Below are 72089 nucleotides of genomic sequence, written 5' to 3' on the forward strand. Positions count from 1 at the left end.
AATTATTTGTTCATTTTATTTTATTAACAGTCAATCTCATTGTCATACTTTTAAATCTATGCTGACGATTATATTAACCGTCATTTCTAATTTCTTGTTCCTTTTAAAAAGTACATGCAAATATTGCTAACCTTAATATTATGAATCTACTCATTACTTTATCTTTCAATGAGTGACAAATAGTTTTGGTCAAAGTCTTTAATTATGATATCACATGTTTTTTTAATTTTAATGGCTAAATTTATCTTTTCACATTTATACGAAGATTGATCTAAATTTCTGATTGAATTTTTCATTGCTAAAACAATATTTTTGAATACTTCATGAGAACAATAAACGAGGCTATTTTTAGTATAATCTGCAATAGTTATGCCGGGTGTCCGGAAAGTTCTGACTGATTTCTAACTTCCAACTTCATTAAGATCTACAAGGACTAAAAGTTGAGATACAGAGAAATGTTTTTTTAATAAAAAAACTTTGCTTGGTTATAATCTATAATATGTTTTTAACAATTTGGCCTTTAGCTTCCATAACAGCCACAACACGGGGACGGAAGGAGGAGCAGGTGTTCTTGATTAGGTGGGGTCCATCTTGGCCTTGGTGATACTGGCCTTGAGAGCTTTGGTACTGCTGTGGCATTTTTGCAAGCCTGCCTCTCAATGTGTGCCCAGATGCTGAAATCCAAAGGGTTCCGGTCGGGGGAGGGGAGGGGCCAGAAGTCCTTAGGCCAGAATTCCACATTCTCCTTCAACCACTTCTGGGTGTTCTTGGCTGTGTGTGTAGGTGCCCCATCCTGCTTGAAACACACTCTCTTGCCAGGATACTCCTTCCTGATCCATGGGACCACCTTGGTCTTGGGCACCTTGATGTAGTCCACCGAGGTGAGCCTGTAGCCCTCTCGGAAGAAGAATGGAGGCATGGCTTTACAATCTGAGCCAACAACTCCAAGCATCATGATGCTGGCTGGGTGCTTGGTCATTGACACATATTTCTCAGATCCCACATAACCATTAAGGCTAATGTAGCGATCATTTTTGCGGTTGAAGACTGGATCCACTGTAAAAGTTGTCTCATCGGAAAAAATGAGAATTATGTCCCCATTGCTTTTCATGTTGTTCAAAATCTTCTTGCATCGGATGTATCTGGCCTCCATATTGCCATGGACAACATGGGACTGGTGGTGCGGACCAAGGACTTGCCCCAATGTCCTTGACAATGTTGGCAGCAGTAGTCTTAACCATGTTGTTCTTCTTGGCAATTGGTGGCCTTTAAGACAGGTCTTCTACTTCGAGGCTTGTCTTCAAGGCCTTCCCCCTTGTCCAACCTCCTCTTGATCCTGCCAATGGTGCTGGCGGACATGCTGGTGGCCTCAGAGATCTGCTTGTGGCTGATTCCTGCACGAAGCAGAGCAGCTTACTTCATGTCTTTTAGCCTCCATGTCAAAACAATTATGAATTTCGAAATATTATTGAAACAAAACTTGTTAATCTGAAAACGGTCTTTAACTTTTATTTACACAACCTTCACGTAAAAAGTCTCTCAAACCTCGAAAAAAGCCATCGAAGGTACCGGTCAAGACTTTCGGGACACCTGGTATGTATTGTAATGTTATCATCGAAGGATTCACTTTTTGTTGTTTATAACATATGTAGACAAGATTCACAAAGATAATCATACTTTTCAATTTAATAAATAATTTAACCTGCTAAGTAATACAATTTATTAACTTATAGTTAATCGATAGTTGAGGTTTTATTGATAATTTTGATATAAATTGTGGAATAAAACCATATTTCACAAAATTTTGGTCTTGATCGATATAACATTTTTTAAAGTCTAATACCTCTGCCAGAGAGGGTTGAATTATCATAATAATAATTACTTGATGTAACATCCTTCATAAATTGATATTAACCTTAAAATATATAATAACTCCTTTGGAGTAGGAGAAGGATTGGTTGATTTTACCATGCTAAATATACTTTAAATACATTCCAATGAAAAATGAGTAGTCATTACAAAACTTAAACCTGCTTTAATTAATATTTCTTGTAGAGCAATTATAGACATTATTGTTAAAATTGATCCAGTTTGAGCTGGTTTTTCAACTGAAACAAAAGTTAGTCCTTGAAATAACATTTAATTGTTTAATTAATAATCATATTTATAAATACCATAAGTAATCTGATAGCTTCTTCAAATTGAGAATCATCCTTATGAATAATAGACAATATTAATTTTCTTGAACAAATTAAATCATACCATTTTCTTAATGTATCGATAAACCAAGCAGTGACTAGAAGATTCTCATACCATTTATTCTCTTGGATCATATATCTAATTGACTAACATACTTACATCATGAGACCAAAAATTTAAAGCTAGCCCAATCTTCAGTTTATCATATTTACTGAATTTGATTTTAGATTTGTCAAATTTACAAGCAGGCTTTAAAACAAATTCTTTTTGAAAATATGTAACAATTCGAAAATGACATAAACAAATAATATTAGAGGGAAGATTTTCTGAGGTAACAATCTCCTCCGATAAAATAATATAATTAGAAAGAAGAAGATATCTCCAATTTTTTCATAAGATGGGAAGGATCAGCAAGGAAGTAAACTTTTTCAATTTGACTAGCTGGATTATTATTTTTATTGTTAAATTGAGATTTAACTACATAATTTATACCAAATCAATCCCTCATATCTACATTTTCAGAATCCTTTATTTTGATAAGTAATTTGTTCAAAATTTGCTTTATAATTATATGTAAATATAAAATATTTATTAAGACTATAACAAATAATATACGTGTTATTACTTATTCAAGCCAAAGTAAACTTATTAATACTACGTAGTACAAACAATAGATAAATGAGTGACGTCATAGAAAAGCAACATCTTGCAAAATATAGACCCTGTACTATTTCCTCAGGCTAACAGTGCTCGATGCGCTATTTGGTTATTTTCTTCTGAAGGACTCAGGGGAAAGAATGGACACTGAGTAGAAGAAGAACATTTTTTTCCTTCTTGTTTCTGATTGGCTTAAAATTGTCAGCTGCCATAATATCTTATGGAAAGGTCTTGAAATAGTTTTATTTATTATTTTGTGGGCATAATTTAATGATTCCTTATAATTAGCCGACAATTTCAATATATTTTTTACAATGGTAATGTCAAACGTGAAGTAGAGTGTATTATAAAAATAGATGAGCTACGGATAAAGTGTCTATGAAAATGTTTACCTCTCCAAAAGACGTAAATAGAAGGAATTTGTGGAGCAATGCCATAAAACATGCTAACTGGATTCCAACCAAAGGCTCATGTGTAATATAATCAACTGTTTTTACTATATGAGGGAGCTAAAAACTAAAGTAATAGGTTGGTTAAAAAGGATGTCAGTAGCTTTGATATTTTATTTTCTATTTATTTAGGCTCATTTTGAGATTAATATTTCTGATGAAGTATCCAAAAGGACGGAGGCGTTTGGTGCATAGTACAATTCCTACTTTATTTGAACATTCAGAGATATATAAAAAAGCTCTCCTTTAACTGAAACTTTTTATTTGGGAATCTATCTCATGTATTCAAACATTCATATGCCAAGAGGAATCTCCCTATTTGTCTATTTGCCTACGTATTCATGTTTATGTTCCTGAAAATCGACCACTCTTTTTATGAATTATTAGCATAAGGTTACCCAAAGTTGTTGGGGCTACGGAGGGAGAGGAAAATCACATTGAAAATGATCAAATTAATTGAGAAAATTGAAACAAAATTCAGAAAATAGTATTATATATACTAATAATTTTAAAATGTGAAAAAAGATCTTGGTAATTATAATCGTGTTTCTCACTACCTCACTAATATTTTATTCGTACTTGTAATAACAAAAAAATTATGAAGAATAATGTTGTCGAAAAAATAACCGTCAATAACTTGTTCATTTTTGCACATATTGAAAAATTATGTAATAAAATGTTCCGGAAATTAAAAATACTAAAATGTACCGCGATAGTCCAAAATGTATTTTTGTAGCATTTCTTTTAAAAAAATTGAAAATTGATGTTGGATGAAAAATTGAGGAAAAAAAAGAGAGAAAAATAAAAAAAAATTGAAAAATTATTCAGAAAATAAATTTCAGTTAAACATCTATTTTTATGAGTCAAATTCAAATGCAAACGAATTTCCAGACAAATTTCTACAAACTTTAGTTTATTTAATAATCCAATATTTTTTCATTGGAAGTCCATTTTTTTGTACCTGAAAAAAAAAAAAATCAATTTTCACCGATTTCTTTTTTTTTTTTCATTTAGAAAACATAGTTATTCGTATTGCTGTTTTTTGAAACACCAATCACTTTTTGATTTATAACTCAAACCCTATTTAGTCTCCTTGAGTTGCAAAAAACGATTCAGAAGAGCACGAGCTAGAGATAGCTCTACATTGTAATAATTCTGTGGGATCATTCAGGCACGGAGGATCGTCGATTGGTACGCGGGAAAAAGCATCCGCGTGGGAATGGTCGATGCCTCTCACATATTCGATTGAATAATCAAACGTCGACAACAACATTGAAAATCTAGCAAGACGGGCGGAGACGACACTTGGCAAGTCTTTACATGGGTTAGAATATATTGGGGTGGTTTGTGGTCAGTCTTGATCTTGAAATGACGACCAATCAAATATCTTTCAAACTTCTTCAACCTATAAATAATTCCCGTTGCTTCTTTGTCAATTTGCGAGTAGTTAGCTTCGCTCTTTGATAGCTTTCTTGAAGCAAACGCCACCGGGTGCTCCATACCATTTTCCAACTGTGCTAGAACGGCTCAAGACCAATGGGCGAGGCATCAGTCGACAAAACTAACGGCAGAAACGGGTAATAATGAGTCAGAACAAGTGAGTTAGCTATATCAGACTTTATACTTTGAAAACTAACCTGTCTTTTTCAGACCATGAGAAGACAATGTCCTTCTTCATCAGTTCGTGAGGGGAGAAGCTTCCTCTGATAGATGTGGTATAAAATGACCATAGTATTGTACAAGGCCCAAGAACGATTTCACCTCAGTACACGATGCAGGAACAGGAAAGTCCAGAACCGGTCGAATCAACTCTAGATCCAGGGATCGGCCACTTTGGGATATGTGAAACCCTAAATAAGTTAACTCCTCACCCATCAGGATACACTTGCCGGGCTTCAGACGACCTCCAGCATTCGAGATTTGACTGAACACTTCATTTAAAATATGAAAGTGTTCCTCCTTACTTCTGGAGAATATGAGGACATCATCTATATAAATCTTGACACCCCGAATACCACTCAATAGCCTCTCTTGAGCTGCCTGCACAATAGCAGGAGCCGAGGCCAGACCATAAGGTAAGACGTTATATCTATAAAGTCCTAACTGTGTATTTATAACCAAAAACTTTTTTGATTTTTCTTCCAATTCATATTGTTCATAACACCTCGAGAAATCCAATTTGGAGAAGAACCGGGCCTGAGCAAGGTCTGCAAACAATTCATCTGGATGAGGGAGTGGGTGCAACATCTTGTTCACTACTGGAGAGATGGTTTGAGTAAAGACGGCACAACCCCGAACACTTCCATCTGGTTTGAGGACTGAAACGATTGGAGAGACCCATTCTGACGAATCAATCTTGGAAATGGTACCACGCTTCTCCATCTCTTGGATCTCCGCAGCGACCTTCTCACAGAGTGCGAGTGGCACTTAAAGTGCTTTGATGTAACGGGGACGAGCATTATCTTGCAGGTGGATCACTGATTGTGTATGTTTCATTTTAGTTCCTTTGGAGTCGTCGAATATAATGTTATGCTTCTTCTTTAGAATTTCCACACCGGATTCCGTAGAAGCGCCAGTCGTACATGCGTTGGTGGAATTGCTCAACTTCACCAACCCGAAATCTAGGCAATCACGAAAACCAAGGATTGGCTGCCCAATAGGAGATACAATAAACTTACGAAGCACCGGGTCAGAACCATTTAATGCACCCAACAACCTGATAAAACCCAGAGACTTGACCTTTCCCCCACCAAAAACCTCTATTGGACCTGTATTCTTGATTACCTTAGACATATCAACCAGACGTTTCGGTAAGATATTGACGTTCGATCCAAGGTTGAGTAACAGTTTAACTCTTCTCCCATTTATCCTCAGGAAAGCATAGGCTTATACTCTGATGCCATTACAGTTTCACTCGATCCCATTTCTTTGGCGTGGCTGATGGAGGTTTTCAATGCTCTGGATAATGGCAACACGTCTGTCAATTTTGTGCTGCCTCTCTCGAAGACAGTTTGGCAGAGCCGTGGGGACGACGTGTTCTTAACCACCATGTCGAGAATAATTTCGTCTTCGAACAAAACTTTGCAGCTCCCACACGCAAAGCGACCAAACTTTGCCTGGCCACGCAACCGAGTCACATAATCATCCACAGGCTCCCCGACTCCCTGTTTCATCTCAGACAGCCTGGAAGCGTTCAAACAACAGACTTTCCGCTGGGGAGAAAGCATCCCGAATTGCCCTTACCGTCGAGGTGAAGACGTCCTCCTCAGGCAAAGAAACCATCTGTATGGTGTTGAACCATTGTTGGACCTCTGTCCCAGCACAGTGAAGTAGGAGATACTTTTTTCTTTCCAGGACAATTCCTCAAACAAGGACACGTAAATTTGAATTCGTCCCACCATGACGACCATCTATGGTCCCTTCGTGCACCATCCATCACGAATGGAGAGGGCTGCCGTACCCCTAGCTGTCCCGTCGTGCCTGAAGCACCATCTCCAGAGGCTTGAACCCCATCGTTGAAATCGAAGGACTTGGGATCACAGCCACAACCCTCGATGTACTCTCTCACCAATGCCACGAGTTCCAATTTCTTTTTACCCCTCAACTCGTCCTCACTTCCAAGTTCCAACCTGGAACATTCGCATCTCAGCTTAACGAGCGTGAGCTCGGTAGTAGTTTCACCATCTTCGTCGCCACTTGTTGTGTTCTACGAACACCACCAACAGACAGAAGTAACGGACCGGAATAAAGCCAATAAGAAGACTTTTTTATTGGGGTACAATCATACACTAAATATATATTCTATAAGGGATCACTTAAAAAGGATGCACATAGACCAAACTATTAAAATATATCAACTCGTAAAACAAAGGTACATTACTATCTATTTAAAACAAATCCCTACGTCATGAGCTAAAAGTATATAAAAGATAATACATAAGAAACTCCCCCCTACCCTCTAAAAAAAAAAAAAAAATCGACACCCCCGTCTTAGCCTCATCAGGTTCAAAAGAGGGACTTGCAAAATTTCAGCCTCCTAAGTTCAACGGTGTCGGCATGCACAAAGGACCCACACACAAAATTTATCTATATATATACAGAAGACAATTTTGCTTGCTGATTACGTAGATGAAAATATAATTTCTTCCAATCATATTTCTGTAATTATTGTTGATTTTTTGTCTGGCTGCTCTTCCCCAAGTAGTCCAATACAGCAAAGTTGATAATTCTGTAGAGAAAAACGCTTACAAGGAAAAGGGGGAGGGGGGAGAAAGATTTATGGTATCATTGTTTAAATACTGATGTGATTATCATATGCCTGCTTTATTATGATTTTTGAGGGTATAACGAAAGTATTTATAAGTAAAATGTTTAATGAAGATATACTACGTATAATTGACTTGGACGTTTTTTTATCCCCTTACTGTATATTTGAAAACGTCACACTCCATGCAATTGTAATTCATTATGAACCTTATTCTCAGAATAATAACTAATGAAACGACAAAGTAGAGTATTTCGAAATATATTTGAAGTTCCAAGTTTAAAAAGAAGGCTTAAATTAAATATAATCTACATACTAGAAAATAAACCAACATACCTTTATGTTAAATATACAAAATTAAACAATTAAAATCATATAACTGATAACAATAAATTATAAATACAGAATATTGAAATAATAGATTGATCCAAATAATATGTTCTTGTTCTGACATTAATTCAGTTAAATATGTCATAACTTTAAGTTGCTAAACAAAAGCCAGACGTGGAGTTTAATAAAAAGGATCATCACCCTTTTTCCCTAATGAGGAAGTTGCTATATACAATTGTGCACATGATAGATATATCTCAACGGATGAGATCTAAATAATTATTAATAATAAAGTAAATGTCAAAATCATAAAATTAGACAATGAATATACTATTAAAAAATGTTAGAATTAAATCCATCGTAAAGATTTAGTGCGAAAGCTAATCATGTAGTAATAATGAAGGCATCAAAAAAGATTTCCCCGTTATTTATGCTTGTATAACAGCATACTATTATCATGAAGGATACGCACAATTCCTAATTATAATGCTACACCCAATGTAACTACTCCCGTTGTTGTGACCATTCAAGCAGTTGTTTTTGCCTTTTATGAGTTTTTTTAACACCATTTCTTGGGGCTTATCAACCATAGCTAATCCTTAAGCGATAAAAAAGTAATATTTATTGACTATGTAATATTGGAAAACCTAATGATCATACTCAAGTCTTTAAGTGAAGAAACTGGTGTCAGGCAACCTAGTTGCAAACCATCCAAAGCTACTACTCTCGTTGTTGTGACCATTTAAGCACTTGTTTTTGCCATTTAATGAATTGTGTATCATAATTCTTGATAATTTTAGCTAAAATAGAATCATATTTTATAATTACATTTTAAAAAAAATGAATACTTACTGTTAAATGGTACAAAATTCAGAGTTCCATTTCGCAATTTGGTGTGAATGACTCTAAACAGGCTGGAAATTATCTTAACTTCACAATTTACAATGGTTGTATTTCTATGAATGACATCATTACCAACATCCTCCATTAATTAATGATGGTTCCTGGGAAGGGAAGACTTTACCCGTGTATTTCTCCATCAATTTTTGAACGTAGGATGATTGGCAATGGATAAGGTTATATTACATGCAATAAGCATCTTTGTGAGATCAAAGTTAAAGTCTGACTTGATGTATTCATCGTTAACTTGATTTTATAAATGAATATCCATACTCTTGTTATGAGATGAGGATAATGAGTGGCGTGTAATTCTAGACAAAGGACTAAAATCACATTTATATCGATAAATCCGACAAGCCATTTGTTTCTCATCCGGTGAGAATTTTCCACCTTCATTTTCAGGAATCCAGACAGAAGGCGCCGTTATTTTAGGCATTTTATTCAGTTCTCTATCGACTATCAGCATCTAATATTATATTAATATTGAATAATAAAGGCGGGAATGATAACGTTCTTGATAGAAGAAGATGTATATTATTTAATAAATGATGATATAAGTATTTATTCTCTTCTCCTCGCACGTTTTTGTATTCTTACCAAAATTATCAACATTATCCATTAGTTTCTTCTTCAAAGGTTGCGTTATTGAAATACTTAAATTGTTTCGTTAAATTTGGAAATTAGGTATTTAACACCATTATTCATGAATTTGATAAATCTATCCCTTATTTTCATCATTAAAGAGATTTTGTTAGGCCATAGTCTAATATTAATAGGTAAAGGTTAATACTTTTCTTATAATAATGTTCTTTGTAATAGGAACAAATAATTGTTTACCCCTTTCAAGCTATAAAAAATACATCCAAAAAGTTTTGCACTCTACTGTATGGAAACTATATAGTATTTCTTAAGAAAACAGTAAAGGTTTTGAGTACGTCCATATATTGCAAGTACAACTGGAACCCAAGGTCTTTGATATTGAATCTCGATTCGAGTCTCAAGACTTTCGTTACTAAATCATAGTACTTAAATATTTCCAACAAATCCTATTCATGTTTTAAATTTGATAATTTATTCGTAGATTTTCGTCTTACAGCTTTTCTTAAGCCCAGTATCACTTTGTTACCTTTGCTGTATGTTGCAAACTTTTCTACGAAAAGCAAACAGAAAAAAGGTCCAAAATTAGTTGTTAGTAGTTAGCACATTATTTGGAACGACTAAATTATTATTTATTGGGAATATTTTACAGCATAGAAAGACCTAATTCAAATTCAACCAATCAACAGAAAACGGATGGGCGACTGGAACATCGACAGTTGACAACAAAATTCATTTTCATTTTTTTGTGTTAGTGAAGTGAGACGTTGTTGAGACTTACGGTTTTTATTCAGCTCAGTATTAATTAGTTTTAGCTTAAGATCGGAAAAATATGTTGTTTTTTGACAAAGGATAAACATAATAAAATTTCAAACAGAAGCTCAAAATATGCCTAAAAAAATTTCAAATAATCTTAAAGAACCTCTTATCCATTTAATATATTTAAGTTTCCTTTTAGTGACCAAGCTCTTTGAGTAAGATGGTATGTGTGAGAGTTATTTTTAATCTCATTTAGTCCGATTCTTCCACCAGACATTTCCTTTATTTTATCTCGCAAACTTTTTACCAAAAAAATTGTCAAAAATTGGTTTCTGTTAATTTTTGTATAAGCAGGATATCAAAATTTCTAAAAAACGACTTTCTTCAAATAAGTGGTAGTGAATAAAAATTTGAAAAATATGTAATAAAATTTTTTTATATTATCACATACTTTTCATAAATTTATTTAAAATAAATCAAAAGTACTCCTGTTAAGTAATGGTCCCAAGTCCAGCAAGGTCTCAAGTTTATGTTTTTGATACGAATTAAAATCTCGATTCTTTGTTTGTGAGATCAAATCAAGTCCCAAGTCTTCAAAATATGGACCTTTGAAAGTTTGGAGGAATAGCAGAATAGCTAGCAAGATATTTTATTAAATTTGGTGGAAACAGTAATGTGAGATAGACAGAAAACACAATCCCACTCCATATCTGGCAAGCACATAATCAGGAACTAGATCGATCTCAATCCTTAGTTCTAATTTGAGTCTGACAAGGACTTACACTTATATATATATCCCCAAGAAATTATCAGATCCGAACTCTCCATTATTCGTGAGCACACACACTCATGGTTATTTGATACAAAAAATACTCAACACACAGAACAAGCACTTATTTTTTATCTTCCTATATTTTGACCAATTAGTATACTTTTCTATTTTCCTATCAGTTGAATAGTTATGTAAGGAAAGAGACAATTAAATTAAAACAATCATGTAATAAACATATTAAAGACTTAAACTATCCATTTTGGTTGAACTATTTATTTCATGATATTAAAATATTAGTTCATAAATTAAGTTATCTTAATTCCGTAAGACATTCATTACACGATTGTTTTAATTCAATTATCTCTTTTATTGAATATATATTCAGTTTATTTTGCTCTAAGAAAACTATAGTTAATTATTTATCCACAGAAAATAAACAAGTATATATGTCCTACTTGAAAAAATAATATTTTTCTCATTCTATTATTTTTATCCATTTTAAAACTTTTGAAGGCCCTCTAGGGTGATTTTTTAAACATCTGTAATGGTATCCCATTTAAACAAAAAAAAAAAAACGACATAAAGTTTTGTTTTATTGAATTACAAATTATAATATCCTTGAAGATATAAGTAAAGGCAGTATGTGTCTGAAAATTAGGTATAATGCCTCTATAAACTTTTGTATTGACATCATTTAACAAGACCAATGATCCGATCCAAATGTAACGTATCTTGTTGGATGTTGCTAATTAAAGCAAATGGAATAGCACCTTCTTCAAATCTTCAATTGGAACCATTGACGAGTAAAAAGACTAAAAGAAGAATAAAACAAATGGATCTATGAAACAAAGGTACCAACCATTTTAATGAAAATATATTAACATTCCCAGGCTTCTCAAGTATTAAGAATTTTGACCCAATGTAACACTCTCACGCCATACATGGTATTGTTCACTCATTTTACACAATCATAAATCCTGATTATATCAATAGCTGATTTTGAATCATAATGCTTCAAATGTGAGCCACTTAACCCCGTCATAAAGGCCCCAAATTACAGCTTAATGTTTTATATAAAGTCATTAAATATTGATTATACTTCAAATTCTTCATTTATCAGAACTTATTTCAATACTTGAGAACCCTGTGTTCATTATAATTCAGTTCTTCTTAGTCAATTAAGTACATTTATTTATCAATGAATACTCCAGTATTAATTTTGTTATCAAATTTATGATTCGTCTTCTTTCGTTTCGTCACATTTTGTCTTGTCATGAAAAAATCATCGTTAGCGAATATATTTCGTCTAGTCTAATCAAATTAAATTAATGTTAGAACACTCATTATAAAATTTATTTTAGATAAATTTCAAAATAAAGTTTACCTTTTGGAAGGATACAAAATCTTGAACAATTCATTTTTTGGAATAGAACTTTTTCCCTTTCTAATGGATCTGTAGTTGCATTCATCAATGAGACGTATATTTGGGTCCATAACTAAATTTTCTTATTTGCTTAGAAACTATTGTTTCATGGGGTCAAATAAAAAAAAGATTAGTGAACTTAAGTCAATGTAATTAAGTAAATGGGATTAGTCCCCGAGTAATGAAGGCAAGTTTTTTAAGTAATACTGAATAGAAAACTAAACTCAAGTGGCAGAATTGTCTCTAAAAATACGTACATATGAACTATAAGGAAACTTCTTGTACTCATGTACCACCAAGTGATTCTAAAAAAATTTAATTAGATTATTAGAGATTGATTTAATGTTCTAAGAAACAAACAATTTTTTTTAGTGCTAAATATGACCTTGAAAATCCTAATTTAAATTTTCTGTTTTTCCTTCCCTAAATTATTTTTTAATATGTTTGGGTGGGGGCTAGGGGATTATGGAAATTGAACAACATTTACTTCTGCGTTCATTATTTAATATTTCGAAAGGTATTTTATACCCAGGATCAAAACCTAAAAGTACTTGAAGTAACGATGATAACTTTTAATTTTTTGTCCAAATTTAGTTTGATAGGAAAATATTTGGCTGCTAAGGACTATGACTTGATGAGAGTATCTATGTCTAACTTCCATGAATTAACTTTTATTTGAATTCACAAAGTAAATTCTGGAAAGGGAAAGAAATATTGCATACGTCAAGAGGGGAAATGATAAAGTTACGTCATCTGTGGTACCTCAAAAACATATCGGGAGAAAAATAGTTTGTTTTTTCTTGTAGCCAATTTAATTTGCTCAAAAATGTATCTATGGGTCATCGTTTAAAAAAAAGAACTAACAAACTAAAACAATGAACAGAAAATGGTGAACAGGACATAGTTGTAAATAAAGGGACAAAACATAAAATGGAGACAAGATTGTTGAAATAAATAGAAAACAAAAACTATGTATATGAATTATGTTCAGGATTCACGCAACCTTTATCAAAAAATATAGAATATAAATACCCTTTGTAGATTATTAAAGTTATGTATTTTAATTCTAAAACAACTCTTATAATTTTTTCGAGCATAATTATGATTCAAATACTATGAACTATGGTTTTAACTAATAGTTTATGTTTCTGGTTTATTCGAAAGAAAAATACATATTAAATTATATTAGATATATCTTGGTCAAAAAACAAAACAATGACCTTTGTAATAGATGAAAATACATAATTTTAGACGAATCAGAATTAGAGATAAGAAAAAAATTTTTGATTGATATACCTGACACCTCTTTCCCTTATAATCTCTTTAGTTGTAAATATGTATAATTATAGAAATAAACACTAATTAAATAAGTTTAAGAACATTACTTACTTTATATCTTTACCATACCTTGATGTAGTCTGTAACAAAAACCCTATGAACACTTTTTGAAAGAGATACAATAGTTTTTCAACCCGTATCACTCTCTTCAAATTTACATGACGTATTAGTTTACCCACTTACTTGTACATGAAAATCTTTCAATTGAAACCGTTTTATTGTATGTATTTATCTTTAGCACAAACAAAACCTTTTAAAAGGCACCAGTTACTTTTGAATACATACCTGAAGCATAAGGCCTAAGAAAGTAAAATAAATAATTTTAGTTGTAGGTTATTAATTCATATCAGATGAATTATGAATACTCACGATGTTTCTTCCCTGTCAATTTCTAAAATGTAGTGATAAGCAAATCAAGAATTTATTATAATTATTTGTAAGAAAATTGTAAAATTACCTGAACTGATTTATTGATTGGGATTTGTTAATATAAAATTATGAAAAAAAAAAGTTTTTCAACAAATTTTCATCTTAAGTAATACACTTACGTGGATCCTCCTAAAAATTAGAAATAAAAGTTTATTATTAGTTGAATATGCAACAATTTATGTTCATTCAGCTAATCAGACTAAATATAGATGTTTCAAAACAAAATCAATGATCAACATAAATCAAATTTGCTTAATTATAGACTGTGGGTTCAAATTCCTGGGATAAGTTAAGATACTCAAGAATTTGGTCTATAGTTTAAACTCTTCATTTTATTTCTAAGCCATTATTTGTCGTCGATATGGCCCCTTTGAAATAAAATCTATCAATTTCTAATTATTTTATTAAAACAATAAATTTTGCTACTTTAATTTAAATGAATGTTGCCTCAAAATTATAAATGATAAAAAAACTGATAGAAATTGGCAATAAATGGATACAAATCATTTTTTAGGAAAAGCAATCTAGATTCATTTAGTGATGACAAACTACTACTAAAGTACATGACTTGAAGGTTGTTTATTTACGGGGAAAATATTTGATAATCCTCGATATTTCAAGCTTTACTTTATTTCACGAAATAATTGCTTAAAAAAGTATCTAATATAAAAATACCCTTAATAAAAAATCATGGGGTTTAATTTAAGTTACTTACCTGAAGAGCAGCCTTCCACTACACTTTGAATAAAAAAGAGGTAGTAACAAACAATTTTTTTACCCTTTCGTAGTAACATTGTTTTAGTATTGGATAAAATATTACTAACTCATATCCCTTAGATGGAGTTTTAATATATACATTATTTTCTTTTGAAATATAATAGTTATTATGCAGGTAATTTTCAATTCTTAATTCAAATAATTTTCTTTTTTTAAATTGTCATTGAAGATAGTATTTCAAAAATTCAAGAAAATAAATTATATTTTTATTTGTTCAAATTCTTTGTGATAATACAAAGCATGAATTAACTCATATACTAAGTAACAACAACAACAAAAAAATCACAAATGCTTATTATTCACTAATCATTATGTTTTCAAATCAAATTATACACTTACAAGACATAAATGGTCAAATAAGGTAAATAGAAAATATAGGGTGATAGTTGGTGCACTTTTCGATTCTAAAATGGTACTACCGAGTAGTCCATTGTATTCTGAACAGTTACTAATTTAATAATTAATTAAGGTTAAGTGATTTAAATTAATTTTTATTTTGATATATTAAAGCATAAACAATTAGTTACCAAAAAACCTGAGCTCTCTAGTTAACGTAAAAAAGGAGAAAATGATACTTGAATGTGATCGATTAATTTATATTAAGCGCACTTCAAGTAGGTGGGTGTCTCCATGACCACCGTCTTCGCTGTCAGCAAGTCAGTCTGAAACGTTACACAGGAAGAAGGACTCAGTCAAAAATGCCAAAATGGACCCGGAAGAGTATAAGAAAATAGCCCAGGCCAATCCCCTCAAGTCCATGAGGACCCATGCAAGAGATATCGGGATTTTACACCAGACTGTCCAGAGAGTCATCAAAAAAAGTAGGTAGAAAAAGCCTTGTGAGTGTAGAATGGCTACTTTTGACACCAGCAATGAAAGAACCCCATCTCCTCTGTTGCAAGACTCTTACGAATGAGTCTTTTGACACTTTTGCCTCCCCCCCTACCACCCCGATGACAACCTCCTATAGTCTTGACTACACCTTGTGGGGTGCATGTCGAGGGGAAGGACAGCAGTGTCTGTCATCCAAACACGGAGTCCCTAAATGCTACTGTCATCCAGCGCTGGGAAGCCTTGCCATAGGTCTACATTCACAAAGGGTGCCAGGCCTTCCACTGCCACCTAGAAGCCATCATTTCCGCTAACAGCGGCTACATTAATGATTAAAAGAATTCAGTATTTATAGTTAAGTTTTTTTGAAGCTCAAATGTTTATTCATAAATTATATCTTGTTGAAGTTTAAAATTCAAAATTTTCAGATTTTAATGGACAACTCGTTATACTTATTTGATATTTGGACTAATTCTTGTAGCACAATTATATGATGAAAAAATTGTCCTGCCAATAGTTTAAGTCCCAAATATCTCAATTGTTAATTTCAAAACAAAGGATGAATGAAAATTGTTTTTATAACTTCAAATTACTGAGAAAGTCACCTTGCCGTCCTTCAAAAAAAAAATATTTCGGAGGCTACTCTAATTGCCCTGAACAACATCAATATTATTAGTCGAATAACTTTCGAAATACTGGTAATAATCTGGGTACTTGAACCATTACAAAGTTATTTATACCTTGACAACACTAGTTTTTAGGTAAAAGAATAACATAACAAAATCTTTCGCGGATAAAAAAATATTAAAAGTACAACAACCGCCCCCTTTAGAATAAAATCTCTCAAGGACAAAACCGCCTTATGGTAATGGTATAAATAATCCCCCCGCTTCAGAGAGTAAAAAAATAACTTCAATATTTTATTCATAAAATATAATCAAAACATGCGTGAGCACCGCTCAAAATTCTTGTTTTAAATATTGAGTGAGAGTTGGAATGCGCTCATCATTTTAGAAGAGCGATAAAATTGCCCGAATTTTTACTCAATTATATAAATTTGTATTACTTTTTCTGTTTTTACATCTTATGAGTTAACATTAAACAATTTGAGAGATTAAGAATAATCTTAAAGATTCCAAGAATAGACGGTTGAAGTTATAATTCAAGATAAGCTAGAATTTTTTTTTCGATGCATTATCTGTGACACTCTGCTGTTTTCGGTAGACGAGTTTGCCTCTTATGTAGCTAGCATCTCTAAGAAGACTCAGATATCGGCTACTCCTTCCTGTCTGGAGATACTGAATTCTATATTTTTGTTAACAAATTTTCCCCAATGAAATAGGATTTTCTTATATTTTTATGTAGTAAATTCACATAAGATCTAATGATCTCACATAAGCATAAGTTCAAAAACTTGAGAAACCTTTGCAAATAATGGATGGTTTCCACAAATCGTACGGTACACTTGAACTTGCAATATGATAAATTTAATTGCAATTATAAATAGTTTTCAAATTCAAATACCTCTATACTCTTTATATACCCTACAAGAAATGATTGAGTCATTATAAGGCTATGACTTATTTGTCCATCAGAGTTTTTTATCTACAAATCCTCAGTAGAAATAAGAATAGGTGACTTGGGGGAGGGAAATGGGTCTTCGACCGTGTAACCTTCTCTAGTCTTTTGGAACAAGAACGTTTTCCCTTTCTGTATTCAAATAATAGTAATCATGTATTATTACTCAATTGGATCTTTCAAGCTTGGGAGTGAACATTCTTACAAAGATGAAAGCTTGGGCTAGGTCAAAGCGGATTGTTGACATAGCAAGTGAACATACAACTCTGTTAATAGAGTAATCAATTTACTAAACAGATTTTTTAAATTTATGTCAAATTGTTAAAGAGTTTCAATTTTATCTAAAGAAACCCCTTTTTAAGGCAAAAACAATTACTTAAATGTTAAAAGTCCATATACAGTGGCGTCTACAGTATTGTGTATATATGTATACATATCTTGATTTTTTATGGGGGTGGGGGCTTGGTTTTTGGATTTTTTTTTGAAATTTTTTTCAAAAATCGAAAGTTATTCACAAAAACATGAGATTAATTATATGAAAATAAATCCTACAAAAAAAAAATTCCCCATATTTTTGCATAAAATTTTTTCATCGAGACCAAAAAAAACTCTAGTAAAAAGCAAAAATTTCTTAATTTTACGGGGCTACAGCCCCTACTCACTACAACCTACCCCTTGCATAAGCTTGAGATATGTAAACTATTATATTTCAAAGGGAAAGAACGTATATATATTAAAACAATATCCAGGAGACATGAATTAGTCACATTTTATCAAAGACCGAAACAATGTTAGTACCTAAGGACAAAAAAAATCTTTTTTACACCCTCTTATTCATACTAAGTTTTGTAGAAAGCTGTTCAAGTAAGTAATTTAATATAAGTCACATTTACTCTCATTGTAAGATTTTCTAATGATAAATTACAAATAAATATTTTTTTATTATATATTAATTATAATAAATATGTAATGGGATATTAAAAATTCATTTGTTATCTTTTAACCCTCCGTTACTGTCTTTTAAAATTCTAACGCGAATAATGTCCTGGGATTTTTTCAACACTCCAACACAAAGAATATTTAAATTCCTATGAGGAGTTATCTTTATAAGATATGTGCCCCGTCAAACCAAAAGCAAGATAGAAAGATTTGTGTTTTTTTTAAATTGAGTGTGGATTACATTTGCATACTTGAACAAATTGTCATTCTAAATTAAGGTTCTAAAAAATTCTAAATTAAAGTTCTAAAAAATTATAAATGAAGGTTTTAAAATATTTTCTTTCATCAAGGTTCTAAAACATTATAAATTAAGGTTCTAAAACATTATAAATTAAGGTTCTAAAACATTATAAATTAAGGTTCTAAAACATTATAAATTAAGGTTCTAAAACATTATAAATTAAGGTTCTAAAACATTCTCAAAAATTTAGGTATTTTAAGTTATGCCACAAATTGGAATACAATCCCTAAAATTGACTCAAATATGTAAATGAATTATTGGCCTGTATGTATTTATAATGTACAAAAATAAACTTGGATTTTCCATTTTTCTTGATTTTTGTTCAAGATTGTTTTTATGTTGACATATCACATATATTCCATATAAGTTTCAGAGGAGGTGAAATTATTTTAATATCAGGGGATGGAACAGGACTACATGCTATATTTTTTTTTCTCGCAGTGTAGAATAATTCAAATTCTGAGGTAATTCTCGGAAGAATGAGATTGATTTTCTAAATTTTAAGTCAATGAAAATTTATTATAAAATCTAAGAAAACATTTTATGAAATGAAAAGAAGTATTTATTTAAATATACCAGACCTTTTCAATTGGGTTAGATACTTGAATTCCAAACAACATTTCATTTTGAGCCCTACCTCAAAATTATTTATTAACAATATTTACCTAAACATTAGTGAAGTATTAGAAGTGTACTTAAACAAATAGAGCTTGAATGAGATTTAAGTATTTTAAAAAATACATTCGCATTTTTATCATGGTTTTTGTGTAAGAAAAAAAGATAATAAATATTATTTTATGGGCGAAAATAATTCGGGTCCCACATTTGAGGGCCTATGCCCACGTGGATTCTACCCTACTACGTATGTGCATATTGATGAGCAACTTGATCATTTTTCAACTTGGCATCTCATCTATTTTTCGATAAAAATATTTTTTTTTTGCAGATTGTAATACCATATCATCTTTGATTTATTATTATGGATATGTACCACCCTTTTCTTTTCTTTTTTAATATGTCGTGATGGGCTTTGCTACACAATTGTTGTTGTATTTTTGATTTTTTTTTTAAATATGACACGCTAAGAATTAGCTATACACACTTGTTGCTACATTGTTATTTTTAAATGAAAAAGGACCCTTTACGTGATAATTAAACAAACAGACAAACTTTGCTAAAGTAATATAAACATAATCATCTAATTTTGAGAAAATGCAATAATAAAAAAAACATCCTATTTTAAGAATTTTATTTCAATTGTTTTTATTCCAAAGGAATTAATTTGAATCATAAATAAATATAATTTTATAATCAAAAACGGTATCATTATGTTTAATTAAGCTCTAAAGCTTTCAAACATGTTCTGGCAAGCGAAGAATATCAGATACAAAAAAAGATATGAATTAACTTATGATGAAACATTAAGCTCCAAAAATAACATATGTTGCAGGAGAATGTGATATTAAATGGAAATGGCCGGATTTTTTTTCTAGAGTGTTTAAAAGATAATTTTGCATCCAAAAAGTTGGGCTAAAATTTAATTTCCTCATTTTCATGAATTAACACCTCCCCTACTTTAATATTTTCATTCATGAGAAATTTAGGGTTGGAAATATTATTTTAATTGCGGTGAGTGTAAAAATCACACTTGAGAAAATGTCATAAAACAATGGTAACTTTGAGAGACTACATACCTGCTTATTCCCTGATCCGTTATATTTTTAAATATACGAAGGAATAATTCCTAAGAGCATTCATATCTTACTCTTATCAATATATTTATTTTTTAATTCAGACTCACCAGAACTTGTACATAATATGTCTAGGCACGGAAATATTGTCTATCACTTTTGAAATTTACTTTTAGGAAAAAAGCACAAAGAGACTACTCCAACTCCAATAAAGTACATAGAAAAAGTACAAAGCTCAACGAAGTAAGAGTGTTCTTTTAAACCATAAAAATTCATCATACAGATTTAATTCATCACTTTAATAGAATGGAGGAATTTTGTGAGTATCCTATGAAATATAAGGTTTTTATTTGTGATTTAAACATCATATGGAAAGATCGTCCATGTTATCTTATGAGTGCATTTGAAACTGGGACGAGGTGGAGAGTGGGCAGTCCCCTTCAGATTTTTGTCGATACAATTTGCTTCTCCTTTTAGTTCAAAAATTATATCTGCCTCACTGATTTGTAAATAGAATAATGGTATATAAGTTCCAATGCGCAGTTAGAACTTTTAAAGTAAGGTAACCATTTCAGGATGTTACTACACAAATATAGCAAGTCTGGAGGGGGGCTGTATCCACCTCCAACTATGTCCATGATTTATATGTAAATATAATTGTAAATATCTATATGGATGTGTATACAAAACAAAATGTTAGTCCGTTCATCACATTTTTTTAAATTGTTAGCTTCAAGAGAGCTGAGGTTTTGTATTATAAAGACTAAAGGCGCAAAAATGTTTATTCTGAAGTATTACTTTGTATCGATAAAAAAATAGTTATAAAATTTATAAGAGCCACAATTAACTCAATAGTCACAAAGACGACATAGACTTCATGTAAATATTTAGCCACCCACAGCCAATATGCTATCTCTAAAGTTCCTCGTTGGTGAAGGAACATTTTGGAGTGACAGCCGTGCCCCCAACTGCACCCACTGGATGTATTTGATAAAATGGAATTCTTTAGAAATTATATCATCTAAAGAAGGAAATGAATTTGTAATTAGTTGTGTTATGGAACATGGATTGCACCCCCTATATTCTTATGGCGTCATCTCAGAATGTGCTTTTACACAAACTAGGAATTACTCCATTTTCACATTTATTTTCTTCTCTCCAGGGTAAGAATACTTTTTAGTAATAATATATCATATTTATCGAAATTATTTAGATAATTATTTCCTGAACTATCATAGAAATCAATTAAATGTAAATGGTATTCAAAAATAACTTTTCAAATATGCAAAATCTGCAAATTTCTCAAGGCTAACTCCTCTGCTTCAAGAAAAAAAGTAAATTTGTTTTACTTTGCCATATACAGGTTGGAAATCATATGTGAGTCACAAAGATACCAAAAACTCAGTTTAGTAACTACAAGGGGGTGAAGTATTAGGTGGGGGCATGCCCACCCAAAACAATTGCTGTACCCCTAAATAAAATATGAATCTTCTGTACATATAGAGTTTGTGTTTGTGGTGTCCTTAATAGGTGCCCATACCGTAAAACAAAAGAAGCTAACATTTTGAATGGATACTTCTTGTAAACTAAATCAGTATAAAGTGGGGGGTGGCAATTTTTATGGGGGTCATATGAGGAGGGCTTATTCTATACCCGAAACCAAAAAAAAAAAATGTTTTTGGAGCTCAAGGAACCTAGATAAGGGGGTTGAGTTATAAATCAAATAGTGACTGGTGTCTCATACAAACAACTACACAAATAAAAACGTTTTCTAAATTTAGTCAAAATCAAAAAAGATTTGGTCAAAAAAAGAAACCGTTGAAAATTACAACTTTGGTTTTTTCAGGTGCAAAAAAAAATGGATTTCCAATTGAATATTAGACTAGTAGATCAAATAAAGTTTGTATAGATTTGTCTGGAATTCGCTTGCATATAAATATGACATATTAAAAAAAGTTAATTAAAATATCTGTCATTCTCTGAATATTTTTTTTCTCTTTTCTTCATCAAACGAACATTCAATTTTTAAAAATAAATGTCACAAAATGATACATTTTTTAAATTCAAGTTGAGACGTCAGCAATACAAAATATAATAACATAGTAATATCAATTTCCGGAACATCTCATTACATAATTTTTGAAATATTTGCAAAAATGAACCAGTTATCGAGGTTTATTTTTGCAAAGACATTATACTCCATATTTTTTTTGTTTTTCAAGTACAAAAAAAATATTGGTTGTTTTATGTTTCTATTTAAAATGACAATAAATGCTACTCACTACTTTTTTGCAAAATTAGTAGGAAAAAGTTTTTTGCAATTTTCTTCAGGAATTTCGACTATGCAATTTAAAAAAAAACTAAAAGTTGTACTTCTTCTCTTCTAGACAATTTTTTGATACATATTTGTTGCTACGTTATTTGTATCTTATAATTTTTTTCTTTTCTTATTCATAATAAGGTTACAAGAGTGTCAATAGTAAGATTTTTTTTTTTTTTTTTTTTGGGGGATTGCTATGATTAGACTTTGTGGATTACTTTACTTAACCGGATTAGTATTGAGTGATAGTATATGTAGGAGATAAATTATAGTCAATGTTCAGATCCACCGTTATTACCATAGTAAGAGAAAGAGAATTTGAATGATCAGGATCTTTCTCGATAACAATGAAACATTCATATTATCATTATTAGTATATGTAGTATATAGAAGTATTTTCTGAATAATTTTTTTGCCGTTGTCAATGTTCTTTCCTGCTCCCTTCTTGCCCTGAGCAACGCCAGGTAATCCTTTGCTAGTAATACATATATTATAATGTTCACCCGAGCCGAAGGGGTCTAAACACTTAAAAGGAATAATGTAGATCATTGTTTATGTGATTTTCCACTCCATCCTTGGCCCGAGCAACGCCAGGTAAGCCTTTGCTAGTTTAAACAATGCTTAAAATTCTTTGTACTACAACTCCATAGTTGTGAACACTTTATAAATTCTTGTGCTCAATAACATTTGATTTTTAAATGTGACTCTCAGACATGTGACTTCTGAAGAGTGATGGGTGCATTAATAATATATATGTTAAATAAATAATATTAATAATTTCTAATTTTGTCAAAAAATGTCATTTTAATCTAGTCAACTGGGCAAGGAAGGTCATCTTCCTGGTGCTGGGCCCACATAATTTGAAGTACTTGTCCTTGGATATATGTAGGTAATGATGTCATTTTTGTAATGAAAAAACTAAATTTCTAAATTAAAAGAAGAATAACTCTTGGTTATTTCTTCTTTTTTGTTTATTATTTAAGAAACTTTAGTTGTGTTACCCTTATCCCTCTGAAGTAAGTAATCTCGCCTATCTTTGGTATAATTTGGTAAAAAATGCATAATAAAATAAATGTATAGTAATTTATAGATAATGATAATATTTTTCCTGCACTAATACTATATTTATAGTATTTTTAGATAGCATTTAATACCCCCCACAAAAAAAAAAAAAAATTATATATATATCAGGCAGCTGATTTTAACAAGGTTTTAATTCAGTAATACTATAAGTCTTGATCCCGCCTTCTCATTGTGCTCTTTTTTTTTCTTTATAAAAATGACATCCTTAGACATAAGTCGTTTAGTGTGTCTTTTACAGGCATCTTCTAAAGTAAGGAAAGCTCTACTTTTTTAAATACATTGACTAATCCATTGCAAAAGCCTTTGATTCTGGGCGAGAATAGTACAAGCTTTAAAAGTGTTTTTGAGAGACTACGGTATAGGCGCATTCTAAAATGCTTACATATTAATAAATTATTTCCTTTCTCCCTTAACTCTCGCTAGCCTAATAAAACTTCATGAAAGCTAAGCTCCTCTTCTCCTAAATGTTCTTCTAATTACTAGGGTTCCCTAAAGCATTAAACTAAGTAGTTAACGGAACGGTTAGCTTGAAGAGATAGTATGTTGAATATTTTTAACATTTTTTTGTAAGATGCCATTTTTTCTATAACTTTACTCTGTTATTTATCTTATGTTTTCGACATTTTGAACAAAAAATGTTCTTTCGAAGAACATGACCAAAGGCCAAAAAGTATATAAAGTCCGATGCTGTTCCAAATATATCCTCAGAGTTTAAATCGGAACCTGATCATAGCTATAGCTTGAAAGCAAAGGCCAATACATGCTTGAGATGGGCATGGTATATTGTTGAATCAAAGGGAAGGATGTAGTCCATGATAACGGGTCGGTAGTAGTAGAGGAGCCCTGACAACAAAGCAAGACAAGGACTGCAAGGTCTCTCTCAGCTCCAAAATATATTATTTGGATATAAGTGGGAAGTTACTTGATGGACGACAAACATATAAGACATAAAGGACGTCCTAAAGAAAAATTTGAACCAAAGAAACAGAGAGGAACGATTGAAGTCGAACCCTCCCAGGGGACAGGAAGCCACTTTTATGCCTCTTATAGGTAATCACGCCGATTGTCAAATCATAGTCTGGGTAGCTTAAAATGATTTTCAAATTTAAGAGACTTGGGCTCTCCTATCCTCAAGAATTCAATCTATATTGATAAATTCATACTGATGCATCTAGGTCCAGATTTGACATCTCTTTTTGGATGGGAGGTTGGACCAATGAGATAAAATTACAAATCCATATTCCCAAAAGCATAAATTTTGCTCAAATTATTTGCGAATTGTCCTGTACCATCTTTGAAGAATACAATTGTATACCTGCGGAGATGAAATCAGGAGAGTTGAAGGCAACGCTTCAGTATTACTATTGCAGAATGAGTCGTTTCATTGCAGTTCAAAACATCATTTATGTTATTAAGACCTCAATTCCTTGGTATCTCTTTAGATAAGTGAATTTTGACCTTTCATGTTTCCTTGAAGTGATCACTCACTCCAAGCATTCCCTTTGGAGATCTGTGTTAAGCTGTCCAAACTTCCGATTTAACCTAAGGAATTTGCATCAATTTCTCCACTTCCAGAGGCACAAAACAAATTCTTGCATGAAGGATTTAAAGATAGAGCCTTGAAGTTTGAAGCCTAATGAGAAGGGGTTACTTTCTTGATAAATTCCAAGAGTATTTTACGAGGAAGAAACCACGGTTTCTTTGGCCCAAATAGAATGGAAATAACTTTGAAAATGCCTTTGTTACTTAGAAGGAGAGCGCCTCATACTTATTTTTGGTGTACAGATGATGACTCCTGAACGAAAGGAGACAAATATCCTTCCTGAACTTGATTTTCTAAACTCAATTCATCCTCCTCAAGGACCTCCTCGTGAATTTTAGAATGAAACAGTGGGAAGCAAGGACATACAGCCACAGCAGTGGTGAGTTGACTAACAGAGTTGCAAGAACTCTCCTTTCTCTAAATTCTAAAATAACTCTTTGCATGTTCAAAAAGCTCCCTTGAAGGACAAGTAGCAGATTTGTCAAAGCAGACCATTCTCGAAATACTCCAGTACATTGATTTTATCACTTGATATAATTTATCACTATAATAATACAACTCTAGCAATATATTGTATATTATAGTTTAAAGCTTGTAGCTTCACTTAATAATCTATTGAAGTTAGAAATATTAAGAAAATACTGTTTCTAGCGAAAAAACTAAATTTTGACAAAGAATTTTTTCACCTATTGTTGACGTTGGACTTTGATGCGCTACTTGGTTTAATGCTTTAGGGTTACCTTATCATTTTTCATTTTATTTTATTTTTACATATTGAAGGTTCATATTTTTTACAATTATAAAAATTATTTTGACCAATTTAAACTTGTCAGTCTAAAATATTTCCTACAATTTATCTTGTGAAGATGAACAATGATGGAAATGGTTTGTCATGTCTACATCAAGCACCTTATATTTTTTGCTACGTAAGTACCCCTTCATATAGATTAGTCATCATGTATCAATATTATGAATATTTTGTTCTTCATACTTTTAGTGCCTATGACCCAGTATTAGGTTATATTTAGTACGTATGTAAAAAATAGAAATTTTAGAATATCAAAACATCTTCATATTTTATCATAACAATAAAGAAAGAAAAAACTGAAAAATTACATTCTAGACGAAGTCTTGCACAATTTATCGATTACATGTCTCTTTCGTTTGAAATTGAAATCATTATTATATAATACTTTCAATATTTGATGACTAATAAAAATAGTTCTTTTTTTTTGTTTTTTTAAATATACTGGATAGTAACAAATTATTGAACAGCATATATTCGATTGTATATATCCATATTTAAAAATAGATACAAAAAAGTATTACTTGAATTTTCAAACTAGAATGAAAAAGGATTGACATAAATATTTTGAGCTTTTTTTTTTTGCGTGTGGGATACAAAAACTATGTTTAAAAATGGGGATATTTTCTTATTCAAGTGTTTCAAAGTCCCCTAACCAGACCAATATATATGTATATTAAAATGAGGGACCAGGGCCGTGAGTAAGATCTTTCTTTGCAGATTGAATAACTTATATTATTTTATGACCACACCCCTCTGTAATAACGGGTTTAATGGACACAATTAAAAATAGACGGATTTTAAGCAAAATAAATGTGGTCACATTTCTGCTGATTTAGTAGAACTTAAATTAAATTATATTTACATTTATATTTCAGTTGAAGAGATTGTTTTGGGTAGGCACAGTCCCCTATTGAACTTCTCCAATAGTTACGGTACTGATTTTTTATCAAAAATATCAATTATAAAATCCATATTTGAATTAAAACAACTTTTAAATGCAATTATAATTTATTTCTTTGACCAAAGTGTCTCCAAAATGTAGCCGTTTGTTATAGAATAACATATCTAAGGGAAGAGAGATAGACCCTTCAGGATTTACTCCCAATTAAATAACCTGTAGACGCCCAGTTAACGTTATATAATTTTTCATCCCCCTCCCTGAAATTTTAAAACAATAAAAACTTCATTTATATATATTTATATAAATGTAAATATCATATGCTTTAATCCTGGCTAAGGTAAATTCCAGTGTTAGGTTCATTAAAACTTTTTTTTTCTTCTATTTCTCGACGACCTTCTAGGTATTCCTTGTGGTATCGTCGTTGTCTCACTGTTTGTTAGATCACTTTGTGATTCATAATTGATTCCCTTATTCTCATCCCAAGATTCCCCTAATGGGTCGCCAAGTTTCTTCAGAAAACACCTGTTCCTTTTAAGCAAGCGCCGAGAACCATCTACCATTATTGTATATTGATCGCGTCTTTCAACTTCTAGTACTTTACCCCACTTATCCCATCTAGTTGGCCGAGGTCCATGCTGGTTCTGGATAATCCCACGGTCATGTATACTCAAGAGTTCCTTTCTCTTAGATCCAGACACTAAGCCTTCATAAAGCCTTATTGGCCTTGTTCTCATCGCTTTTTCCTTTAAGTACCACGCTTCTTGCCCTTTGGGATCAACTTTGGAATTAAAAATCCGATTTAATCCCTTATGAGGAAAGGTAGGTTTCGTCGTATGAATTCTCCTCCCGCCGTCCCTCATGGATTTTGGAATCCAAATTCGAACATCTCTTGAGAAAGATGATTAAATTAGAAGTATTTCCCTTCGATTGCCCCGAACTTTTGTTTGCGAGGCATAAGATTATGAAATTGGCTTTGAAAATTGAAAAAAAATATGATGATAATGTTGACTATTTGCTATTACACCTCCATAAAAAATTGGATCACTATCAAATGGATAAAAAATCCTTGGAGATTCACATTCAAAATTAACTTATTATGAATTAACCTCTAGTTTTTACTTATTTTTTTTTCTCCTATCACCTTTTTTACTTAAGGCCCTTTTTAGGACCTTTTCCAACTTAAAATTATATATCGAATGTTTTTCTATAATATAAACTATGATATTCAAGTTTTTGCCCTAATGAATGACAGAAGTTAACACACAAGCTTTGTTGAGGAGTAATCAGTGTAAGTCTCCTCATGACTAAGAGTAGAATTGGGGATCGGCAACGGAGTAATTCGTGTGTATACCCTTGCTTTATACCAAGTGGGATTTGTGCTTATTTCCTTCAATAGATTAGCTGCTTGCAGCTAATCTATTGAAATACTATGATAGCCAAGCGGCTTTCCTTCCAAAATATTATTCAAATTAGCAGGCTAATTTTTAGTGGTTTTTGTTTTTTTTTGTTATTTTTTACATCCCTAATTATAGATCTAAGAAAGGTATTATTCAATGTTCTCTCCCTTTCACACTACGGCCAGGCTACATTTATTCGGTATTCTAATGAAGTTTATATATACATGAAATAGTAAAAAGCTATATTTACACAATATAGAGACAGTTGCGACAAATATTACAACTGACCCCTTTGTACCGAGCATTACAATGCCTCCAATTTATCATTAATGAGTGAGTTTTGAATTATATCAACGAATAAATAAGGAATCAATCATTTAAATGATATAAGAGTATCAGCAAAAACAAGGAAAAACTGACGATCCTATTACAAAGATAATAAACCTCCAAAAAATTAGTTTTACCAATCAAATCAGTTTTTATCTAATATGTATCTGAAAGAAAAGTTGAAATTAGTAACTTTTTTTCAAAATAATCTATAACAAATTAAACAATTTTAATGTAAATTTTGTGTCTAATTTTGTATTAATGCTTTAGAAAAAGAACCTATTTCAACTCTCTCGTGTTGCAACTGTCTCCAATTTCCCATTGTATTCCTTATAACTTTAATTGAAATAAAACATAAAGTAAACTTTGGATATCATTCTTGAGTTCAATGTCTTATAATTTATAGATGATAATAATTAATTCATATTTTATGATTTTTTTTTTTTTTAAATGGATTATGATTTTTGTATTGGTCATATTAATAAGAATTAATTGATATGATTATAAAGCTTTTGGACTCATTCTCATGGATTCTTCTAGATCTTGTCTTCTAAAAAATTTAATTTTATGTATTCGAATCTTTTTCAGTCAAAGTGATGTTAAGTAATGGTATAATTATCACTGCAAGTTATCAGCACTTATAATTACTTACAATTCACAAGTACAATGACTTGTTTCAATGGAGGGCTGGCTCAACATTCACAAAGGGCCAATGGCATTGTTAATATAAATCCATATTAGAAAATTGGCCGTCTTAAAAAAAAAATTAAGATGATAAAGTTTTATAGAAATAATTATGGTCCTCCTTTTTTACAAGATCGAATAAGCTATATCTGATAGCTGACGTTGCGGACATTTGTCTAAGCCTTATGTTTGATTGTAAAAATACAAACTTGCCATATTGAAAATTATTGTGTCATATACAAATGTGGTCTTAAAAAATGTATTTTCTAAAAAAAGACATCCAAACAAATTCAAAAATGTATTTAATAAAAAACTGTTCTTTATATGAATTAAAATGAAATAAAGTCATTCAATTTTCTAGGAAAAAAAAGTCACGACAATAAATAAATTTAAAACTGACTCAACCTAATTTATTTACCGTAATATATAAAGAACTCATACGAAATTATTTATTTGCAAAAAAAAAAAAATACAAAATAATTTTTCTAAAAATTTGAAAAGGAAATAAAATCTTAAGATAAGAGCCCGCACACTTATCTTTTCCCTAGGCTTCGTTTACAGTAAAACAGGACCTTCTCCCATCTCCCTGCCAGGGTGTCACTAATCTTAAGACTTTATACACAAACTTCCTTATTTGTTTTAAATTATATTTGAAGTCAACTAAAGTCAAATATGGTTACAATTCTTACATGAGTGGCTTAATACATACTTTATAAGATTAGTTTGAGCTATAGAATTGGGTTTGTCTAATCAAATGTATATAAATAAAGTGATTATAGGATTATTGCCCATGAAACGGGCACGATATAGTGTACACAGTCAATTGATAATATTTATCAATCAGATAGATATACAATATATAAAAATACAAGTACAAGAAGCAACGTCCAGACAACTTTTTTAGACTTTACATACATCATAAATTTAAGGGGGAAGTAAACTAAAGTTAGTAAAGCATCATAATAGGTAATAAATGCTTAGCAATTTTTAGAGTGCTAGTATTCCTTTTTTTTTTTTTTTTGATGGGGAGTAATAAGTGTAAATCCTTGTTGGACTCAGAGTATCATTGAACATCGAAAATTGACTAATTCCGTTGTATATTTTGATAAGGACTGGGACTTGTGTTTATTCCTTTCATCTCACAGTATTAGCTGGGAGCACAGCTAATAGGTGTAATGAAACATCATGATAGCGGAAGCTATCAACTTTATGTTAGGGGGAGGGGGGTATTTTTTTAAATAAAAAATTACGACTTTTTGAAAAAATGTGTATTTTTGAATTTTTATTTTCTTCTACATTTTTTCACAAAAAGAGTAACTTTTTGGAAAAATTCATAGCCATTCTCAAGAAATAAAGTTTTTTGGGCAAAAAAATTTCAAAAATCCATAGCTGTTTAGAAAAAACTGGGAAAAATTCAGCTATTCACAGAAAATTAAATTTTGGGCACAAATTTGAAAAATTTAACTAATTTCAAATGTTAAATTTTCTTGTAAGAATAAAAAATTCCTTAATTTGGAGGGGGACTACAGGCCTCCATTCTTCCCCTTCGGAAGCCGCTGGATAGCTAAGTTACTCTTTTCTCTAATATTCTTCAAATTAAAAAGGTAACCATATTCATTTTCTGTTTTTTTCTTTTTTTTACATACCAAAAATACTATCAATTTAAACTATATCCATAAAATAACCAAACACAGGCTTCGCAAACTGTTTTCAAAGTGGAAGGGCCAATAACTGTAATTTAAAAAAAGATTTATTTTACTTATAATACTATATGATATAATAAATTCTAAAAAAAAAAAAGTTGGCGTTTCTCCCTGTTGCACCACCCTTCAATCCAGTTATTGTCCAAGAGCCTGCCATGGAAGATTTCGCCCAATAAGGTACATAAGCTTTGGCCCTTGAAATTACTTATGTGACCTAGAACATTGATTTTTTTTTTGTCAGACTGATCCCCCCTGTTGGGTCTGGCCTCTAGACCCCGCTGAAAATAGGATGGAAAAAACTTGCATCAATGTATAACACTATGTTAGTAAATGATAAAAAAAAAACCAAGTCGCCCCAAAAACGTTGAATTTACGGTTTATTTCACCCTTTAAAGTACATAGAAAAAAACTTGCATTTGATAATACTTTATCAGAACATTTCAACAATACCAATCTCACTATATTTTCATTTACACATTGCATTAGTTTATAGATACATATTTAATTACAAATTACAAAGATACTTCCCATTGATAGTGTGGATCTTCGTCAACATGCAGAAACACAAGAAAAAACAAAAAAAATAATAGAATTTCATTAAGATCATTTTCTAAACAATGTTATCCATTTATCAGTTTTAAAATTGAGATAAAATGTAATTTAGATGTATGTGACATTGGTAGGGAATTTAGTTGGACAAAATTTCGGCATGAGAATTTTCAGTTTTCAAACTGAATTCATCCTTTTACCCAATATATGAACCACACCAACTGGTAGCAACCTTTGAAATTCTTCAACCCATACTCTAGGGGAGATAATTCTGCTTGGGTCGATCTAATTGCAGTAAGCCACCGTCTTGCAAATTAATGAGTACGACGTATCTTTTGGAATAGTGATTTTGAGCATGGAGGTGTAGAAATGCCATCCAACTTCTGCACACATGTTATTGGTTCATTAGCTTTCTTTGGTTTATATTTTTTCAAAAACAACTGGAACGCACTTCATTTACAGATGTCATTTTCTTCTTGGTGTACATCTCGCACACAAATTTTTCAACAGCAGCAATAGTGGATGTCTTGATTTCAGATGCAAGTCCAACCTGACTGAGTTTTTTTGTTTTTTGGGAGGAGCTTTAGTGGTCTTATTTTCTCCTTTCCATTGAATGAAGAAGTATAGTAACATGATAGGCAGGTAGTGATTTGCAGAACATTTCGTCAAGTGCTGCATGTCTCTGAGATATCCTTATATATTGCTGAGTGTTGCTGGTTTGTAATCTGGCTTCTATCCATATCTTCAATGAAGGCTCGAGAGAGGAACAACAGCTTAGGTCAATTACAAGACCAATGGTGTCGGATGTGGGGATAACAACGTTGTTTGGAGACGGTATGTTTGCAAGATGGTAAAACATACAACTATCAGTGTTATACATTGATGCAAGTTTTGTCTATGAACCTTTATGGGATGAAATAAACAGTAATCAGCCTGACAAAAAAGAATCAATAATCTAGGTTACATAATTAATTTCAGGGTGTCAAACCATCTGTTCCTTATGTGGTGAAATCTTCCGAGGCAGGCTCCCAAACTATTAGCATTCCGTTGGATAGAAATGTCGCTAGATTTTAATTATTTGTGTGGTTTGACCCCTAAATTTTAAACACTTAAAATCTCAGTATTAAATAATAAAGTTGTTTGTCATTTATTTTGATAAAAAGATCCACTATCGTTGAAATGGCCTTACATGCAGCGGAAAAGTGACACAATTTTTGCAGGGGAGCCCATCTGTAATTTGTAGCGCCCCAGATTTTTCACAAGTTTATTTAAAAATGTTTTAAATCTTTTCTAAGGGAATTTCGGATCCTATATTTTTTAGAAAATAAATTAAGGATCTTCTTTCGATTTGGCTTCCAGAATATTTTCTTTTTTCGTTAAGTTTTTTTCTAGAAAATTAGATGCAAGATCTTGTTTGACCTTTTTTACAGAGAAAATTTTCTTTGCTTTTCAAACGGCCTTTTTTTAAATAGATAATGTTGTTTTTTTTACAACTTTTCCATAGAAGACCTTTTTTGATTGCGATAATTTCCCAAAAAAAATCCTTGAATTTTATTTTTTCCAAATTTAACTTCCTTTCAAATATTTCTTGCTTGGGGAGGGGTGGGGGAGGGACTATGGATCATTTACAGTTATTCTAAAAAATTCCAATAAAGTAACTATCTATCATATAATTTTGGGAAGAAGTTTAGACAGCCTAATAACTAGACCTATATCCAAGATCGAACAATCTAAATTCTAGGAGTTAGGAGTGTCCAGGGGCGTGACTAGGATTTTTTATTTATTGATATTTTTACTTCTTGAAAATTTTGTCAGGATATTTTTTATAAAAGCCTAAAATGTAAAATTATTAACTTTTTTTCTTTTTAACTTTTCAAAGCTATTTAATATTTGTATGTTATTTTAACACACCCCTTAGTAATGTAGTCAAAATTCGGTAGTTTAAAAAAAATGAACTTAAAAGTTATGTTTATATTTCAATTTGGACAATTTATTGGGTAGACACGGGCCCCTAATGAATCTATCCATTTTTGACAAATTGGCTAACACAAATAAGTTCTTATAATTTCTTTAAATATTTTTTTTTTATTTATATCTATTTTTATGTCAACGTATTTGATCAAATTTATTTCGGATACCTGTTCCTGATCATTTTTTTGTTCCTAAAAAAATAATTTTATTGACTTGTTTTACTATTTATGTATACATCATTTGCAAATATTCATGCCCAAATCCAACGATAGACGAGGAATCTAATGAAATATTGCATTCAGATTATTTAAAAATAATATTGAATAAATCATCACATTTATTAATGATTTCCTCCATGTGAGTTAGTTAAAGAAGAAGAATCAGGTAAAAAACAATTTCATGGCCAGAGTGAAGAAATATTTCATATTCTGGTTACATCTCTCCCATTATTATTAAATACTTATATAATAATAAATACAATTAAATATTTAATGAAAAAAAAAAGAGTTAAGGACATATTTTGTATTCTATAATATTACATTAGTACCGGGCATTACACCAAAGAATAATAGAAATGAAATGACTAGTGTGGACTGAGCTGCTGCTGAGAGGTACAATTTATATATCTGTACTCTGCACACCGTCGTCATCTTGTGATAAGAAGAATTATATACCTGGAATTATTTTGTAAGAAAATAACGTCAAATAAGTCGTCGGACTTCTGCAATTTGCAAAGAGGGGAGAGAAAGAGAGACTCCCTCCAATAGATCCAAGGTCGGTGATTCTTCCATCCCAAAAAGTTTAATTTAAAAAAATTATAATTTCAGTTGAAGTCTTCTTGTATATACATTGATTGTACTTCAATATATACGGAGCAAGAAGAATAATTATTTGATAACGTCATATTATAGCTCTACTTCAGTTAATGTTGATAGGAACGAGGGCGGAAATCAAATTTCTAAGTGAGTCTTGATAAGTTGTTGTGGTGGTGTTGTTAATAAATAATAGGCTAACAGTATATAAATATGAAGAATTAATATACAAATATCCATGCGTAAGTGAGAAGAAAAGAGTCGAGTTATGCAAGTTGCAAGTAAAAAGGCTCTTCCTGAGTTAATAAGACGACGACTTGTTTCATAATCAAAATACTAACGATGAACGATGTTTTAGTTCCACTTCTTGAAGGAAGGATGAAGGGAATTTTCTATTGTTTTGTGTTATAACTTCGTTAGTTGTGGAGTCAAGTTATTCATATGTTGTATTCATAGTTATTGTGTGTTTATCATGTATTTATAAGAACAGCACAAAATTTGTGCTTACAATGGAGAATGAATGCAAATAAAAGTTGATAATGAAATTAAGAAGAAGAAAGAAAAAGAGCTAATTTATACTCTCTTTAAATCACTAGACCTCAAAGAAAATATTAATTTTATTATTATTAATTGTAAAAATGGATCACGAAGCCCTGATTTCAGAAATGGACAAATTAGAGCATATGCCGTCTCAAGCTCGACTCCGTTTGGCCAAAAAACGAAGGATGTCCCAGATCCGACAATGGGCTATAAGAGAAAAATCCGGTGAGAACTCTGTTGCTCAGAAAAGATCCGACATAAAAGTCAAATTTCCCTCCAGTGTAACTCTATTGGAAGCTTCATCTCGCAACGATGTGAATGAAGGTATTTACAGTCAATTGCTATATTGTTCAGAGGGACACTATAGAATTATATTTTTTTTGAAAACTTGGAATGACCTAAGATTTTTTTTTTTTAATATTTTAGTTTATAATATGCTGAAAAGGGGTGTCAGTCCCGATTCAGCCAACGAGGATGGTTTAACAGCTCTTCATCAGGTAGCTCAAATAACTACATATATATATTTATCAATGTTCCAATATATTAATTAATTATCACTATTAATAGTGCTGCATAGACGATAATGAAGAGATGTTAGAACTGTTGTTGGAAAATGGAGCGAACGTCAACGCAAAGGATACCGAATTATGGACACCTTTACATGCTGCAGCAACCTGCGGACATCTTCATTTGGTCAAATATCTAATCGATCGAGATGCAGATTTGTTAGCAGTCAACGCAGACGGAAATATGCCATATGATCTCTGTGAAGATGATATCACGTTAAGTTATATTGAGAACGAAATGGCAAAAAGAAATATTACTCAAGCCATGATCGATGATAGGCGAAGAGAAACTGAGCTGAGGATGTTGGAAGACTTGAAACAAAATGGGAATTTAGAAAAAAGAAACTCTCAAGCCATTACTCCACTTCATATCAGTGCTGCCAATGGCTATTCCATGGTTATGGAGTATTTATTGGATAATGATGTTTCTGTTGACGTAGTGGATACAGATTTATGGCAACCCATTCATGCTGCTGCTTGTTGGGGTCATCTTGAGGCTGTGGAGCTTTTAGCTCAAAATGGTGCCAATATTAATGCCTTAACCAAGAATGGTGAAAAGCCATGTGAACTTACTGAGGATGAAGACATTAAGCAATATTTAATTCACTTGCATGAGCAACGCCTGAAACAACAGACAGAGTCTGGGCCAATAGTTAAAAGGAATAAATCTGTTTCTTCTCGTTCCCAATCAATAAGACGATCTTCACTTAGAGAGAAAATGAGAACAACAAAGAAGGATGCACAAGATGAAAAGATGTACTTGATTAAAACCTATGACACACCATGGGCTTCATACTCTCGATCTCAAGTAAGTCAAATCACTTTTTTGAACAATTATAATTATTTCATCAAATCTAACGACCAAATATTTATCTCCGTATACTATAAGTACATAATTATACAATGATTTGTTGATCTAACGGTATATTTGAAAGGGATATTATGTAAAATCTATTTTTATCACATGGTTAATCACTTATATAATAAAGTATTTTTTTATAGGAAAAAAATACACAAGAAACAGAAGATTATTCAAGTCGGGATGATGTTAATAACGTTGAATTTGATATATCATCTTCGAATATATTGGATAATGTGACCAAAAATCTTCAAGAAAATGAAGGTAACAATTGTGTGTATAAGTTTTATTTTTAATCTTTTTTTCTGACCATCAAAGTTATATATACATGTCTTAAACCGTTCATCTACCTATACATATAATTTTTTCATGAGAATATCTTTTTGACGTGGTCGTCATTATGTTATTAATTCATCCATTACAGTTTTGATCCCATGTAGATATATTGGTCTAGAATTCGTTGAATTTATTCTTAAATTAGCTTAATTCAGTAATTTTATTCGGATTTCCTTGACACTATAGTGCCTTTTGGATGAATCCCACCACCTTTCAAGGGGCCTTAATCTAAGATAGTTGTAATCATTTTGAGCACTTATAGAACAAGTCATGTTAGCCGCCCACTTCACCTGATTTATCCTTGACTTTTCTATGTAAGGACAGGTCAAGAGGAAGGTATATCTTACGGTACACCATGTAGTTGCTGATAGCTGCAAGTGAACAGGAGAAAAATCCATGAAGAAGTGGCTCATAACAGCTGTGACTCTAGTCACAAACAGACTCTTGACAGTATTTTAAATTAAATCTCTAAAGGAAACCATTTTGTATGAAACTTTCCACAAACTTGGGAATAATAAAATATTAATTATTCACGCCTACAAAATTTAAAAAGAACAATTCTAAATAAATTTATATCTTTCATGATTTGCTAGTACGACTAATTAAGACCACTTTATTATATATGTTTAAAAATTTGATGAATACTTATTTTAGCGGTATGGTTCTAATATTTTTTTTTTTTAAATTGTTCCAGGTTTAAGAACATCAATCAATGGTATATCCTCACCTGTCAACATACACGTTTCAGTAACTATAAACACGAATCAACAACAGTCTACTTGTGCAACTTCAGGTACTCTATCGGATCTAAAGAAACAGCGATCCTTAAATAGAGTCCAACAACAGCAACAATCCTATAATAAAAATTCTCCAATCAAAGAAATTAACCAGCCCCTAGCCCTGAAATCTAATAACAACCTCAACCTTGTGTCCAATAATCTGAACAAAGATAATTTAGAGGACAAAAATCCAGCTTCCAAGAGATTTAGTGATTCTGAAGAAGTAGTGGGTGAAAGGTCCTCATCCTTCCTCTCTTCTTGTTGTATGATTTCCTGATATAGCTGATCATATAATTATATAATTAACGTATCGTAGCTATCCATGACTCTATTTAATCTACGCCTTTGTGTTATGTGTGTGCCTTTGTCCACTTGTGGCTCAGATTAAAATTTAAAATAAAAAAAAGTTCCCCTACAACGATTTCAAGTAGACTTGACATTGAGAGTGGGATTCTGAAATAATGGATGAAACTAAGATGTGTTATGCCAAATAAAAGTGATGCTCAATAGATGTTTGTCTGTGTGAATAAACACACTTTCAATCATTTAATGTAATAGATTTAGACAAGTCATTCAAACACTGCATATAATTTAATAATAGTAATCAATATAGAAGCATGTTGTGTTCCAAAACCGATGTTTGTATGTATATTTAAAAAGTAGAAAAAGTACGTTATAAACTGTTAGTATAAACATTTTTTTGTTCTAAATTTTAAACAATTATCAAAAAAAGTTGCAAAATGTTCTTCATAAATTGCATAATACTGCTTAATAATAATATATACATGCATTTATATAAATATATATTTATTTTAATTATTGATCTTACATACAATTGTTATACTTTATATCCACACATATATTTTATAATCTTAATTTATATTTATTATTCTATTAAATACTCGTAAATATAATAGTCATCATTTGACTCTAATAATTAACTCTGAACATTCATTTTATTTCTATGTACAGTAGAATACTTCACAATGAAATTTGAAATGCATTTAAATCAATTGAATATAAATAATATTTCTAAAATATTGATATTGACTGAGCACATTGGGGTTTAAGATTTGGGCATAGTGAGATGTAAAGACAACATTTAAGCGTATTTGAATCATTCATATTTCCTTCATTTGTTGCTCGATTATTATAAATGTTAAAAGTTAAATAAAAACTTTGACTCAAATTGAATTATTGGTATTCAATAATAATACCTGAATATTCAGGTACTTTTAAAACTATTTTGACCATAAAATTAAGTTGTCTCCTACTTTATTCTGAGGTTTGTTAAGAGGAAAATACAAATGTATTCATATTTCCTATACTTGTTTTTAGCCAATAATTGAATATATAAGTTGACTAAAACTATATCATTGTTATTTGATATTTATATTTCTTCCATTTAAAAATCAATTACGAAACAAGGTAATAGTTCACTATAGCAATATATACCAGTGAGCATGACTACTAAAATATAACATTTCTTTGAAATGTTCGTAACATTGGTTAGAGATTATTGTATCATATACTAAATGCAAAAAGATACCAAAAAAATTACAAATTATGTAATTTCATGTTACTACGATCCTGTATTTTTTGACGATTCCGTTCATAAAGTCTCTAAGTTCCTTTTTACGTAACAACATGCATATCATCATCAAAAAACCATAACTTATGATAAAATTTGTACTTTATACGGGAGATCAGGAACAGTTCCAAATCATCTATTATCAACAAAAATCGAATTTGATTTAGAAATTAAGAAAAATAAATTAAATAATATTTTTGTAAGGGAAAAAAAGATCATTCAAGGTGTTGAATTATTAACTTTTAATGTATTAAAGCATGTTAAGATATAATAAAATCTATATCATATTCATGAATGACTGATCAGTATTAAAAACCAAGCCGCCCTAAGTATTACTGGGCCTAAATCTGAAACTGGGGTAGAATGACTAAAAATTATTTTTTTATTATTAAAATACAGGGCCTTTTCTACGTTTGAGCGGTTTCCACATAAAATATTTAAACAATACGAAGAAAGTTCTAACATTTTGTACAACATACCTTTATGTACTGAGTGTTACCAATTGACTCCAGTCTCCCCTATAAGTAACATAATTTGTTAGATTCTGCGTGATTTCTGAAAGGACACGTGGTTAATTAATATAATATTTATAATTATTGATTTTTAGAAAATATATTATGGATCTTCATTTCAACTATTATTAACACATAAAACTGGACATATAATACATTTACAAGAAATTCCCCCAACGTGATGTAAACAGAGCATAAATGGATAAAAGGTACAGCTGGTCATAAGTCATCCTAGAATATGCGAATTTATAATTGCCCTATCTATATAATTATTATCCATAATATGAAACATATGTGATGAATTAGATTATAATTAATAATCATTAAAAAAATCGACATAATGTGAAAATATCGCTTGAACAAGTCAAATATTTTGTAGAGCCATTCAATTAAGGGTTCATTTTATCAAAATGAAACTAAGATTTTGGGATTTATATTTCATCTTTAATGTCTAATATATTAGATATAAAGATAAATGTTGAAGTGAGTGTTTAAATTCCCTAGCATCCTCGGCGCCCATAGCACCTTCACTTGAAAATTATCATACCATAATAGAATTAGAGGGTTCTTGATGTAAATTAAAATAAAAATAACTGAACAATCCAATATCACTCTTCTAGATATAAAGCGTGACGAAACAGAAGAAAAGATGAATATTAATAAACGTTCTTCTATTATAAATGAATTCTTGAATAAATGAGTATCTAAAGTTAAAAAACCTGAACGAGGACAACTCCAATCCTCTTTAAAATAAAATTTCTAGACTACGATGTTGTTGAAATTGCCTATGAACTCTCTCTTATCAATTCAAAGATAGGACCAGGAAACGCTTTAATTGGCTTAAAATACCTATTAATCTAATAAAAAAATTAAGTTTTTCTCTACTTTATGAACAGGCACTCAAAAAAAAGTTCAAAGTTGATATTGGAGGCATAAAGAAATATCTCCATTGTTCAAGAAAACATCGAACTATCTGTTTGAGATGTGCAGGAATACTTTCAGTAAAAGATCTTGAGAATACAATTTCCCTTTTTGCTAAAAAAGTTGGAGAGTTGTGTTTGTGAGATTTGAAACGAATAAGAATAGTTTGCCTCTCCAATCACCATTAAAATACTTTGAAAATACAATAGGGTCGGGGTCCATCACATAGCACATGGTTGGAGAACTCTCAAAAACACCAACATTCCTGCCAGTCCTTTGACAGTTATATTATATGGATTTTTCCAAATAATATAACTGAAATACGATAATGCCAAAAAGTGATGTTCAACTTGTTTTCACTAACATAATTCAAAGAAATTTTACACTAAGGCGAAAGTTAAACATTATTAAGGGCATCAACTAATCCTATTAGAAATGAAAAGCTTCAGTTAGGATTTTGAAGAAGCAATAAATGAGATACTAAGAAAAATAAACCAATAAATCAGAACTAAATTATGCCCATATCTCATCTTAAGTTTGGATTAAAAATATTGAGTTATTAGCAAAAGCGATATTTCTATGCATAGACTAATAGCTCTATACCAAAGAAATAATATCAGATCTCAAATAGAGCGTTTGAAGACAGAAAATAATTAAACAAACTAGTAAAATGACATCCTTGAAACTGGACTCTGGAAAAGTTTCTGATGACCAGTTTTAAGTTTCCAGAACAGCTACTGACTTTTATTTTCTGATGTATAGATATTCCGACAGATATGCCAACAAACTGCGAGATTTTTGTTTCAATTGGAGGCTTTTGAATGATCCAGCAAAGTGGAAGCCACTACTATTCAAGTCCTGGGATTCTAAAATAAGGGAAAATTACTGCATCTCGTCATAGAACTGTACAAATTAGGCTTACCTATCTTTTCAACATGAAATCCGTAGTTTATAATTAAATAAGAAGAACATTAGCAGAATCTGAAAATAGAAATGATTTTTTTTTTTGTCATCTTCAGAAATAGTATACAACTTTATAAAATATGCTACTCACCCTTTTCAAAAAAAAAAAAACTGTGAGCATGGGACGAAAAACATACCTCCAAAGACATTTAACCTAACGAGATATATACGTTCTAGCATAATTTTTGAGAAAAAGGTACATATGTTGATGGAAGATCCTATTTGGGGTACCTCAAAGCTTACATTTCCAGAAAACGATTAAACGCTCCTATTCCTCGGCGAGGACTTGGCTCCACGAACATTGATACCATGTAGAAGACATTTAACTCTCTTGGATAAAAAGTTATGATTTCTGGGTGATAAGAATCATACAAATGTTCTCAGCTGCTAACAGTCATCGTTTTTGAATAGTATCTGTATAGGTCCAAAATAGTGGGTCATATTGGAGAAAATGTGCTCATCATGGAGTTACATAATAAAAAAATGAGCCTCTAAATGACAACCCGCGATTGAACAGTTCAGAGGAATTATTTAAAAAGGATTAATCCATTTTCATGGGTAAACACTTGTCCTAAAGTGAATATAGTTAGAATAATTACATTCTTTTTTAAGGACCATAAGGTTGTTTTCGGATTCAAAGAAAAGAGACTCTACTCTTGGACCACAGTGTCTGCTCGTCATTGCCTTAGGCTCCTCCCAAATAAAATGATCAGAGAGGCATAATTAAACAACAGGGATGAAGATCCTCCCAAAATTGCAATAAAAAGATATAATAGAATTGGACACAAAATGAATATGGAGTATGCAGATCCTTGAATCATACTAAAGAATCCATTCTTTGAAATTACCGTTTTCATGTGATATGTGCATTATTGATATCGGCCATTTTTGGGTCATAAAAAGCAAGTATCATGACAATGAAGCCTCCTTTATCATTAATATTGATTAATATTAAGGAAAATAGTGATATAGGTTGTCAAACTGAGATCAACAAATGAAAGAATTTTGATCATACTCAAATATCATTGTTTATCATTGGCATAAAGTAGTAGTATTCAATGCAGATGTTAAGTAATTATAATATTATACTTAAAGGAATTTGATGAAGTAATAGGAAATTTATTGTAAATTTGTCCATTTTATATAGTAAAAATATGGCGTTTCTTAATTTATTATGCAAATGATTAATTATGAGGTCAGTGAAACCCTCCATTAGCTGTACTATTTCCAAGATGCAGTGGAAACATCCTTCCACCTATTTTACAATTCCTCCAAAATCATTCCTATTATTAGGATGGTTGAGAATGAGATTTGCGAATCCTACCGTGAGAGCTTCCCCAAATGGACTGACTCATCACTCATTGTCACGTCTTCAACATACGAGGAACGATGGACAATACAGTCCCTCATCTCTTAGTTACAAGTTCGTTCACTATGCAGTGAAGCAAAGAGAAGGAAGAATACCACTATGGCTCCAAGAAGAATATTTACCCAAATTGATCGTCCCTAATGTGTTCAGCTACGAAGGTCGATTCCTCCACATCCATAGTCTTTCAGTTATTACTTATTGGTCCTCTCCATGGTCCTCTATCGATTATAAACGCTTATAGTTCTTATTAGTTTAAAGTAATTGTTTATAATCATTCCGTCTTTAAAACAGGTTCTGTAAAGTTTTGCTCCTCCCTTTTTATTCAGTAAAGCTGTATTATTATTATTCAAATACTATATAATATCACGCAACCTGTTGTGGGAAAAGGATCACTTTTAACGATGAATCCCTGTTTTTAAACTAATAAGAACTTTGTACAATTCATGAATTTCTATTTTTCATGATTAGCTAAAATAACTCATGGCTAAACACCGAAATCCATGTACAATTCTACGACTAAAATAATGGACGTAGTTGTATTTTTATTTATAACCACGTTATAATTATTTCTTCTATTTTGCACGTTATCTTTATTGTATCACGCAACGTTTCTCCTAAAACAAAAAAGGCCCAAAATAATCTGGTAGTTAGCCAAATAAGTCAATCATACCAACCCCTATTTTTATATTATATACTCGCATACTATTACTGTCATATTATTTCTTCCCCATTTTTAAACAAATTACATATCATTAAAATCTACCTAGTATTTTATTCGATACTGTATCATAATATTGCTTAGTAATATTTGATTAATAGAGTAGTTGTAGTTAGTTATTATATTATTTCAATGAAGAAATACCTAAAATTCCTTCATAAAAATAATAAAATGGTCAATTTATATATACTATATAAAGGCGACAGTAGAGATTGAAATCCAGTAGGATCGTTGATTCTCCTAGTAGAGATAACAATCCTATTTTCTCTTTGGAAAAATAACAATTTTACAGAGGGAGATAGTAGAATTGAATATTTAATGAAATTGTGTGTTTTCGAAAATATGACGCAAAGTCATACCCTCTAATTTACCTATTATATAATTATAGTAAATTGTTTAGGTTAAGAATTTTAACAGAAATAAGATATAAAATCTTATTCTTTGTTCATCTCTAAGATAGTGTATTAGTAATAGTTAATCATTTACATCATATATGCCCCTTTGAGTTTGTGTACTTGTGCATTTCTTCTAGTAGTCTTTGACTAGTGATGTGTCGTTCGCAATCAATTCGTTCTTTTGAACGACTCTCTTTAGTGAATGTACTGAACCGACTCAGTTGCATGAATAATTCATTCGTTTATACCGTAAGTTTCCCATAAAGTAAAATATAAAATATAATTAAGTGATTATATCACTTAACCTCAATCAAATATTTATATCCACTTTGACTTTTTTATTGAGTTATTATCAATATATTCAAGTGAAGAAGCATATATTTCTGTATTGCACGGTAGTGCATTAGCTTGCTACTTTGAATGCACTACTTGATTGTAGGGTAGACCGAGAAATTTACATTCAAATAAAGATTTGCACAAAAAGTACTGATCATAAATGAATTTTAACTCATTTCACTAGATACATGTCAGCTGTGTAAAGCTTTGGTTTTTGTAATTTAAGTAATTCAATAAAACGTGTTTCAACTTTTCTGGTCCACCCTACTCCAAATAAACTTATAATGTTGAGTTGTTAAAAGTCTTTTAGAATTGATAAATAATATGATTTTATTTCATATATTAGGATTATTTTTACTTAATAACGCAATAAATTAATGTTATTGAATATATTTTCTTTTAAGTGTTTTATTTTCCATTCAGGATACAACTTCTTGTGTTCATGAACGCAATCTGGTAGAAATTGTTTTTGTTCCTCATTCGCTATAATTAAACCATGGAAGTCTTTCGTAAACTTTTGCAGTATATCTCAGCTGTGTAATTAACTGTTCTAAGCGTTGACAATTTTTTTCGGCTTTTAATCGAAGCAAAGTTACTATTCCATAAAGATGGAGCTTCACAAAGGAAATAATCAACAATTTTGAAACGGGAAAACAGTATCATGCTTTTAACTGTTATGAAGTAACATATTTTTTTATCTGAAATCAAATTTTCTATAGTGATAGACGAGTTGTGAATGAAACAATAAATAAAGTTATCACTAGATTTAAAAGCATTTATATACCAAACAAAGAACCATCAAATGCTCCACTCGATGCAACATATCTTTAGCCATGGTCCAAGATATTTTCATTAGTCAAATTTGGATCATTTTTTCTTTAGCTTCTAGATCGACATCATCATCGATGAATGAAGGGGCAGTAGCTTCACCATTCAAATACCATAAATGATGACTAAGTTTCTTTCAGACAGCTTTTGATATTGTTTCTTCTATTTTTTCGTAAACCTTCAATCATTGTAATGAGCCTATTTTGAAGGAATTTATATAGAGAAAAATATTTGGATTTGTTGTTATATGTTTGATTTTCACTTCAAAAATACTTTTTAAAATCAATTCCTGAATATGATGACGACAAGCAAATAAAAGCATTTCTCTCTCGAATTTTTGCACTAGCAGCATAACGGTAGTATTAATACGACCATTATTTAAAGTAGTAGTATCACAGCAGATAGCTTCCATTTTTTTTTCCCAACAGCAATGTCTTTATTTACTAATATTTTCCATGTACAAAAATAAAAAATAAACACATAAAAGGAAATTTGTGTTTGTTAAAAAAACATAATTTAACATTTTAGTTAAAAATTAATTTCCCTCTAAAAGACCTACAAAATCAAAAACAATTAAATAATCAAACTAACAAAGAATACGTCTCACATAATCACATATACATAATCAAATACTGTAACACAATGTACTTAATAAATAATACAACAACAAAAAAAACCAGCAAAACAACCCAAATAAATCAAACAGGAAAAGAAACACCCAACTTAATCCGTATTTTCATTCCTATACCTCTTATATCGCCGAATAATCATTCTAAGGGTACGTTCATACCGAAGTGACTAGCAGCATAACGGTAGTATTAATACGACCAGTATTTAAAGTTGTGGTATCACAGCAGATAACTTCCATTTTTTCTTTGAGTTCCTAGTCTAGGATTGCTTTCATATGTAAAGCCAATCGACAAAATGTATTCTTTCATCTTCCCGTTATTCAAAGCAGGCAGTAAGTTTCCGTCTCAATATAAAGCTATAGCAACTGGTACTGTGCCTTTAAAATCAATTTTTATCGCGTTTACCCAATCTTTTCTTCGATCACTCCGTATCCTTTGGATAAAAGATTTACTAATAAGAAATTCATGAATATTCAACCCTAATGAATCAATAGTTGCTTCAAGAATAACGACTGTTTAATTGACACTTATTTAATGTAGCTACTAACTTTGGAGTAATACAATCTATCTTTATCATTTTTGGGGTTGTTCTTTCATGTGATATTATGTGAACTTTGAACTTGTTCACATATAAATTTGAAAAAAAAAAATCAAAGGGAAAGTATATTATCTTCGAGCTCCTAGTATGTAATTACCTTTGAAGTTAAAATCAAACAAGGTCACAACATTTATCTTATTTGAAATTTAAAATTTAAAATATATATAAACCTCAATGTGTTCAAAATATACTAAAACTTATTGGAATAATATTATGATCAATAAAAAAGGAATTATTTATCAATTCTGAAAGATAAACTAAGTATCATCACTTTATATAGAGTAGAGTGGACCGGAGAAAGTTGAAATACGTTTTACTGAATTACTTGGAGATACATCAAATTTGGAAAAACCAAAGTTTTACACAACAGACATACGTCTATATACTAATCTTCAAACGAGTTAAAATACATTGATGATAATTACTTTTAGTGCAATCTTCATTTGAATATAAATTTTTCAGTCCACCCTACGATCAAGTCCTCGAATTGATTTTTAGCTCTCATCGACACTAAAGCATTTATTAATCGGCACCTGTCATCGTTGTCTTAGATATTTTTTTTTTCCTATTTGAGTAAAGAAATAGAATAGATCAAATAAAAAAATGGCGGATATGCATTTCAAATTTTTCCAAAAAAAAAAGTTATGTTATATGTCTTGGAATACCCTAAGGAGCCTTACAAGTTGTTTATTTTGGAAGAAGTAAATGATTGTTTAAGGGTTGTGTCTATGGAAAATTCAAAGATAATTAAATATAATGTTTTATAAGACAATCAACCCGATCTAACGTCATAACTGGTAGAAGCTGTATTTTAATCTTTTAGAATCTTGAAATATATTCGTTGTTCAAGAGGATTTTTTTATGCATGATTACATTTAATTAATTGAGTTCCTGTGCTCGTGAACATCTACAAATTTGACATAATGAATGATAATTAATGCCAAAAGTAGGTATGCTCACTATATTGAGGGCTCACCAAATATTTTTTCTGTGAAGGAGGGGGAAGTATTTTCTTTTAATTTCAAGATTGAAATAGTAATAGTTATAAATCAATTTCAATAATTAAATTGTTTTATTTCGTAAATTGTAAAAACTTGTGAAGGTATCAACTATCATCCGACGAAATTTGATGAAGCTGGCATTATTAACCATGAATGTGGTACATAAAATTATCTTCTCCAATAATGGGTGGATCAAATATAACAATTTTATTATACCTATAACGGCGGAAAACTTGACTTTCACACTTGGAAAGAAAAATGAAAATAGCCTGTCATTGTTTAATTATACCTTTAACAAAAATCTAAATTAATCTTTTTCTGATACATATCTAATGTCGATTGATTAATTATATTCAACCGTTATTGGCCTCATAGATGGCGGCAAGCCTCACGTGAAAAGACTTACTTTATTCTAACTGAAGTTTGTGTCCATGGCAGCCCAATCCTCGTCGACGGAAGCCTTCATGGCTTCAACGTTAGGGTGACGGATGCTATATGCCCTCCTCTAAATGTGTGGTCAGAAAGAAAAGTCGAGGGGATTGACATCTGGACTGTTTTATGGCCACTTTATCTTCTGGAAAGTAATTTTCACAGCGCTTAAAAATTTTTTTTTTTTGGGCCTCTTGATGGGCCTCTTGATGGTCTTATGAGCCTTGCGTCAGCCTGGCCATCTCTGTTAGAGTGTGACCCATTAGAAGAAGAGTTGATGCCCTAAACCTTAAATCTCGCTGCGATGATATTTTTCCTCCAAGTTAAAAAAATCAAAGAGCAGCAGGTGCTTGAGATACATGAGTTATTAGTTATGACTGCCTATACAATTACAGAGATTTCTAATTTCCTTACTCATAATCTCTCAAATCAATATAATACAAGTTTGTAAGTCACAATCTTTCAACTGGTATTTTAAGATTGATATTTGAAAGAATCCTGAAAAGCCTGAAAAGACGCCAATAGCGAGAGCTTCAGCGTTTAATCGGCACAATATAGGCAAGTTATTTGAACTCTTGACTGATGTCTTTAGCAAATATAACTGCCCGTCTCATCATGTCTATAACTTGAATGAATTCGGGTTCTCTACGGTTCGAAACACCGTGAAGTGTTTGCTGAGAGAGGAAAGAAACAAGTTGGCCAGTCAAAGTCTGCCGAGAATGTGGTTCTTGTCACTTTAGTAGGAGTTGTATGTGCGTCCAGAAGCACAATTCCTTCTGCATTCGTTATTCCACAGGTAAATTATAAGCCTGCCATGCTTGTTTGTGGCTTTCAGGCTCATTTGGTCTTGTACATACCTCGGGATCGATTACTGTGTCCAACTTCATATAAGTTATTAGTCACTTTGTGAAATATTCGAAGCCGACTGTTGAATACCCTACTCTTCTAGTACTTGAAAACCATGAAAAATGGGCTACTTGTGGCTTTTTGAGGCAAACGTTCCTTCAGATAAACCAAGATAATTGCTTTTTGAAGCTATTGAATTGGACGTTCCTCTGATGAGAAAATTGATTATAGACACAAGTACAACATTTAAATTAAATACATGTTTGCATCAACCTTTACCCACTGTCGAGGGTCCATCGATTACAATGCTATCAGAGCTAGGCTATATCCTTGAAGCTGCACATACTCCTTCACCAGTACACATTCACCGGAATGATAAAGTTGAAGAATATTTAATAAATGGTCCGAGAGAATGGGTATCATGGAATGTGTACCAATATGCGATTCAAGTGAACAGAGCTGCATAATTGTATTTGCCAGGAAAAATGAAGGTATTTATGGAAAAGATAAATCCATGTCACGAAGTTTCTTTTCTACATGTTAAAATCAATACCAGTAGTGACCAATAACAGTCACCTATGCATGAAATGACTTCCACAGTGTTCCAATTCGACATCAAGACAGTCACCGGACAACGTTTATCACACCTATATGAAGATTCTAATACAAAAGAGAACTTCAGGGTCTTTTTGTAGAGTTGGAATGGATCTTGATGATATCATGGTAGACTTTAATAGAAGAGTTCTTTGTGTTGATGATATTCTAATGTATGATACACTACTGGAGGATCATTGATGAAGGATAATCGATTTTCTGGAGTACATGTGTAAACAAAAATAAATTCAAACTTTGTAATAAGATTGTTGATATTGTGGGGCTCAGAATATCTGATTAACCTGTAGAATCCTTAACGATATTTATTGAGTTGATTAATTTATTCCAAATTCCTAATTCGGTTACGGATATTGGGCATGGTTTGGAATAGTTAACCAAGTTCCTCATTATGGACATAGGAAATATATAATGGAACGATTCAAATCATTATTTCGAACACTGAATAAAATACCTAAAATAACGTCGCCTTCTGTCTGGATTTATGAAAATGGAGGTTCAAATGCCTTGGAGTACAAATGCAGTCGCTAATGAAATGTCAGTCAATCCAATGGAAAACAGGGGCAAAGGGACTGGAGAAAAAGAGTAGGCGTTATTGATGGTGTTGATAATGTATGAAACTGAGGCAGGAAGAATCACCTGAAGAAATGGATATGTAACCAGACAGAACACTGTGCCACAGATACTGCCAGGTATGATGGAAGATGGAGTTCTTAAAAATGACCTGCCCAACATGTTAGAGGAAAACAGACCTATTTGGAATTCTTTGTATCAAAATCGTTGGTGTGATTATGTACCAAGACAGAGTGATTGTACCAGAACCTCATCAAACATCAGGAATCACAGGGCTCATCAAAGCACATCATCAATCATATATAATGTAACGTCGTGTGCGTTTTAGCCAGGAAGTACGAACGGCATTAACTTATGCAAGTCATATAACTCAATTGCTCATTTACGGACTTGATGCCACCTGTACTTTCGAACGTCACAGGCACACAAGCCAAAGCCGTTGTTGCAGACTTTTGGGACATTTGCGGTTATAGGTATCCTGTTGCCACAGATAGATTGTCAGGATGAACTATCAAGCTTTATAACCATATCTCTACATCTCCTTAATCATCTCATTCTAGAGATGTAGAGAGATTGTTAGAAAGCTTGATGAGTTTCTTGAAGAAACTTCAATTGGCAATGACCAGAATTTGTATTCAATACCTAAGTGAAAGAATTAAGAAAAATAACGACAAACCACATGTCTTCTGCTTGTTTTTCTCAGTCTAATGGAAGATTATACGTAGTCAATAACATGTCAAGATAAAGCTGCAAGACAACATTATTCGGAAGGGAACATTGATAACTGTTGATTTTTTAAATGTTTCTTTAATTGGTAGATGGAGTTGCGAGTTGCACGGATTAAGTATATGTAAACATTATAAAATTACACTTACTCCATATATGTAGTAAGTGAACTCTTAATTACACTATCCAACAAATTCACACTTTTTAATATGCACAAGAACAGCATATGCTAAACTTAGTATAACTTGATCCCCTGAATCCAAATATGGCATTATTTTTTTTCTCATACCCTTGTGGCCTTCAGAAAATTTAATTGCTATTTTTAAGGCTCAAAACTGTTTTAAACCCTCAGTGTTGAAGATGGGGATAAATTATGTTTATGTATTTTAAAGCCGAATGTTAAAAAAAAAAAATCAAAACCATTTTTAAAATGTCTGCATCATACTTTTAACTAGAGTTATCTTTTTTAAATGGAAGATAGGTGCTTTTAATTCAAAGGCACATAGCTTCAAGACGAGTAGATTCATAAAGTTCAAGGTAAATAGAAATACAAGGTTAGACCCGCATGTAATCGGGGTTGCTAGAATTTTCAATTCGATGTATCGTACCGATTGCTGGGCAAGAGAGGAAGATTTTGACGTAATAGAAAATAGAAAGGGTACCAAATACAAATTCACAAAAGGCCAAAATCACAAAAGGCCACTGGAACTATGCTATGGACCAAGAGAGAGAAGTTCGGTATCCTTGGAGTGTGATATTATATCCTATATACATTTTACAATACATATATATTATTACTAATTGTTGTGCAGTTGCCATTTGTGACTCTCCTAACAACATAATTTATCACCATTTTGAGCAAAATGATTATAAAAGGGATATAAAAAGAGAAATGGCTGTGACTAATTATAAAAAAAAATTGAAAAAGGATTCTATCCCTTCCAGAGGTATCTTACCTAGAAAAGGGGTTTGAGCAAAATCCAAGGAAAACGAAAGGAATTAAGATAGTGGACAAGATTTTAATGAAATATATTTGGAGATATTAGACATATCATATCAAACCAACGTAAAATCAACTCAAACACTTGTATTAGAAAAGGTTAACGCATCTAATCAAGCATATGTTTACATGGATTACACAAATTAGTTGGGCTTCTAATACCAGAAAATACCATTACCATAATTCAGATTTACACGAAAAAGTTCCAAACCAATCGGAGGTTTGGAAAATGGAATTAAGAGAATTTTGTTAAAGAACTGATACTGAAGTATTTTTCCTAAAAAACCTACTGTTACATTCAATCCAGTGGTCTGCCTCCGGTTACCAGTGAAACAACCCTCGAACGGTGGATCCGAAATTTTAAAACAGCTCCTGGAATACAATCAAATATTATTAAAATTATCGCTCAACAAATCAAATCCAAAGAAACTCCAAATGGAAACTTAGCTGTCTTGTGCCTTGATGAGATAAAGCTCCCAACAAATAACAAAAAAGGACTTCGGATGTGCCTATGGAGTAAATTTGGATATAGGAAATGATATTCTCCAAGGCATGATAAATGTGATTGGAACAATGAAGCAAATTAATAAAAATAAAAATTGTAAAAGGGCATAGTCTAAGTCATTTGCTTTGAAGCCCTACCAAAAGGGCATAAGTATTTCTTCAAAATCTTTGATATCATTGTATCAATACATAAATAATGAAATGGGCCTTCCATTTATATTGACACCTTGTTTAAATCTAGATTGTCTTGAAAAAAACTTTATTTATTATTTTATATATTGGACGAATCCACTCTCATCCTAATGCAGTAGAGACCATGGATCGATTTCGGATAATCGTAATAAGTGGCTCAGAAAAAATGGTTGTTGGGGATGCTCCCTTCAGATTTGAAGGAGGGAGACCAATATTTTGTTTCTATGTTTCAACAAATTACAGGTTGTAGTATAACCAATGCACTAATGTATATATACTAATCCTATATCTCCTTTTAGGTGCTATTTCGAGCGAAGCATATTCAGAAGATAACATTGAATTTTATCAAGACTTTCATGATATAATTTATCCTCAAATCATTAAAGGTGAGATTGAGGAAGATATAAATAATGATGAAAGTCTAATAGAACCACCATTCAATGATGTATATCTTCCTAAAATCTGTAAAGATGAAGGACTTATTTATGTTGCTGGATATGTTGCTAAATCGTTACATCAAAAATTTTCCACTCTGGGGTGTAGTACTTCCAGCATCCAAGTTCCTCCAAGTCCATGGCTTAATACATTGTCAAGAGGTATTAAGTTTCATGGGAATATTTTTAATAACGAACCATATGTGATGGATCGACTCATCAGTATAATTGTGAAAAAGCATCCTAAGGAAGAATATGAATTTATAAAAAAATTTATTCGCACTCGTACATTCATTAGACTAAAGTATATTAATATTGTAAACAAAAGTAGCATAAAAGAAAAATAGCAAGTAACGTAAGAAAAACTGCTCATTTTATTCGAAATAGAGACGGAAATTATATATATATTTTTTGAGGCTCATTATTTAATTTTCAAGAATAAACTTTCGAAATGTGAGTGCCTGTGCTCTAGCTAAGTCTAAAAACCTTGTCAAGCAACTCCTCAGAAATTGAAGGGGCAAATTTTTTTTCGAAGTAAAAGAGTTATTTTTTAAAACAACTGTAATGCTATTGGGAGCGATTTTTCTTCTTATGTATAATCCACAAAGAGTCAATATGTGAATTGTTTGACTCTGGATTAATCAGTTCTATTTCAATAATAAAACTGTATAAATAAATTATTTCAAGCTTCATGGACACAAGAGAACCCGTAGCCTACCCGTAGTGAGTGAGGGATACCAAAAAATGGACATTCAAGGGAGTTCTCGGAGCAAATCATTTTTCTATTTCTCTCTCTTTCTTTGTTTCTATCTCTTTTCTTCTTCTCTTTCTTTGTTTCTATCTCTTTTCTTCTTCTCTTTCTTTGTTTCTATCTCTTTTAGATGGGGTATACGAATACTTCTGACTTTTATTATGAAATCAATTCAAAATGAGTTTTTTCCTTGAAATATTGTCGTGGCTTTATCTTAAATTTACAACGATATAGAGCGTTTTTGAAGAAGTTCTTTTTAAAAAAATAAAGTTCATACTTTCAGCTATCCAATGCAATCCTTTTAAACTTTTTGAATCTATTCATCTTGAAATTATGAGCCTCTGAATAAAAAGCACTTAATTTTCCACTTTAAACAAAGATAACTCCAGTTAAAAGTATGATGCAGACATTCTAAAAAATTTTAACATTCAACTTTATAATATATTAACATAATTAACTATCTCAGCATCAAGGGCTTAAAATAGCTTTAGCTTTGAACCTTAAAAATAGCAAAAAAATACAAATGTATGGCCTTTTTCTGAAGGCCTCGAGGCTGTGAGAAAAAAATAAGGCCATATTTGGAATCAGGGGATCAAACTCTATTAAATAAACCATATACTGAATTTGTACCATTTTTGCTGTTGGATAGTATTATTCATTGTTATTAGTCATGGGGAACATTTGGTGAGTAAAATTAACTCTTCCACATAACTAGTTCCAATATATATTATTTTTAAATTTTTCAATAATTATATTAGTAAATGTTAAAAATTTTTGAGCATACAAGTTTTTTTTGCAGCTGGGAATCTGAGATTGGTTTTATTTTCGATTACCTTTATAATTTGTTTGTTTAATTATTGACGAGATGACATATAATATAAAGAGTAACTACTATTTGTGTATATTTCGTTCTTTTCATAGATGATTATAGTTATTTTAACAAAACTTAATGACATCCCAGATACGTTCTTCACAATTATTTTTCAAATTGTTAGGATTGCCATGTTCATGTCATTATACATTTTGTTTTTTGATAGTTTTACTTTAGATCTTTTTATGCAACTTATTGTACTGACTATTAATTTTTATAAAAAATATCTTTCTTTTTTTTTAATTTTAAAAATCGATCAATTCTATTAAAGCAAGTTGAAAATAATTGGTAAAATACTCAAGTTTCCTGAACATTATGACCGATATTTTTCCATATTAAAATAACAAATCTATTTTAATGACGAGAAAACCTGACAAAATTTTTTTTTTTTTGCAGTTACTTAATTATCTTGGAAAAATACTTAGATTGAAGCACCCATTTTTGAATGTTTAATTTCAACCTTAATTAATACTAGAGTAGGTTTTCCCGGCGTTGTCTGGGAAACTAAGAAATTAAAACTAATTCTTACATCTTCTGCTTCATATACAACCAAAATTTTAAACTGTAAAATTTTTAGAATGTTTTGGGGCTGCAGAGTTTTTATTGGAGTCGGTGCCTTTTTTGATAAAATTGGAGTCAGGAATCGGAAAATTTTGTACTGACTCCGACTCCCGCTACAAAAATTATTATAATTAAAGTAAAGAAAACTTATTTATAAGCTAAGGCTTACATTGAGTGTTTTTCTAAATGGTTAAATAGGGATTAAGTACTATTAATTTATGAAACTTGAAAGTTATCTAATTTATAAGTTTACTTCACAAATTTCCAATTTGCTTTGTAGTCTATATAAGCACAATTCCCAAATATCTCTAAAGTCTAAATTATTATGTTGGGTAGAGCAGAGCCACTGGGCATGCTAGTTCCATACTTAGTTTTGTGAATTGTCAATGTCATCAGACTAGAGAGTAGCGTTGCAGTGAGACGATGATTGTACTGTTGTTCCTGGGCTACAAGTACATAAATTATGTTCAGAAATTTAGATAGAAAGTTACTGTTTCTAGGTTCATATTCTAATTTTGTATATATATTTTCCTCCGTTAAAAGTATCTCCCTCTCCAGTCTTTCACAAGAGATACTGTACAATGTAATTACTTTGTAGAAATATATACTTTGTTTTCAAACTTTTAAGTAGTTCTAATACATATTTGTAGCAATATTTAGTGCAGTGGTACTTTTCCAGAGAAATATTAAAATCTTCAATCTCCAAGTACCATAATTATTTAAAATTTGTCCATTTTTTACAAAACATTTTGGATTTTCTTTTTTATAAAATACACTTTTTTTAACGATCATCTTTCATAAAACTGGGTAAAAAAACTGTGGTGAAAATATCAGTAATAGAGGGTCCACATCTAATTTTTTTAAAGATACGAACTACCCAGAGAAACCCTATGAATGTATTAAATAGGTATTACAGATATTCTTTAAATATTAAATGTCGTTACAAATGATCTGCAATTGCAGGACAACAATCATCAAACATTATAAAATTGTTCTTAAGGGAAAAATTTCAAACAAGGGATGTCTACTCAACTTAAAAAATATCAACAAGAGAGCACTAAAAACTCAAGTTTCAAAATCCAATCAAGATTCAACAACCCGTTGTCCCATTTGGCATCTCAATATATGTACAAGGTGTTCCAGATAAATTAGGAAAATCGTTAAAGGCTTATAACGATCAAACTAGATGTGGTAAAACAATATTTTTTATTATTATTTGAAAGCTAAATTTAATGAACTTCAATTTATATAATAAACTCCACCTCTCTTGATAACCTCGGCCACACAGTGCCGGAACCTTTGGCAAGCCAGAGCGATCTCGTGCAGATCCAGCATTCCATTGTACTGGTTCTACTTTTGCACTTTTAAATTACATTTCCTTGATGGATGTAGTAGCAAGGAAGAAATTACACCTTTCGACAAGACAGTGCATTGGTCCACAAGCCCAACAAAAGTGCAGGATGTCTCGGACACAAAATTTCCACACTTTTAGAGCCATAATTTTTGACCTGTAAACAGCACAGACCTGACCCCATGGATGTTTCTATAGCTGGGGAGGATCAATCATGAGGCCTGTATCAAGTAGTGTTCGTCTTTGGAGGCTTCGAAGAAGTCCATTACCCATACAGTGGCAAAGATGGGCCCGGCCTGACAAAGTTTCTGGCTTAGTTTGCCCCAGATTATCAAGGGAGGCAGTTCTCATTATGAATAATTGAATGTCGGTTTATGTAGTTTTCAAATCATAAAAAAGTCATAGCTCTACCTCCCCCTCTATTTAGTTATAAGCCTTTAAACGTTCCCAATTTATCTGGACCACCCTTTATTTTACCTACGTCTAAGCTACAAAAGTACTCGTAGTCTCCAACATTGGGCCCTTTCACCAATTAATTAAGAAAAAGAGTCATTAACATTTCATCTTTAAAGAGCATAAACATCATCGAAATAATCTCATATTCTTTGTTGGAGAAATAATTTAAATTTCCTGTTCTTTGTGAAATTTTTGATGACCTCCGTGGCAAGATCCATCACCAGTCGGAACAGCAACCAAGGATCGAAAATATCAAGAGGAATTTATCCAGTATGGATTTACATGTTTCTTAATCAACGAACAACAACATCTCTAATGTGTGATATGCACTAAGGCACTTGTACATAAGAGCCTCAAGTCGGCAAAAATGATCCGACACTTGAAAACCAAGCATCCTTCACTCGCTGATAAACCATCCGATATTTTTCGTAGATAGAAAAATACAAGTGCAAGTATAGGCCTACATTGAAATAAATTAAACACAGAACTGTCGCCCTATTTGAATCCACCAAAAAGTACTCCATTTTGAAATAAATAATATTATATAGCTGCAGCCTAATCGGTTAAAAAGATAAATTTTAGTTGACAAAATATTAAACTAAGCTTAGGAGCAGGTGGGACTGGAGGTGGTCACAGAAACTCGATACAAACCCCCAGTAGCTTTTGCTCTGTTCAAGAAGCTGCAGTGCTAATCTTTGAGCAGCTGTGATCAGAGATACTCTTTGTTTTCACCGTTTCAACGGTTAAGAAGCAGTCAGTCACTGATCAGCCATTTCACGTGAACGAGCTCTGATCTCACTTTGTGCGTTAGTCAAGTGAGGTGGCCCCCTTGGCCTGTTGGTACACGCGCTGTCTTGGAGAAAAGACAAACACGCACGTATCGTACATGTGCGTGGCTGTACGCAACTACATTAATCACCTCCAATGCCCTTGGGGTCACCAGTAGTCTCTGGCACCGATATTTTGGGGGTTGCAGGCTGAAAAGTTTGGGAACACCTGAACTAGAGGACAAGTTAAAGATATTATATTTTTCTGTTAAAATTTAATCATTAAAAATTTTGCTATCTTGATATTTATGCTGTTTGTTTAAATATCTGTTTGAATCATTGCGAAGAATGGGTCAAAAATTATTTTATTGGCGGGGGAGGGGGGTGTTGCGCTATTTTGGAGTTCTGTTGATTTTTATTTTTGTTCAGCCATTATTTTTGTTCCATTTTGGGTTCCATTAAGCATTCAAATCATTTAGTAAAGATGGGCTGTTTGGGCAAATGAATTACTGTTTTGAGATTAGAAAAGGAAAACAGTTGGTAGATTTTTTTTCTTCTTTTTTCCTTCATTATTTATTAATATTTATTGTACACATCTTCCTCTAATAGAGACTAATGACTATAGTTTGCCGCTTACCTGAGTAATATTAAATATAGTTAATTGTGTTAGTCAAATCCCTTAAAAAAAGTTCCCCCTTCACCTGGATTGCATTTAATGGATCTTTATCTATCGATTTTCCCTCGGAGTTCATATTTTTTCCATTTGGATATCTTAACTACACGCCTTCTGGTCCTCTCTTCATGTTCTGTTCAAGGGATCTCGTCTCTGTGTACCTCACTCGGGGGATCTCATTTTCCTTAATGGAAGGATCGTTCATTATGCAAATACCCCTTCCCTTTAAAGGCCTGTGATAGTGACTTCTGACCCCCTGAATCATTACTTCTATGTTCAAAAATACATAAATTCTTCCAAATTTTCTACGGAATAATTGTATAAAGCTATAAGAACTTATGAGTTCCATAAAAAGACAGAATAATTGACTGAAATCCCAAGTGAGGAACAGAAAGAGTTCTCATCTTCCATCCATTGCTCCATCATTGAAATTCTGAAGTTCTGCTGTTCTTAAGTAAACTCTGCTTCGTCTCTTACTCTAAGAAAAATATTTCATATATAAGAGTCCTTCAGTTTACTTGATATATAAACGCAGAAATAGCTTATCTCAATCACAATTCCATTTAAAAGGTGGAGTTTGTGATGTATAATCTATATGGATAATTACCTATATAACATGGACCATGGATTTCTTTATTTACTTGTGTGCCTCTTTTGTCATTGGAAAACGAGCAGAAGATCATTCTAGACTCCTAAAAATAATGTGCCTCTCTTTTCTCCATAGTTTTGTCTGCATTGCCAATGTATATTCTATTCTACTAATAAGTATATTTATTTCTCTATAAAAATGTCTCATTTTATTTTGTACTTGTCACTAAAATTTGTTGTGTCGATTTGTTTTATTTTATATTAATAACTTCTATATTGTATCATTTGTGCTTTTAAATTTGTCTGATTCTTTGCTTATGACTTCTAGTTATAATTAATATAATTGTTTTTAAGTTGTATTTTTTTTAAATTTACCCATACTTAATAAGCATACGTTACAATACTTAAATAAATTACCTTAATAATGTTCACTATTTCAATGTAACGATAAAGACGTCATACTTCTTTATAATTAATATTTTTATTTAATACAGTGCTTCGTACAAATTCAAATAAATTAAATAATAATTATATTTGAAATATTGAAATTCCCTACTCATCGTGAATGGATCTCTTCAATTTTGCAATCTTTTAATCTCCTTTATAAGGAAGGAATCGAATCTGCTCTCTTGAGATGGATGATCAAGTTAGAAGTATTTTTCTTCGATTTTCTCCATCTGTCTTTGGTCATATCTCTTGGAGAACATATCTGAAGAGTTTTCATATTTTCGTCTCATCAAAAATACAAGCCCTGATTTTCGCAGTTGTTAGTTAAGTTGTATCTGGATTGACGAGAAACGGAGTACAACTGCTTACATTGTCTGAATGGGGCTCTTAGCTTTAAATAGAGTGCAAGGTGTTTGTCTAACAACCGTTTCTTGGGGTAAAACTTGGGCATGCTCTATGGATTCGAACATATAAATGTGGAATTAATTTAAGATAATTTTAAGTCTTTTTAGTGTATTTGGAGTATGATAAGATAAAAACAGATTTTATTCCTGAGTATTAGCCACTAGTTGTTGATTACTCATTGTGAATATCATATTAGCGACTTTAAGGGAAGAAACTTAGGAGATTGTAATATTAATTGATCTATAATATAGAAATATAAAAGTTATTTGTAATTGTTTCACGATGTAAGTCATGTATTCCTGAATTTGACAATTTCGACTACTTTTTATAATACCTGTTTTAGTGTAATTTGAAATATAGAAGATTCTTATTTCTATAGTAGAATCACGTGATATTCTATTGCCCAAAACGGTAACTGTACTCTATTGTACCATATGTCTCACTCCCGCTTTTTACACACACTTGCTCGATGCCCATCCCTAATCGAAAGGTATTACAGGCTTATACAGAATAAGTACACCATCTAGCGCGCTCGTTAGATGAAGCTGTATAGTGTAATGTATGTCTGTGGCACCAAAACTTTTTTTTTTCTGAAATGTCAATGGGAATCACAACAAAAATAATCAAACTAAAGTTCAAAATATAAACAGTCGACTAAAAATAGTAATATTTTATTTTTCACAGAAGTAGAATTCGTTGTGATTCATTTCGATCTCCTCTTAATCCAATATGTAAATATAAAGTGGGCAAAATTCCCCGTCACATTGATATAATTAGGAAATTATTAAATTGGGGCAAATTAAACCAGATACATGAAGCGGAGGTTTTAAACTACATTTAACAGTCTGGGGTATCTCAATTCATCCCAGAAATTTGGATTTAAAGCCTATAATTGACTGTACTATCTCCTTTAAATATTGTGTGTCATTTTATGAATATAAATTATTAAATCTTTGAATACATGATTCGTGTATTATTCATAAAAATAAAAGTTTTTTTGAACTAAACCCCGAATGAAGGCGACATTTAAGAAATACATTGTAGTCAATATTAATAGAAATACTATTAACCTTGATTGTAACCAGTAACGTTAAACATAATTTCTAACTCAAATATCCCCTCAACGTGAAGTACTTTAAATCCATACAAAAAATGTTGTGTGCGTCTTTGTTTTTATTTTGGCTTTCTAAAGTACTCTTGAAATAATTAAGAGCGTGAGAATGTGTTTCATTAAGTACAAAAGAAATAGGGGAGGAGGCATTAGGTCCCTCCTCAATTTCAAAAAGTACCCCTGAATTTGCATAATCGTGTTTCTAGGATCCTTATCCCGTGGAACCCTACACCGGGTACATTTACTAAGATCTATTTACAATCATCAATTTTTCTCTTTCTAATTATCCTTCCTTTTTTTTTCTCTCTCTTTTTTCCTAGTCTCAACTAGATATTAAATATGCTGTAACATAAAAAAGTATGGATATGGGAAATTAATGATTAGATACTACAAATTTTTATTTTTCTAATTTTAATGAGTATTAATCAATGAAGTAGCTATGAATGAATGATACTAATTTATATGTCTTCAATATAAGCCCATGATAAATTTTTAACGACCACTTCCGCTACCCTGATATAAATAAGATAACAATTTTTGAGAATATATTAAAGTTTTATTTATATCATAATATTAAAATTAAATAAGTAATGTTAGATATATATATATCCATAATAACAAGCAAATCCACTTCCGATAAACTTTACCTATTGAGATAAGAAATATATTATCTTTGTGAAGCAATAACATGATTTATTCTTATTTTTTAATTATCCAGTATTCAAGTCCTTATCTTTTTGTCTGACTATTAGAGGTTTAGAGAAGCAACTGTTACTAATCTGTGTTTTCTCTTCAATCACTTTACTCGAACAGACACTTATAGTGGATACAGAACAATAATAAAATCCAATATGGGATCAAAAACTTATTATATTAGGTTGCTTTAGGATTAATATCTAGTTGAATCTAGGGGAAAAAAAGTTCTTGGTATAGAAAGAGAGACAGATAAAAAAAGAAAGAAAGAATAATTAGAAAGAAAAAGTGGTGATGGTAAATTTTAGTAAACGTACCCAAAAAAATATTCCGTTCACAAGTCTGATTTAATCCATTGTCAACCTCATGTCCTTCTCTATCGTTGGTCGAGCTATGCCGGGTTACCCTTTGCTAGTATATATTTAAAATTGAGTTTTTATTTGTGTGTATCCTTTATGTGTGCCTACACAATGAGCCTAGGCGGCTGATATTTTGGAGGGATGCCTCTTTTGAACCTAATCAGGCCAAGACGGGGGTGGCAATTTATTTTTTGTGTGGGGAACATATAAGGGGACTTTTGTATTACCCAAAGCACAAAAACTGTTTTAAAGGGCTCAAGAAATATATTTAGTCAGGGGGTTGATTTTTAAATCAAAAAGTGACTTCCGTCTCAAAAAAGAACTATACAAATAACTACTTTTTCTAAATTTATTCAAAATCAAAAAAGTTATGAGTAAATAAAGAAATGGTTGAAAATTACAATTTTATTTTATTCAGGTGCCATAAAAAGGAACCTAATGAAGAAATTGGTTTTGAAAATAAAGTTTGTATAAATTTTTCCCGAGATTCGTTTGCATATGTAATTAAAATATCTGTTACTTTTAGAATAATTTTTCATTTATTGTCTCTTTTTCTCAATAAAAGTCAACTTTCAATTTTTAAGAAGAAATACCTATTAATTATGTATTTTGGAGAAAAAAAATAGACATAAACATTTAATTATAAGGTAAATTATTTGGTAAAATATTGGTAGGTTTGTATTCCTCTTTATAATGCCAATAAATGCTATTTAATATTTTTTGCATCAAAAAAGTTTTTCATAATTTTCTGCGCGAATTTCGATTTGCTAATAATCAATATCCCACTCCATAATTATTATCATTGTAAGAGAATTAGAATTATCAGGATCTTTCTCAACAACAACGAAACATTAATATAAGTAGTATATACAAGTATTTTCTAAATAATTTTTGAATTTTTTCAATTATTTTGACCATTACGATTGTTTATGTGATTTCCAACTCCATCCGAGCAACGCCGGATTACCCTTTGCTAGTAGTAGTATATATAAAAGTATAGAATGTGTGTGTATGTACTTTAAGGGTGCCTACACCGTTGGACTTAGGAGGCGAAAATTTTCCACATAGATGCCTCTTTTGAACTTAGAAATGTTAAGTCAGGGGTGCCGAACTACGTGTGTGTGGGGGGGGGGGAGATCATATTAGGAGGGCTTTTTCTATACGTAAAACCCAAAATTTGTTTTTTCGAGCTCAAAGAGATTAGATTTAAATCAAAAACGGACTAGCTTCTCAAAAAACTAGTACACAAATGACTACGTTCTCTAAATTGATTCAAAATACAAAAAGTTATGTGCAATTAAAAAAGATTTCCGTGAAAATGGCACTTTTGTTTTTTTCAAGTGCAAAAAAAAAAAAAAAAAAAAAAAAAAAAGTATTTTCAATGGAATATTGGATTTGTAGAAAAAATAAAGTTTTTATCTGGAAATTTGACTCATAAAAATGGATTTTTAACTTAACATTCCATCTGTGATTTTATAAATAGATATTTCAATTTTGATCGTTTTGTTATCTTTTTTCGACAACATTATTCTTTATAACTTTTTTGTTTTTGCCTATTACAAAAAAAAAAAGAAGAAGAAGAATATATATATATATAGGCAGGTTTTTGTTCCTTCTTACAATGCCTATAAATGCTATTTCCTATTTTTTTTTATGTAAAATTAGGGGAAAGAGTTTTTGGCGATTTTCTTCACAAATTTTGATTTAGCAATTTATTGACACAATTAAAAGTTATGTTAGTTCCAAACACAATTTCTTTTTAAATTTATAAAAATATAATATTATAATATTGCCTGCACTGGAGGGGTCTAAATATTAAAAATTAAGAATATTGAACATTTTCAAATATGACATTAACACTTTAAATCATTTTTTTATTTATCAGTTGTAAATAATGGTGTAATGCATCTACATAAATATGTATTTATTTATGTGCTTCATTAGCTAAAGTTTATATTTTTATTTTGTCTTAATTGTTTAGCCTTACAAATATTTGATAATTGATTAATTTGGTTCCCGGACTTTATGGAGACAGTTTTGTATGTATATTTTTTCTGTCTCCATATAGTCGGTTTTCGGACTATATGGAGACAGCTAATTATTTAGTTCGAACAACTAGTTCGAACTCAAGCTTGCTAGATGAATTTATGTAACATGTTTGCCCTCAGACTAATGAAGGGAGACTTACAGCAGAAAGAGGGAGGTGAGAGAAGTGAGAAGTTGGATCTGCGTGGAAAGACATTCCATTTATGGTCATTTGGATGAATCTCTCCTCCGGAGCAATCGGTTATATGGTTCTGCATCAATCCATCCTTAACGTCCAAGAATATCTATTCACACGTCTTCTGATACTCTATTCTAGGGATCTCGATTCTTAAGGTGAGATCCCTGGAACAAGTACTTCACTCGGTCGGTGGATCTTGTATCCTTTAATGGAAGGACCGTTGATTCTGCAAGTGCCTTTTCATTTCAAGGTCTGTGATCGTGACTTCGGTTCTCGTTAATCATTGTGCTATAAATAAATTCCTCCAGATCCTCTACGGGATCATCGTATACTTTTTTATTACTACTGAGACTCTTTTGTCATTGGAAAACAAGTGAAAGATAATTCTAGACTCGTAAAGATAATGTGCCTCTCTTTTCTCGATATTTTGGTCTATAACACATATTCTATCCTGATATTACATATAAATAGTTATTTAGAACTGGAGAGTTCCACTATAAGAAATAGTTCCCGAATGAATTACCCTGTGAGGAAAAAAGAGTTACATTTCTCATCCACTGCTCCTTCGTTGAAACTCTTGAATCCTGTTCCTACCAATGGCTGAGAAAAATATTTTATTGTAAAGAATCCTTCAGTTTCCTTGATGTATATAATGCGGAGATTCATTTGAAAAAAGTAGAAGTCAATGTAAGACTCTCAATGAATATGCACCCTTTTTTATCGATACTTTTGTCTGCAATACATATTATATTTTGCTACTATCTGTATAAATGGATATTGTGAGTTGTTGAGTCCTATTTGATTATGTGATAAAAAATTATAAGTGACCTCTTAGCTTCTATAGACTTGCAATTTTGAAACTTAGTTAGTCTTAATCATCTTCAAAAAACAACTTAATTGCTTATTACACTAATGTAATATTACCCCCATGAAGATTTAGGATCTCCACACTATTAAAAATTATTAATCAATGTTTCCCATAACAGTTCTTATATTTAATTATTATTTATTTTAAAAATACTCATTAATGACATTAATACAGATATTATAATACTCATTAACACAGACGTTCAAAATTAAAAGCTGTTTATATTTCATCCTGCTTTTCTTTACCTATATTGTTTTGAAAATGTATTATTATTTTAAGATCTGAATAAAACAATTTTTTTAGACTAAATCCTTTATTTAACGAAACAAAATGAAAGCTCAAAATTTAGAAGATAATTTTTATGGAACTTGCACCATGAGAATTCCACCTTTTTTTTTTTTTTTTTTTTTTACCAGAGTGTACGCTACTATTAGCCTTATTTATGAAATTTTTGCTAGATATATTAAAATATTTAAATCCAACATGAGCAATATAATTAGCAAACTGATGTTGTTTTTTTACACTTCACCCCAATAGGACGATAGGAATCTCTTGTTTCAAATAAATTATCAAATAGCTTTGTAAGGCATCGTCTTGGATTGGTTGACGTCAATAAAATTTGTCGAGTTTGTTCGCTGAGAATATCATATTGTAAAGCTGACTGGTATGTAATGTATTTAAATATAATAATAAGTCTGAAGCCCTATTAACACTATCTTGATAAGTTTCGATGAGATCTCGATCTCATGCCAGAAAATTCACACATCATGAGTTATTGATTTCTCAGAAATGAAAAAGGTTCGCGATCTTTAATTTTGAAAAACTTAATGATGGAAGAGGTTATGTATCCAGATATATAAAACAATAGATTGGCTTGAGATTCTATTCTTCCATAGTAAAATTAGTATTAGAAGAACTGAAAATAAATATATGAATTTGAACAATTGGATCAGTCCTTTTTAGTTTTTAGTTACACATTCATGCACTTTTTTTATTTGATTTTGATTTAATATTCTTAAGTTTCTTATTACTTATCTTAACGTATGTAGAAATTATATATTTTTAAAGGGATTGAGAAGTTTCCCTAGCACATATGTTAAGATAAAAAATTAGAATCTTAATGAAAATTTTGAAATTCAGCACCATAACGTTTAAACTGAAACTTCTTAATTCCTTTACAAATATATAATTTATATTAAAAATATCTTATTTTCAAATAAATAGATGTTACAAAAATGACATTGGAAGACTAAACCTTTTCAAAGATTTATTTTTCATCAATACATAACATAAATTTCAAAAGTTTCATTAAGATTCCGTTGTATAAATATAAATTATAGTATATTTTAAATTAACTTCTCTTTTAAAAGAAGGTGTATTTATCATTAAAAGGAAATCGCTCAATATTAACAAAAATATTCATGGCAAATTGCCCCTAAACATATTTAGATATTTTACAATCCGTTTTTTCTATTTTAATAAGAAAAGGGCATCCAGTAGAATTTCTTTTTCAAATATTTACATTAATTCGAAGTGAAACTGTATTTTTCTAAATTGACAATGCAGTATATAGTGAACTTCTCAGTGCTCAACACCAAAGCAAGTTTCAACAGTGCCACGTGGCATTCGTAGACTGTGAGATAGTCTTCAGTGTTTTCAAAGATCTTCTCGCAAACAACAGGATTAGGCGGACGGAGGACCATCTGAGGGACCAGATGTTATTTCTATGAAGCACTCCCCTACTTCATTGATAAATTTTAACTATATATATATATGTTTGTTTTTTACAAGAATACATCCTATTTTACCTGATTTATTTGCATTTTTGACCTTTTTCGGAATTTTGAGTTTTTATATGCATATTTAGCTTCATTTTTATGATTTATTTAGACATCAATACTGATAAATAACATCAGTTTGTCTCTATATATTTAATGTCCTAAAATTAATTAGTATTTTACCAATTCTTCCCAACTATTAATTATTCTTCTTAAATAGTTAAGACTGAACCGACACGGTATAAATGAGGAATAACAGTGGAAAATTCTATTTACATTATTGTAGAATGAAATGGAATACGATTTCAGAATCACGCCTCAGACAGTTTAGTGATTGTTTGACCCGGTATTGTTTTTCTTAGATAAAAACAAACACTCAAGCAAGGCGGGTGAAAACGTAATTCATGTTTATTTTTCTGATACTGTAACAAAAAAATCACACACAATTTTGGTTTCGTCGGTTCCCTTTCGGTAGTTTCGATGTCAAAGATGCATCATTCTCTGGAAGGCCAATTGTTAAAAATGTGGATTAAATTAATGGAAATTGTCGAGTCCCACCGTCACTGAAGCACTGTTTGATTGGCCAGGAAATTAACATTAATGGAAAGATAATTCTAAAAAAATCTATTAAAATTATGAACATAAAAAAATATTTTTTACATCAAGTAGACATCCAAATTGAGATGCACCCTGAAAATATGCGTGTAGACTTGTTCACATGTACATTTATACTGCAAAGTAATATATTACTCAACTTTTCAAATAATTGTAATAAATCTAAAGTTTCTTTATAAATCATGAAATGCTCCTATATCTTATTTGCATTCCTTGTGGTCATAATATCTTACAAAGGAGTGTAAATTGGCCATTACTATGGGCAATCAAGCAAAATGCATGAAAATTGGAGTACTAATTTATTAGAATATTTTGGATTTGCATCACATAGCGTTCTAAAATATATATCTGAAGATTGAGCGACGTAGTTCAGTGGATATTTACTCAAGATAAATTGTTTTCTTATATATACATTTTAATTAAGTTTAATCAAGAAATTCAATAGTACTTATCAGGTCCTAGTGAAGGGCATATACATTATTTAAATTACCTTCTAATACAATTCCTAGGTCAGATGAAGTAATTGTAATACTAGTATCATTTTTACTTTCTCTTTTTCAGTGCAACTCTATCTGACCGACAAAAGGATCATAAAACCTAAATATAATTTAGTTTTATGAATTTGTGTAACTCTGGTTATTTTTATATGAATCGTTAGAAAAAATCTAATTTTTGCTTCATCATTCCACCATTCTTTCCACCTAGTAATGTGGCTACTGGTTAATATTTATTTCTGAATCTATGAAAATGCTCTGCAAATTTTATTTTTTCCAGAAGACAGTTTCAGGCACCACAAATAGTTAATGAAAGTAGAGGATGGGGACATTGAAATAATTTTAATTTTTTACTGCTAAATGGCAATTATTAATTCTAAAAAGTGAAAAGGAGTGGCCCCATCGAGTGGCCCATTAAAATATGAACACTTTGAATTTTAAATTTCAACAGCATATCATTTAAACATTAAAATAGAATTTCGTCAAAATTAATACTATAAATAGATTGGTATCTGAGCTTTCTTAATCATTAATGTAGCTGCCATTAGCAGTAATGATGTCTTCAAGGCGGTGACTGAAGGCCTTGGCCCCACTGCAGAGTTAGTCCTCTGTCATGCAATCTCAGTTCTGGATGATAGTGGCTTAGGGACTCGGTATTTGGATGACGGACACTGCAGGCCCTCCTCTCGACATACAACCAAAAGGTGAAGTCGACAGGCTTATAATCAGGGCTGTGGGGAGTCAAAAGTGTCAAAAAAGAATTCAAAAGAAGAGGCGATAAGTATAACATTGGAAATAGAAAGTCATCACCTTGAATTCTGGAGGGTATACAACTTTAATTTGAACAAATATTTTGTTTCAGGTGATTGATAGAGATTGGGGTTTTGTGGGGAAAAATTAAAGATCTATTCTGGTTACACTCTGTAAAGGTCCCATTTCTAGTCTTTGTTGAAGTCGAAAAGAGTGATTTAAATTACGTATAATGTTAATCTAAAAAAAAAAAAATCAAAAAAAAAAAATCGATTATCTTATAGCCTCTAATCTGAGAGTATCTGTGAATTTAACTTTAAAACACTTATCTACAGATTTTTCTCTTGCTCGGTGAAAAGGTAGTTAGTTGAATTATTGTACTTTACTCATCAGTCACTTTCCCAAGTGATTAAGACATTTCAACATCTTGGAAGAAACCCTTATTTTGAGTATTGAGATAGTACTGAGTGTCATTAGATTGTGGAAGTATAGTCAGTTTATAATATTTCAAACTATTATTGGTTTTTCGTTGACGAAGTTGTTTTATATCCCTTATTAAAAGTTTTATTCCCTATGATTATATGTTAAAAATTACTTTCAAGAAAACTTGATTATTTATTAGTAGGAACAATTACTCCGCTTATTGTGTTAATCCTGTATTTACTATTTTCATTTTTCTTATTATAACTTATTCGTATTCAATTTAACTTTTAATTATTTATATCTGTATTTAATTATAAATTAAAAATATTCATTGTTACTTGTGGTAAAATTTATTTTAATTGTCTTATTCTTGTTTAGCAAACCCATCAATGAGTATCGCTAACTCATAAAAAAAAAAGAATTAATTGTTCAAGGGGAGGGGGGGGGTATTATCAAATAAATTTCTTTCGTGGGAGAAATTTGTCATAAATTTAGAGTAATCGTAGAAGAGGGATTCTTGAATTATAACATAATCACTCTCTTTATGATAAAAAAAAATATATGACTGACAACATTTTGTAGTGTCTGATGATAATTGGATATCCGAAAAAAAGTGAAAACTTGGTCCGATCGGGTATGATTTTAGATAAAAGGGGGCGGGGGTTCAATATTTTAAAATGAGTAAATTTAACACATTATTGACAATTGATTACAAATGATATCATTATATATATATTTTTTTTTTGGGGGGAATTAACGGTTGTGCATACTCTCCAATATGTAGAGTGGTGTATTAATAAATCCAAATGTAATCCAGTTCACAATATAAAAAAAATAAATTATAATTTAGGCCTTATATTTATATAGGAGGAAAAAAACCGATCTCCTTTCCTAGAAAATTATATTTTTTAAGTCACAGCTTCAGAATTTGATGAATGAAATTGATTTTTATTTTTTTAAAGAAGATACATTTTGATCTTGATAAATTTAATAAAACCTGACATTTAATTAACTTATAAATAAGTTGAGGAAACGAGAGGAAGTTTTTAAAAGGATTTGCATTTTTTGTTTGTATTTTTAGATTGCAATCTAAAGGACCCATTCGAGTCTAAACTTGAGAAAGAACCTTTATCATTGTTGATTTTTTTATTGATCCATTCCTCAGTCTCCTCGTCACTCTCATCAGAAAACGCAAGTGCAATTTGTCTTTCTATAATTTTGGCAATATCAAACTCGGAGTAGTATTGATCCGATTCCTTTCTGAGAAGCCTTTGTTTTTCTTTTTCCTTTATTGGATCCACGTGTTTAAGAGAATATCGTCGATTTTTGATTGCATCCAAGATATCTGAATTTAAAACCATAGGTGCGTGTGGATTTCTTTCCATTATTCTCAAGTCTTCAACTCTATTAAGAGACTTGGAGCGTTGTTTTTTTGAAGGTTTCCAAAAATTGAGTTTAAACTTTGGAGGGGGTGGGGGTGGGGGTGGAGGTGGTGGAATTTCGGGTTTTCTTTCAATTTCTGTGTATAAACCCTCTACTTCTTTAAGGAGCTTATCATTTTTCTTTTGAAGATCCTGTATCTCTTCCTGTAGAGAGCCTCTTTGTTTGATCAAAATTTCTAGATTTACTTCATATTCCAGGGCTTTTTTCTCCCAAGCTATTGAATTTTCCTCCATAAACTATTTCAAGTCCAAAAATGTATATAGTTTAAAATACTTGTTTATACATTATTTACTGAGTCTCACCTTTAGTCTTTGTTCGTTATTCAAGGAAAACTTTTCCAACTGGTGGATTTTACCTTCGAGTATCATGTTCATTGATGATAATTGATGACAGTTTACACAAGTAGATGCCTCAAGGTATAAATCAATTTCTTCTATGTCCTCAAGTCCTTCCATTACCGCCAATGAGGCTCTTCCATACTTCATAGGATAAAAGGAAACCATCTAAAATATACAAATGAATATATAGTTTATTTAGATAATGTTATTAAATACTCTTATGTTTATAGTTCTCCAATTCCCGTTGGGAAAATGGAAACAAGTTTTTATCAAATTAATTAAAAAAAAAAACTGAACAAGAAAAACTAAAAATATTGGTACTATGTAGGTAGATTTTATATGAAGAAAATATATAATTATTGGAAAAACTATCATAGTTGTACAATATACATTCATATGTATTGTACAATAAACGTGTAAACATGTTAGTAGAATGTACATGATGTATACCTGGAACATAAAACTCAATTTTGACATTCTTTTCTTTGGTACAATAGAAGTCGAATACCTCTAACTTCAGGGAACTATTCAGTCTTGATACAAAAAAACACCAATATATTCAATTTTATTAATGTTTTTGATAACCCTTCTTAATAGCTATGTTAATAAAGCAAAATTTGTCTTTTTGTATATTTTTTAACACGTCCTTTCCTTTATTGATTCACACAATTGTTTATAAGAAAAGAAACAGAAAAAACCCCAAAATTAGTGGGTAGTTAGCCAATTATGTCTAAATTATTCCAACCTATGGAATTATTATTATTTAATAATTGTTGACAACTGTTCACAGCGTAATAAGCATACATACAGGGAATATACTTTTCAACCTCAATATCTGTTCCAGTTACCTCTAATATTTTAGATTAAGAATATATAAACCATTCTTGATCTAGTATGGAATAATTCTACACTTCCATCAGAACTAAATAGTTCCAACAAAAATAATATATAATGTACAATGATGAATAAATAGAGTTTTTATCCCCCATTCCACAGGTCCTTCATAGAAAACTATTGCATCCATTCATTCTAAAGTCAACTGCACTTCTTTTCTTACTCTAAGAAAACTATTTTCTTATTAACAGTCCTTCAGTGTCCTTGCTGTTAGTAACGTACGAATACTAACAGCAGGGATCTTTATCTTACTGGTATCAATGTGATTTATATTGTTAAGGTTGTGTTATACCGTCAATTATTCATCTTGAACACTTCAAGTCAAACTACCAATTTCCTAATTTGTGATAAGTCTCTTATCATTATTAAGGAATTTTTAACTCTCAACGATAATATGGATGTTATGTTGTCGTACAACCGTTATCCAAATACAATTTTGAAAAAGCTTGCATTTCTGTTAACAAGCCATATGTTTAAATTCGTTTGATCCGACTTATATGATGTTTGTGTATATTTTTTTAACGTTGTGCTTCCCCATATGTTATTAATACACAAAGAAAGGCAATATCCCTTCCTTATCAATTTATATATTGCCTAATGAAATGAAAGACAAGGCCAATAAAAAGCAACTTCTTCCTTT

General features: G+C 31.2%; 2 protein-coding genes and 6 long non-coding RNA genes across 9 annotated transcripts in view; 3 read left to right on the plus strand and 5 right to left on the minus strand.

Moving 5' to 3' along the window:
• Nucleotides 1-11503: 11503 nt before the first annotated feature.
• On the minus strand, nucleotides 11504-12782 carry LOC121118265 (uncharacterized). Its single transcript, XR_005864382.2, has 4 exons — nucleotides 12608-12782; nucleotides 12312-12448; nucleotides 12114-12238; nucleotides 11504-11739 (listed from the first exon to the last, which is right to left on the minus strand). It is a non-coding gene; the product is annotated as an uncharacterized lncRNA (long non-coding RNA).
• Nucleotides 12783-13212: 430 nt separating this feature from the next.
• Nucleotides 13213-14926, minus strand: LOC121118639 (uncharacterized). Its single transcript, XR_011780469.1, has 3 exons — nucleotides 14833-14926; nucleotides 14058-14246; nucleotides 13213-13987 (listed from the first exon to the last, which is right to left on the minus strand). It is a non-coding gene; the product is annotated as an uncharacterized lncRNA (long non-coding RNA).
• A 3133-nt stretch (nucleotides 14927-18059) lies between these two features.
• LOC121117270 (uncharacterized) lies at nucleotides 18060-22711 on the plus strand. Its single transcript, XR_005864141.2, has 4 exons — nucleotides 18060-18167; nucleotides 20411-20477; nucleotides 20540-20553; nucleotides 22081-22711. It is a non-coding gene; the product is annotated as an uncharacterized lncRNA (long non-coding RNA).
• Nucleotides 22712-23360: 649 nt separating this feature from the next.
• Nucleotides 23361-26440, plus strand: LOC139905588 (uncharacterized). The gene is made up of 3 exons (XR_011780470.1): nucleotides 23361-23443; nucleotides 26047-26106; nucleotides 26178-26440. It is a non-coding gene; the product is annotated as an uncharacterized lncRNA (long non-coding RNA).
• Nucleotides 26441-31360: 4920 nt separating this feature from the next.
• LOC139905479 (uncharacterized) lies at nucleotides 31361-34333 on the minus strand. Its single transcript, XR_011780264.1, has 2 exons — nucleotides 34195-34333; nucleotides 31361-32452 (listed from the first exon to the last, which is right to left on the minus strand). It is a non-coding gene; the product is annotated as an uncharacterized lncRNA (long non-coding RNA).
• On the plus strand, nucleotides 34151-38353 carry MYPT-75D (Myosin phosphatase targeting subunit 75D). Of its 2 annotated transcripts, none has more exons than XM_040711669.2 (6): nucleotides 34151-34294; nucleotides 34348-35196; nucleotides 35299-35369; nucleotides 35440-36246; nucleotides 36441-36561; nucleotides 37328-38353. In XM_040711669.2, the coding sequence occupies exons 2-6, from the start codon at nucleotides 34971-34973 to the stop codon at nucleotides 37687-37689; spliced, it is 1587 nt and encodes a 528-aa protein (XP_040567603.1). In that variant the 5' UTR covers nucleotides 34151-34294; nucleotides 34348-34970; the 3' UTR covers nucleotides 37690-38353. The 2 variants fall into 2 exon arrangements, with proteins under 2 accessions (XP_040567603.1, XP_040567602.1); XM_040711668.2 differs by having other exon boundaries at nucleotides 34167-34294; nucleotides 36441-36570; nucleotides 37328-38214.
• A 1246-nt stretch (nucleotides 38354-39599) lies between these two features.
• On the minus strand, nucleotides 39600-43306 carry LOC121117287 (uncharacterized). The gene is made up of 3 exons (XR_011780265.1): nucleotides 41491-43306; nucleotides 41359-41417; nucleotides 39600-41302 (listed from the first exon to the last, which is right to left on the minus strand). It is a non-coding gene; the product is annotated as an uncharacterized lncRNA (long non-coding RNA).
• A 26395-nt stretch (nucleotides 43307-69701) lies between these two features.
• Nucleotides 69702-72089, minus strand: part of LOC121118181 (uncharacterized) — a 9153-nt gene continuing 6765 nt past the window's right edge. The window contains exons 2-3 of the mRNA XM_040712729.2: nucleotides 70520-70720; nucleotides 69702-70453 (exon numbers count right to left, since the gene is read on the minus strand). Of these exons, the coding sequence (XP_040568663.1) occupies nucleotides 69821-70453; nucleotides 70520-70720 (834 nt within the window). The 3' untranslated portion in view covers nucleotides 69702-69820. The remainder of the gene's footprint in view (nucleotides 70454-70519; nucleotides 70721-72089) is intronic.

Source organism: Lepeophtheirus salmonis, chromosome 5 (genome assembly GCF_016086655.4).
Source record: "Lepeophtheirus salmonis chromosome 5, UVic_Lsal_1.4, whole genome shotgun sequence".
Taxonomy (NCBI): domain Eukaryota; kingdom Metazoa; phylum Arthropoda; class Copepoda; order Siphonostomatoida; family Caligidae; genus Lepeophtheirus; species Lepeophtheirus salmonis.

Excerpts from the sequence above, each read along its gene's own strand:
- MYPT-75D (XM_040711668.2), top strand. The coding sequence starts at position 34,971 with ATGGATCACGAAGCCCTGATTTCAGAAATGGACAAATTAGAGCATATG. Across the intron at positions 35,197-35,298 it reads TCGCAACGATGTGAATGAAG|TTTATAATATGCTGAAAAGG; the intron begins GTATTTACAGTC and ends TTAATATTTTAG. Across the intron at positions 35,370-35,439 it reads GTTTAACAGCTCTTCATCAG|TGCTGCATAGACGATAATGA; the intron begins GTAGCTCAAATA and ends CACTATTAATAG.